The 66,137-nt window shown below is 37.3% G+C and overlaps 15 protein-coding genes and 1 pseudogene across 22 annotated transcripts in view; 10 read left to right on the top strand and 6 right to left on the bottom strand.

The window, feature by feature from the left end:
- On the top strand, positions 6,732–15,334 carry LOC18597047 (cysteine-rich receptor-like protein kinase 10). Its single transcript, XM_018122867.1, has 14 exons — positions 6,732–7,614; positions 8,303–8,428; positions 8,699–8,823; positions 8,962–9,172; positions 9,394–9,631; positions 9,816–9,966; positions 10,076–10,425; positions 12,315–12,691; positions 12,799–12,975; positions 13,365–13,576; positions 13,762–13,972; positions 14,194–14,431; positions 14,689–14,839; positions 14,932–15,334. The coding sequence occupies exons 1-14, from the start codon at positions 6,747–6,749 to the stop codon at positions 15,241–15,243; spliced, it is 3,747 nt and encodes a 1,248-aa protein (XP_017978356.1). The 5' UTR covers positions 6,732–6,746; the 3' UTR covers positions 15,244–15,334.
- LOC18597046 (cysteine-rich repeat secretory protein 38) lies at positions 12,200–12,905 on the top strand. Its single transcript, XM_018122905.1, has one exon. The coding sequence runs from the start codon at positions 12,220–12,222 to the stop codon at positions 12,898–12,900; it is 681 nt and encodes a 226-aa protein (XP_017978394.1). The 5' UTR covers positions 12,200–12,219; the 3' UTR covers positions 12,901–12,905.
- LOC18597045 (cysteine-rich repeat secretory protein 55) lies at positions 15,452–17,665 on the bottom strand. 5 transcript variants are annotated; one of them, XM_018122901.1, is made up of 3 exons: positions 16,491–17,665; positions 16,233–16,328; positions 15,452–16,155 (listed from the first exon to the last, which is right to left on the bottom strand). In XM_018122901.1, exons 1-2 carry the CDS (start codon positions 17,239–17,241, stop codon positions 16,252–16,254), a joined length of 828 nt encoding a protein of 275 aa, XP_017978390.1. In that variant the 5' UTR covers positions 17,242–17,665; the 3' UTR covers positions 15,452–16,155; positions 16,233–16,251. The 5 variants fall into 5 exon arrangements, with proteins under 5 accessions (XP_017978390.1, XP_017978392.1, XP_017978393.1 ...); XM_018122903.1 differs by lacking the exon at positions 16,233–16,328 and having other exon boundaries at positions 15,452–15,980; positions 16,102–16,155; XM_018122904.1 differs by lacking the exon at positions 16,233–16,328 and having other exon boundaries at positions 15,452–15,976; positions 16,102–16,155.
- Positions 20,307–23,283, top strand: LOC18597044. Of its 2 annotated transcripts, none has more exons than XM_018123301.1 (4): positions 20,307–21,258; positions 22,306–22,426; positions 22,498–22,673; positions 22,777–23,283. In XM_018123301.1, exons 1-4 carry the CDS (start codon positions 20,455–20,457, stop codon positions 23,083–23,085), a joined length of 1,410 nt encoding a protein of 469 aa, XP_017978790.1. In that variant the 5' UTR covers positions 20,307–20,454; the 3' UTR covers positions 23,086–23,283. The 2 variants fall into 2 exon arrangements, with proteins under 2 accessions (XP_017978790.1, XP_017978789.1); XM_018123300.1 differs by having other exon boundaries at positions 20,310–21,258; positions 22,306–22,440; positions 22,551–22,673.
- Positions 23,411–25,511, bottom strand: LOC18597043 (transcription factor ILR3). Its single transcript, XM_018123302.1, has 5 exons — positions 25,094–25,511; positions 24,684–24,746; positions 24,431–24,508; positions 24,191–24,353; positions 23,411–24,017 (listed from the first exon to the last, which is right to left on the bottom strand). Exons 1-5 carry the CDS (start codon positions 25,273–25,275, stop codon positions 23,751–23,753), a joined length of 753 nt encoding a protein of 250 aa, XP_017978791.1. The 5' UTR covers positions 25,276–25,511; the 3' UTR covers positions 23,411–23,750.
- LOC18597042 (thioredoxin-like protein CXXS1) lies at positions 26,084–28,326 on the bottom strand. The gene is made up of 3 exons (XM_007025854.2): positions 28,080–28,326; positions 27,705–27,827; positions 26,084–26,572 (listed from the first exon to the last, which is right to left on the bottom strand). The coding sequence occupies exons 1-3, from the start codon at positions 28,179–28,181 to the stop codon at positions 26,420–26,422; spliced, it is 378 nt and encodes a 125-aa protein (XP_007025916.2). The 5' UTR covers positions 28,182–28,326; the 3' UTR covers positions 26,084–26,419.
- On the bottom strand, positions 28,709–33,753 carry LOC18597041 (kinesin-1). The gene is made up of 17 exons (XM_007025853.2): positions 33,502–33,753; positions 33,156–33,407; positions 32,914–33,058; positions 32,729–32,838; positions 32,523–32,642; positions 32,205–32,408; positions 31,638–31,847; positions 31,487–31,561; positions 31,219–31,365; positions 31,008–31,146; positions 30,796–30,905; positions 30,324–30,485; positions 30,024–30,244; positions 29,600–29,681; positions 29,399–29,503; positions 29,216–29,320; positions 28,709–29,122 (listed from the first exon to the last, which is right to left on the bottom strand). The coding sequence occupies exons 1-17, from the start codon at positions 33,544–33,546 to the stop codon at positions 28,943–28,945; spliced, it is 2,412 nt and encodes an 803-aa protein (XP_007025915.1). The 5' UTR covers positions 33,547–33,753; the 3' UTR covers positions 28,709–28,942.
- On the top strand, positions 34,935–36,456 carry LOC18597040 (oxygen-evolving enhancer protein 3-2, chloroplastic). Its single transcript, XM_007025852.2, has 3 exons — positions 34,935–35,397; positions 35,833–36,128; positions 36,243–36,456. The coding sequence occupies exons 1-3, from the start codon at positions 35,097–35,099 to the stop codon at positions 36,339–36,341; spliced, it is 696 nt and encodes a 231-aa protein (XP_007025914.1). The 5' UTR covers positions 34,935–35,096; the 3' UTR covers positions 36,342–36,456.
- Positions 37,598–38,396, top strand: LOC18597039 (probable histone H2A.3). The gene is made up of 2 exons (XM_007025851.2): positions 37,598–37,915; positions 38,016–38,396. Exons 1-2 carry the CDS (start codon positions 37,727–37,729, stop codon positions 38,232–38,234), a joined length of 408 nt encoding a protein of 135 aa, XP_007025913.2. The 5' UTR covers positions 37,598–37,726; the 3' UTR covers positions 38,235–38,396.
- On the bottom strand, positions 38,453–40,348 carry LOC18597038. Its single transcript, XM_007025850.2, has 3 exons — positions 39,396–40,348; positions 39,118–39,323; positions 38,453–38,719 (listed from the first exon to the last, which is right to left on the bottom strand). Exons 1-3 carry the CDS (start codon positions 39,495–39,497, stop codon positions 38,509–38,511), a joined length of 519 nt encoding a protein of 172 aa, XP_007025912.1. The 5' UTR covers positions 39,498–40,348; the 3' UTR covers positions 38,453–38,508.
- LOC18597035 (protein HEAT-STRESS-ASSOCIATED 32) lies at positions 40,438–42,443 on the top strand. Its single transcript, XM_007025847.2, has 5 exons — positions 40,438–40,723; positions 40,818–41,009; positions 41,096–41,306; positions 41,856–42,079; positions 42,167–42,443. The coding sequence occupies exons 1-5, from the start codon at positions 40,598–40,600 to the stop codon at positions 42,275–42,277; spliced, it is 864 nt and encodes a 287-aa protein (XP_007025909.2). The 5' UTR covers positions 40,438–40,597; the 3' UTR covers positions 42,278–42,443.
- On the top strand, positions 43,196–45,034 carry LOC18597034. Its single transcript, XM_007025846.2, has 2 exons — positions 43,196–44,118; positions 44,273–45,034. Exons 1-2 carry the CDS (start codon positions 43,539–43,541, stop codon positions 44,926–44,928), a joined length of 1,236 nt encoding a protein of 411 aa, XP_007025908.2. The 5' UTR covers positions 43,196–43,538; the 3' UTR covers positions 44,929–45,034.
- On the top strand, positions 46,386–48,964 carry LOC18597033 (anthocyanidin reductase). The gene is made up of 6 exons (XM_007025845.2): positions 46,386–46,814; positions 47,376–47,542; positions 47,641–47,841; positions 47,965–48,124; positions 48,240–48,453; positions 48,551–48,964. Exons 1-6 carry the CDS (start codon positions 46,688–46,690, stop codon positions 48,690–48,692), a joined length of 1,011 nt encoding a protein of 336 aa, XP_007025907.2. The 5' UTR covers positions 46,386–46,687; the 3' UTR covers positions 48,693–48,964.
- Positions 48,783–54,638, bottom strand: LOC18597032 (annotated as a pseudogene).
- On the top strand, positions 59,938–62,896 carry LOC18597031 (alpha-farnesene synthase). Its single transcript, XM_018122585.1, has 7 exons — positions 59,938–60,188; positions 60,483–60,750; positions 60,848–61,220; positions 61,309–61,527; positions 61,626–61,770; positions 61,889–62,137; positions 62,230–62,896. The coding sequence occupies exons 1-7, from the start codon at positions 60,030–60,032 to the stop codon at positions 62,527–62,529; spliced, it is 1,713 nt and encodes a 570-aa protein (XP_017978074.1). The 5' UTR covers positions 59,938–60,029; the 3' UTR covers positions 62,530–62,896.
- The window catches only part of LOC18597030, a 4,188-nt gene continuing 1,843 nt past the window's right edge, over positions 63,793–66,137 (top strand). The window contains exons 1-3 of one of the 3 annotated variants that reach the window (XM_007025840.2): positions 63,793–64,246; positions 64,453–65,470; positions 65,566–65,747. In XM_007025840.2, the coding sequence (XP_007025902.1) occupies positions 64,146–64,246; positions 64,453–65,470; positions 65,566–65,747 (1,301 nt within the window). In that variant the 5' untranslated portion in view covers positions 63,793–64,145. Of the gene's footprint in view, positions 64,247–64,452; positions 65,471–65,562; positions 65,748–66,137 lie in introns of all 3 variants that reach the window. The other 2 variants (XM_018123167.1, XM_018123168.1) reach the window with 2 other exon arrangements.

Here is a 66,137-nt window from a genome sequence, read left to right as displayed (position 1 = left end):
GTATTAAACTGAGTTTTGACAAAATTATGAAAGTTAGAGATAATGGTTGAAACATCCGATTTGCATTTCATCAAAAACACCCATGTGAAACGTGTAAAATCATCCACAAAAGTAAGAAAATACCTTTGATTAGAAACAATAGGTATCTCATAAGGAACCCATATATCAGCATGTACAATTTGAAATGGATTAACAGTGGTTTGCACATTAACAGGAAATGGAGTTTTTCTTTGTTTGTCCATAGGGCAAACTTCACAAATCAAATTTTTAAACCTTGAACTTTTGAACAATGGTCATGAATTACATTTATTCTTTCTGAAGATGCATGACCTAATCTAAAATGTCACAAATCAAAGTTGGAAGGTGTAACTATGCTACTCAAAACTGAAGTTACATTGACAAAATCAATGATTTTATTGAAACTATACTTGGATAGATCTTGCTCATCCTCATTCACTTGCATGAAGTATAAACCTGCAGTGACTTTAGCTACCCCAGTCACCTTGCATGAATTCAAGTCCTGGACAACATATATTTCATCAGTAAACCAAACACAATTTGTTTTTGAACTAGTAAGCTTGCTCACAGAAAGAAGATTAAACTTCAAGCTAGGTACACATAAGACATTATTCATGGTGAGAGATGAGGTAAGTTTGACAATCCCAATGTGAGAAACTGAAGCTCTAGCCTTATTTGGAAGTTGCACAAAACAATTAAACACAAGCTTAGCAGAAACAAAATTGTTCAAAGTATAAGAAATATAATTTGTTACCCTTGTATCTACTATCCAATGATTATATTCAATCATGAAAGCATTCACATTTCGATATTTGGAAGGAAGATTATTAGAATTACTGAAACAAGTGATATCAGAAATGATACCTGCAAATGCAGAATTGACTAGAGAATGTTTGCCATGTTGAGTGGCAATAGAATTTTCCTTACCATCATCAATGTTAATGCCACTTTCATTTAAGAGATTCATCAACTTGCTAACATGTTGCTTAATGAGTGACATCTGGAACATGGAGCTATTTTCAGCAACCTTATCATCTTGTGCAGGCTGTTTTCCCTCAATGGTAGATTGTTTCCCCTCAATAAGTGCAGCATTATTTATTGCCTTGTCTCTTTTGTATGCATTTCTTACTTTATTGAACTTGAAATCTTTAGGAAAGCCTATCAACCGATAACATTTTTCTTTTAAATGACCTTTCTTATTGCAATGAGAACAAATGACATCTTTCTTGAACCTTTTCTTGTCATCTATTGCAACAGCCATAGCGGAGGAGTCTAACACTGGTTGACCTTGTATTAGTAGATTTCTTTATGCTTCTTCTCTCAACACCATACTATATACCTTATCCAAAGGAGGAATAGGATCCAGTAAAATTATTTGTGACCTTGTAGCAGAGTAAGAGTCATTCAAACCATTTAGAAACCTAAATACCATATCCTTTTAGTATTGATTTAAATACATTTAAAGCAATTAGGATTGCATTTTCCATATTCACATTGTGGCAGTGGTCTGTAGTTCCTCATCTCTTCCGAATCTCCTTTAATTTAATGAAATATGCATCTACTGATATTGTTCCTTGAGACACATTTTCCAAAGTAAATTGCAGGTTACATACCCTTATGTCACCAGGTTATGAGAAGTTTTACCTTAGAGTACTTCAAATTTCTGCAACAGAGTCCATGTAGAACACAATAAAAGCCACAGGAAGAGTTACTGACTCTAATAACCAAGCTACAATTAAATTGTTGCACCTTGTCCATTAATCAAATAATGAATCTGTTATAGCTAGTTTAACAATACTTCCATTCAGGAACCCTAACTTGTTCCATATCAAAATTGCTAAAAGAAACGATCTACTCCATGAAACATAGTTTGTTGTGCTCAGTTTAGGGGTAATGACAACTGATCTAGGATGATCAAAATGGTGTAAAAAAAAAGGTGATTATGGATCTTGAACTGGAGAAATAACAAGTCTGACAACTATATTTTCTTCCATCATGAACTCAAAAATTTCAAGAATGATCAGCAAGATTTAACAGACAAATTTCATCAAGAATCAATGCTAGATCTACTGAAAATCAAAAACAAGTTAACAAGATCTTCGAAATAATGAGAGGTTCGAAATCCCTAACCAGATGCTCTGATACCATGATAAAATCAGCAAAAATGTCATACAAGTTGAAAGAGAGAGAGAGCTTTCGAGAGACAATTGAGAGGAAAAATGATTTTTCACTACTCTGAATCGATCAGTACAAGATGTATTTATACTAACAGCTAACCAACTCTAACTAACTCTGAAAACAACTAACAACTAACTTTTACTAGTTTTAACTAATTACAGTACTATAGTAATAGTAACTAGTAAAACTACAATCCAAGCCTATAATTAAATTACATGTGCACTGCTAGTACTCTATTCTTTAATGTAGCTAATAAATCATACTTCCTTAAATAGATCCTACAGCTTCTAATAACAGGAGAATAGTCAAAGAGACGCCTTTGTTAAGGCCTCTCTTTGACTTTCTCAATCAAAGTTAAAATCATAATTGTTAATCTGAAACTTGATGATGTCATAATCATGTAATTAATTATAAAATAATTAATTTATTAGTTGGCTTATTTCAAAGACACATAGTTGAACCAATTTACTTATGGGTCATATATTTATCTCCTGAAATAATTTGAAGATAATATTTAAATTGGACCACTCAAAACTTAATTATTGGTCATTCAATTTATCTCTAAATAAATCAAGGTAATTTAAAGATAATATTCATATTTTTGACCAATTAAAATTTAATTATTGCTCATATAATTTTGTCTCGAAATAAATCAAGATAATTTAGAGATAATATTCATATTTTTTACCAATCAAAATTAAATTATTGGTCATTTAATTTATCTCTAATAATTATATTAATTTAGAGATAAAAATCAAATTGGATTGTTTAATTTATCTCTAAATAAATTAAGATAATTTAGAGAAAACACTTAATTTCGACCAATCAAAATTCAAGGACTCAAAGTTTGGCCAATCTAAAGACTTTCAATGAGTCACCATAATTTATCTCTAAATAAATTAAAATAATTTAGAGATAATTCAAAGAGATTAAATTCTCATTAAAGTCTCCCACCTAGCATTATAAATAGTGGGCTCTTCTAAGTCATTTTGATTCATTCAAAAGCATTCGAAGATTGACAAGCATTCGAAGATTGAGAACATTTCAGATATAAAGAAGAGTAGAAGATTTTTAAAATGAAAATCAAGTAGCAGCAAAGTTTGTGATCAAGATCAAACAGTAACGAAGTTCATGATCATGATCAAGATCAAGCACTTCGTGATCAAGATCAAGCAGCAATGAAGTTTGTGATTAAGATCAAGCGACAACGAAGTTTGTGATCAAGATAAAGTGTTCGTATATCAAGCGAAGTTTATGATCAAGATCAAGATATCAAGCGAAGTTCGTGATCAAGATCAAGATATCAAGCGAAGTTCGTGATCAAGATCAAGTCATGAAGACCCTTAAATCGAAGATATCAAGTGTTCCTGATCCAGACTAAGCAATGAAGACCATTGAAGTAAAGATATAAAGTGTTCGTAATCAAGATATCAAGATAAAGTGTTCGTGATCAAGTCGTGAAGACCCTTAAAGCGAAGATATCAAGTATTCGTGATCAAGATCAAGCGGCAACGAGTCAACGGAGTTCGTGATTAAGATACCAAGCGAAGTTTGTGATCAAGATAAAGTGTTCGTGATCAAGATCAAGATATCAAGCGAAATTCGTGATCAAGATTAAGATATCAAGTGAAGTTCATGATCAAGATGAAGTTGTGAAGACCCTTAAAGTGAAGATATCAAGTGTTCATGATCAAGATTAAGTCGTGATCAAGATCAAGCCGTGAAGACCCTTAAAGCGAAGATATCAAGTGTTCGTGATCAAGATTAAGTCGTGAAGACTTGAAGTGAAGATATGAAGTGTTCATAATCAAGATATAAAGATAAAGTGTTCGTGATCAAGATCAAGTCGTGAAGACTTTTGAAGCAAAGATATCAAGTGTTCGTAATCAAGATCAAGTGGCAACAAGTCCACGAACTTCGTGATCAAGATATCAAGCGAAGTTCGTAATCAAGATCAAGTCGTGAAGACCCTTCAAGAGAAGATATCAAGTGTTCGTGATCAAGATTAAGTCGAAGACTCTTGAAGCGAAGATATGAAGTGTTCATAATCAAGATATCAAGATAAAGTGTTTGTTTTCAAGATCAAGTCGTGAAGACCCTTAAAGCGAAAATATCAAGTGTTCATGATCAAGATTAAGTTGTGCAGACCTTGAAGTGAAGATCAAGCAAAGTTTGTGATCAAAACTAAGTCCGAGTTCGTAACTCTTGAAGACGAAGTGAAGAAATTAATCAGAGGAATTTTCAGAAATTATAACTCATATCAAATGTTTGTATTTGTCTCATAATTTTCAAGTCAAGAAATATTCTAGGAGAAATTTGTATGTACAACTTGTGTTAAGATATATACTATAGATCAAGTCAAACACGTACAGTTAAATTCAAAAAGGCATTACAAAATCATGGAAGGCATTGCTCATGGGCTCCTTTACTTTCATGAAGATTTTCCATTGAGAATAATTTACCATAATCTTAAAACAAGCAACTTTTTGTTTGATGCAGAGATGACTCTTAAAATTGTAGATTATAAAATGGTAAGGTTGTTTGTATGTGATGAAAAACAAGGCAATACTAACAGAATCGTAGGAACCTAGTAAGTATCAAAATATTCAATTAACCTTTTGAATTGTTTGTTTTATACATAAATTCCAATACTATATATTTCAGAAATAGCATGAACCACCAAACAAAGACTTAGCTTCCATTCTATGAATAAGAAAACGTTGGATCATAAGAATGACATAAGAAATGTTCATATGCAGTAAATATAGGACACCATAATATGTAATGGATTAGCAATGCTCAGTTAAGTTAGACGTATTCAATTTTAAAAATTATAATTGATCAGAAAAATAATTACTTTTATAGTGGAAAAAGTGTGGAGGACCTAGTGAGTTGTGTGAGTATGCTTATCTAAATTCATACTTGATTCTATTTTGCTAAAAAGTTGTACCCTTAAGCATAGCAAAATCATGAAAGCTTCAAAGATTCTTATTTTACTTTTCCATATGCATATTGATAATTTCTTGCAGGCTTGGAAAAATTGGAGGGAAGGGACAGCGTTGAATCTCATTGACCCAACTTTGAGGGATGGTTGGAGAAATGAAATGATGAGATGCATTCACATTGGATTATTATGTGTTCGAGAAAACGTAGCTGATAGGCCAACCATGGCTACAGTTGTTCTGATGCTTAATAGCTTCTCAATCTCCCTCGCACTGCCCTTAATGCACCAGCAACATTGATCTGACATGTCATCCCCATCAAAATATTATTCCCGTGTCTTAGAGTCCAAGCAATCCAAAAGTGAAACAATCCCTCTATTGTTTTAACAGAGGCTTTAAGCATATATAAAGGCTTTAGAATTATCTTAAATTTTACAACTTTTTTGTTGAAGTTGTCACTTGTTCACTTTAGTTGATAACCCAATGTTTTCCTTCTAGTTAACTAGGGTGATTTAACCATATATAAAAACTTAGACTTGTCTCAAGTGGTAGCATTAGGCGAGACTTTAAACAGAGATTTTAAGTACACATAAAGACTTCCAATTGTTGAATTTTGGGGTTCTTTCATGCCAACGGATATGCACTATGCTCTGCTTGATTTAATTGTAAATCACACGCTTTTATAAAAAATTTACCTCCAATTTAATTTCATAAAAAAAAATTATACATATCATTTGTTTTAATTAGAAATGAAAAAAGTACACAAAATTAAAAGACTCATTAAGTCTCATTTCAAAAGTAAATATTTCATTGAAGTAACATTTCTTAGTATTCGGTTTGATAATTTTTTTTCATAATTTTATAACATATGCTTAGTTTTATATTATCAATCCAAAATTTTTAAATTTTAAATCTTAATATAAAAGTTTTATTAAATATATTTAATATAAAATTATAAAAAAAATCAAATCAGACACGAAATCTAAAAGAAGGAAATTCTGAACCTCATCTTGTGGGGGCCATACAGGTCAAGATTGACCTGTTGAATTGCTTTGATCAACTCAAGACCCATTCAATTTTGGCTGCTATGGTTGCAGGTCTAAAATATCTATGGAAAAAAACCCAATGATTAAAGCAACTGTGGGAAAAGGGGAACGATAATCCTTCTTGAGAATTCTGTTAGTCCTCAACAAAGCATCGAGACAGAAAGAACACCAAAAGTACGAAATGATTTTTTTGTTGATTACGTTATCAAAGAAGTTAAAATTTTAATAAAAAAATCAACAAAAGTATGAAAAAGGTTTCTTGTTGATTACGTTGTCAAAGTAATTGAGAACTTTAATATTTCACATTTGATTATATATATATATAATGTTTGTAAATATATAAATAATTTTTTTTATAATAGATATGATTGAATAAACAATTTTGATTCCTTTTATTACAAGAATATGATTACAAGACCTATTATTTTAATTTTATCTGTCACATCCGTCAAAGATGTCTCGAGTCTTCAGCGCTAAACACAAGTTATGGTGATAGTGACTGGCATGTCGTTTGTTGCAGGCGTCGGGCCAAAAGTTATACCATAAAAAGACGTATGCCCACATGGCTTCCTGCACCAAAACTGGTGAAGGGCAAGGAGAGACGCTGGCGATGGGGTGTTCAGGACGTCTACTGTTTTATTGTTCAGTCATCGTATCCCTTGCTGCTCTCGCCCTTGCAGATGAATCTGATCCTTATTTTGAGTGTCGACACGTTGAGGACAAAGGCAACTACACTGCAAACAGCACCTACCAGGCCAACCTCAATGGCATCGTCTCCCAACTTTCCTCTCTTACAGAATTCAATTACGGGTTCTTTAATCTGTCTGCAGGTGAAAGCCCTGACAAGGTCAACGCAATCGCACTATGCTCGGGGGACAGAACCCAAGATGAATGCAACAGTTGCCTTAACCACACCGCAACAGTGCTCCTGCAGCGCTGCCCATGGTACAAGGAGGCCACCGCATGGTATGAGTTTTGCTTGGTGAGGTACGCCAACCGAGACATCTTTGGACAACTGGAAAACGAGCCCCGTACTTGTGCCTACAACGAAAGGAATGCATCGAACCCTGAGCAGTTCAATAATGGATTAAGTGAACTCTTGAATAATCTAAGCAGCATAGCCGCAGCCGGGGGTCCTCTTCGCAAGTATGCAGCTGGTAATGCATCGGCTGGTAACTTGCAAAAGGTATACGCTGCGGTGCAGTGTACTCCTGATATGGACGAGCAAAATTGCACTGCTTGTCTAAATCACGGAAAGCAAGAGTTTTTAAACTGTTGCTACGGAAGGATAGGATGCAGGGTTCTTAGACCTACTTGTATCTTGAGGTATGAGTCTGACCCCTTTTATAATCAGACTTTAGTTCCTCTACCGTCATCGCCACCATCTCCAACACCACCTGGTCCAACTTCTCCTCCGACGCCAAGAGGAGGTAAAGAATCTATTGCCTTTTTGCTAAAACATATATTTCTTTTTCATTTATAATCAATATTAAGAACAGTAAGATCTTTGAACATATAAATCAGATTGATATGTAATGATTACTTTTTTTTTAATTATTTCATAAAGGATTTTTTGGCACCTTTGGGTGTTTAATAGGTGAATTTCCATTAAATTTTACAAAGTTCAGTTCAATTCCATGATTTGATGTTATCCAAACATGATGATAATATTTGTAAGACAATAAAATTCTATTGTTATTGATTTTCCAAACATAGAGTTAAAAGCTGTGCAACAAAGAAGAAAAGAACAGGGGAATAGTCAAAGAGAGGCCTTAGTCAAGGCTGATGTAGGCAATGACTTTGAAATTTCTAAAGGATGACATTTTCCATGATTTTTGTTAAGGCCTCTCTTTAACCTTCTCAATCAAACAATCAAGTATAACGAAAATCTGCAGTCAAATCTTTATTCCTTTTAAGATATACAATAAAAACAAAAAAAAAATCAAATATTGATTCAGTCTCTTGGCTTAAATGACAAAATAAGATTTTCCAAGAGCAAAGCACGAAAACCCATGAGACTACAGATTCCAAGGGATCTTGGACTTGGGGGTTGTCTTTTGAGTTTATTTATATATAATATGTTAGTTTAAGTTCTAAGTTTAATTTTGTGTTTTGCAGGGAAGGGCAATAACACTACTCGAACTGTCATCATTGTTATTGCATCAGTTGTGAGCTTTCTGATACTAATTATCGTCTCCATATGCATCTTTTCAAGACGAAGAAAGCCATTCGAGAAAGTTGAAAGTAAGCAAATAGATTGCGCTAGTCATGACATTAAATTTGACATTATTCGCTAAAATAGAATGATCTTACTTCACCTGCTGAAAAACAACATATTGGTGAGCATAGCACTATGGTCATAGACCAATTGCTGAGGAAACTGTACGATAAACAAGCAGAAGTTACTCTATCATCGGGGAATAAGTTTGCATTGTGGCAGTAGAATGTCTTTGAAATGCATACAAAATGCCAATTATTATGTCTGCCTGAGTAAACCTTTCGCCTTTTTTGCAGCTGCGGATGTTCAGATTACTGGGGCTGAGTCCTTGCAATTCGACTTTGCAACTGTTCTGGATGCAACTAATAACTTTTCTGATGCAAATAAGCTTGGACAAGGAGGATTTGGAGCTGTTTACAAGGTAAAGATCAGCACTTCTATCAGACCAGAATATCAGTATAATTTATCTCAATTGATCATCAAATTCCAGCCTAAATTTTTAAGGTTCGGGCTCTAAATTCATTAAAAGTCACTTATGGTACGTTCTACTATCTTTTAGGGTCAGCTTCCAAATGGACAAAAGATTGCTGTGAAAAGATTATCTAGGGGTTCTGAACAAGGAGACTTAGAATTTAAGAACGAGGTCCTGTTAGTGGCCAAGCTTCAACACCGCAATTTAGTTAGGCTCCTTGGTTTCTGCTTGGAAGGGCAAGAAAGGCTTCTCATCTATGAGTTTGTGCCTAACCGAAGCCTTGATCATTTCATATTCGGTACAGTTTCAATTTCACTTACGGATTGCATTCATAATAACTCCCTTCAGGTTTCCTGTTTTCAGAGACTTGAATACTTTGGTTATTATGTTTTTTAGCTGCATAGCCATGAACGGGGACATATTTTTAAACTGATCATAATACCCAAGAAAAAAACTATAATTCTAGAATTTGTTCCTACTCCATTAATGACTGATATAAAAGGTTTTGTGAAAATATAGATCCAATCAAGCGTGCACAATTGGATTGGGAAACACGTTACAAAATCATAGCAGGCATTGCGCGTGGACTCCTTTACCTTCATGAAGATTCAAGACTTCGGATAATTCATCGTGATCTTAAAGCAAGTAATATTTTGTTAGATACAGACATGATTCCTAAAATTGCAGATTTTGGGATGGCAAGGTTGTTTGGACAAGATGAATCACAAGCCAATACTAGCAGAATTGTGGGAACCTAGTAAGTATCAACATGTCCTAGTGAGAGCTTTGAATTGTTTCTTGTATGCATAGATTAATCTAGTATTTTATGCCGTAGAAATAGCATAGTAATATTCTATTTTCATAGAAAGATTAGATATTATAATCAAGAGGCTTTCTTCACTTGTTAAGTTGAGAATGATACAAGAAATGTTAATATGCAGTGGATATATGGCTCCAGAGTATGTTATTAATGGGCAATTCTCAGTGAAGTCAGATGTCTTCAGCTTTGGTGTACTACTTTTAGAAATCATCAGTGGTCAAAAAAGTAATCGCTTCCGTTACGAAGAGACTGAGGAGTACCTACTGAACTTTGTAAGTATGACTCTGAAGACTAAAGTCATGTATTTGCTTCACTCTTGCTAAGCTCTAACATAATGCAAATAAAACGTTATTATAAGTGGAAATTAATAATTTCTTGCAGGCATGGAGAAATTGGAGAGAAGGGACAGCATTGAATCTCATCGATCCCACTTTGAGTGATGGTTCCAGAGATGAGATGATGAGATGCATCCACATCGGGCTACTATGTGTTCAAGAAAACGTAGCTGGCAGACCAACCATGGCTTCGGTTGTTTTCATGCTCAATAGCTTCTCCACCACCCTCGCGGTGCCGTCACAACCAGCATTTGCTCTGCAGAGCAACAATATCGAATCCGACAGGTCATCTTCTTTGGGAACTAATTCATGGCCGTCAGAGTCCAACCAATCCAAGAACGAATTACTCCCAGTATCCCAGAACGAGGTTTCGATTACTGAACTATCTCCTAGATAGTGCTTGGAAATTGTAAGTTCATTATCTTGAATTTAATTGCTATAAAGTATTATGTACCAGTTCAGGATGTAGCTGTATATCTCACCAAGAAGTGGGGTGAAAGTCTGGGTGGAAATCTCAAACTTATAGTTTTTACTTATTGGCATAAAAAAGGGTACTGATGTTGCTTATGATAATCACTACCCAACATGTGTAACCTCATTGTAATTTTTTTTGGGTAAAATTTATCCATTTCTTTTCTCTTTTTGTGTAGAATCTAAAGAAAATTAAAGAAATCAATTTTTTCTGAACTCTCCCTCATCAAGAAACCTTGTTTTGATATGAAGACCCTGCATATAAAAGCAACATCCCTCTTTCGAACTCAAGTCCAAGGACCGGCTCATATGATCCTCAAAAACTTAAATGATAGTAATAGATTTAAATTGTTATATAAATTTTAACAATCACATTCACATTAAAAGTGAGATACGGGGTTCACAACCTCACCCACTCAATTTTTTGATATCCTCATCAAGACCACAAATCATTTATAAGGCTAAAATCTCACACCAGAACAATGTAAAAACTCACTTAGAACTGACGAAAGCTCTGATACTATTTGTAATGATCCAAGTTTAACCACCACCCAGCAATTTTCTCCTAACTTTTACACAAAACCTATCAATTATACAGCAGACCCAAGGCAGAATAAGACAGAGCAAAGGGAAGCCTTGCATGAGAGAGACACATAAGTATTCAACATTTTCAGAGTACAAATTTATTATCAAAATATTAATCGATGCAATTAATTTAAAAATAAGTTGACATTGCTGATGAATGCAACAAAAAGTATTAATAATTGAGACTAACAATGATATACCGGTGTATGACTAATAAAATTCACTTTTCAAAAAAGAAAAAGTATTTAGTAATTGAGATTTAGCTGTTGCCTTGATTTTGGTTGGGACTGGACTCCTTTTTATTTTCTTCTTGTTGGAAAATGGAACTGGAGAATTGATGACCAAAGATTTACCAACATGAATAATGGCTTCCCAATTTTCCGAAATTCTGACTAACCTTGATTTGAATTTATTAACAAAGGGCTAATAAGCTGAAAATGTTGCAAAATACATGCCTAATGCAACCCAAAAACTTGAATTATGAGAATTGCATTTTAAACCTTAAATGCTAGAAACTCATTCAACCCATCGTGCATATTTCTTGTCTTTGTCCTTTTCAGTTTAAAAGTGTAGGGGTGGTCGTGGGTGGGAACTGGGAGGGGTGAGGATGAAGCAGGGCCTTGGTGTCAAAATAAAACCCACGCTAGTTGTCCAAGCTCGATGACCCAAGCCTAGTTGTCAATTCAGATGGTAAACTAATATGATTTGGGGGGTTAAATCAGTTGACCATCCAAGTCTTAGCTATGCATCAAGATGACTTTGCCAAACCTTCTGTGGACAGCAGCGCATTTTACGCATTCTTCCTGTGGGAACATTCCAAAATGTGAGATTACCTGGTGTCGGACATTGCAGAGTAGCCGTAGGAAGAAGTTATCTCCATTGCAGGCCTTAGAAAATGACTAATTCTCAACTTTCTTTGAAAACCACCAGGCAAGTAAGGTCAGCTGCGGTGACATCATTGATTTATGCATAGTACTAAACTATTAATTATCAAGGTGAACAGAATCAAAAGGGTACCGTGGAAGCTGGACACGAAGAGACGTGTTTTTACCTAATCCAAGCTAAATTTTTGAATCACCATTTTTCTTAAGGCAAACTCGATAGCTAGCTAAATCCCAGGAGCATGAAAAAACCATGACTCTCCTCTACAGATCCAAAACCTTTCTTTTCTTCTTGATCACAATCTCCGGGCTTACTAGCTTCATCATTTGCCAGTCACCAACATACAGTTATCACTATTGTTTAGGTCCAGATAATGATACTGCCACTGCTGGTTATAAATCTAACCTTACAGATGTCCTGGATTCTATATCCTCTAAAGCTTCCGACCACAGCTTTTATAATGATAGCTTGAATGGAATTTACAGTCTCTTCCTTTGCAGAGGTGATGTTTCTAGCGATGTATGCCAGGATTGTGTAAGCAATGCTACTCAAACACTCACACAAAGATGCCCTTCTGATAAAAGTGCAATCATATGGTATGATCAATGCATGTTACGCTATTCAAATATCAACATTTTTGGCCTGGTACGGCTTCTTCCGGGGGTGTCAATGTGGAATACTCTGAATAAAACTTCACCTGATGAAGGAAATATTGGAGCCCAAGGTTTGATTTTTTCTCTAGTTGATCACGCTCCATATACAGAAAATATGTTTGAAACAAAGGAAACGGTAGTGGGAAATGGACCAGACCGTAGGTATGGTCTCGTGCAGTGCAGCAGAGATCTCAATGTCAGTGCATGTTCTTCTTGTTTGAGAGACTTGTTAGACCAGACAGAGAATTGCTGCATAGAGAAAAGAGGATGGCGAATTTAACTCCAAGTTGCTATATAAGGTATGAGATGTACCAGTTCTATGAGCAACCATCAGCTCCACCACCTGAGAATGAAGGTAAGTAAAACAGGCTTATTTCATCACCAGGCAATTTTTTCTTTCCCTCTATGGAAGCAGAGGATTATCCTGTTTTATGATAATGTTCAGACTGAATATATAAAAAAAAATAATAATATTGTAGTAATTTTGTCTGGTAAATCAACATGATTATTTGGTGCAATGTATCAGCAGCAGATAGTAAGGGAGGCAAAAGCACAAAGAAGACTATAATCATCGTTGTATCATCATTAGCAGGGGTTTTTGTATCAGTTCTGCTGGGTTTCTTTTTCTTGTATTATTCATCCTTTGTCAGGAAGAGAAGACAGAAAGGTAGATACAAGGAGGCCTTCCTACTTGCAGCTTCTTTTACTTTATTTTTTAGTCCAAATTTTAAACATTTACTACTTAATACTCAGAAGAGGGAACAAGTCAAGTGATTTTGTTAAGAAGTTGTCAAGGATCAAAGCGTGCCGATTTGATGGAGGCAGGTATTCATCTATCAGATGAGGATCACAGCGGAGAGCTGCATCACATCAATTTAGCCACCATACAGTCTGCAACAAACAACTTCTCCAGGGGAAATAAGCTTGGAGAAGGTGGTTTTGGCCCAGTTTACAAGGTTAAAAGTAGTTCTTTGATCTCCAACCTTATTGTCAATTATTGAAATAATTTGCTGTCTAGAAACAGCAGAAAGGCTCATATGCACATTAAAATGTTATGAGACTCTCATTCATTGACAGAAGTGCACAATTGAAATTGGTGTGGATATATTTCTTTGGATGACTAAAGTTTAAATGCTTTCAGGGAAAAATGCCTAACGGGAAGGAGATTGCAGTTAAAAGGCTTTCGTTGAAATCAAGACAGGGTCTTGAAGAGTTCAAGAATGAAGTGAAGTTAATTTTTAAGCTTCAACATAAAAATCTTGTGAGGCTGTTGGGATATTGCTTGGAGGAAAATGAAAAGCTTCTCGTCTACGAGTACATGGCTAACACCAGCTTGGATGCCTTTCTGTTTGGTTTGTCTCTCTCTTTCTCTTACATGTCAAACTACTGTTAGATGATTCTTGTTTTTCTTTATGCTAAGTATCCACGAGGTGAACTGCATATGCTAAAAGTGTGGTGCATATAAGTGCATGTGAAAGATGAGTATCTGGTATAAGATTTGTCTACTTATTTAGATCAAGCATTTCTCATAGCTTAGACTATTACTTTGTTCTTATGCTTGTCCGGAAAGCAGATCCAGAAAAATGCAAGGTACTAGACTGGGAAAAACGCTCAAACATCATTAATGGAACTGCGAGGGGCCTTCAGTATCTGCATGAGGATTCTCGGCTTAAGATAATCCATAGGGATTTGAAAGCAAGCAATGTTTTGCTAGATGATGGTATGAACCCTAAAATATCAGATTTTGGAACAGCAAGAATTTTTGGAGGCAATCAAATCGAAGCCAACACTGAGAGAGTTGTTGGCACATAGTAAGTACTTCCATTCTTGTTCCTTCACGCAGTTATTGTTGCAAAGCATCGTTAGGCTGAGATGAAGTCATCTGTGTTATGCCTCTAATTACGTTTCACCAATTTTTCAATTGAAATGGAAAATGGGGCAAAAAGATTCAAAATTCAAAAGATCAATGATTACTAGGAAAATCTTGTGCTAATCATGTGTTTTTTGGCTCACTGCATGTTAGTCCACTTTATATGTCCTATATTTAGTGTTTTACTTTCTTCTGCAGTGAATACATGGCACCAGAATATGCACTAGAAGGGTTGTTTTCAAACAAGTCTGATGTTTACAGCTTTGGAATCCTAATGCTAGAAATATTAAGTGGTAAAAAGAACAGGGGATTCTACCGCCAGGACTGTGGCCAAAGCCTTATAACATATGTATGCATCCTCTCTTTATTATCTGTTTCCTTGTACCCATCCTTAAGGCTTCTTTCCCTAATTAAGACCCTGTTACATATGCCCATGAGCAGGCATGGCAGCTATGGAAAGATGGCAGAGGACTGGAGTTGATAGATTCAAACATTGCTGATGGCTGTCCTATTCACGATGTTGCGAGATGGATACACATTGCATTATTGTGTGTTCAGGATGACCCTGCCCTTAGGCCTACAATGTCATCAGTTATTCTCATGCTTGGGAGCAGATCAGTTAATCTCCCCCAGCCATCATCACCCCCATATTCTGCAGCAAGATTTGTTACAACATCTGATCTATCTTCAACTACTCAGACAGGGACAGGGATTCTAACATCTGGTCAGTCTTCAACCACTGCATCTTCCTAGCTCAGGAGATCAAGTGTTAAAAGAGACAGACTTAATAGGTGACCTTACAGGTTCTGACTATAGTTACTTTTGGGGAGAATGATGCATTCTGTGCTTGCAAATACAAAGAAAAAGGAAGCTGTAGTTAATACATCCTTAACATTCTTCATATATACTAAATTTTAGCTTTACTGGCATATTTCCATACTGTAGAATTGCTGTAATGACAAAAAAAGTCAAGTTGCAACTCATCCGAGAAAAGTCTTTTCCCCAGTTTTGAGAATCTGTTTTGCCAAGAAATGAAAAAAACAATTTTGGTAACCAGTAAAGACAACAGGCTCAATGTGTATGCAAAGCTATGATATTCATGTAAATACTGACAACAACATGAAGATACCCAAGGAAGTGCTGATAAGCTTATATGGAAAATATAGATTAGAATTCCAATTACCAGGTATTTGGTAAATTATCTCGAGCAAAATTAACCATTAACAAAAAAAAACTAACGACAAACATCAAGGACTTCATAGCTGACTCACCACTCATGAGTTGTGACTCTAATTTGCAAGGTATTGAAAAAGCACCAGAAATCATTATACAATGCACTACAACTAGATCCTCAGGGCTCCCGTTCTTCATTTCTTCTTTATTCTGCAATACCAACTCCTCATTCTGCAGCAGGAAAGCTATTGTCTATCAAATTTCACTTTGACCAGGGCCTCACTTGCTTTTGCAAAGCTCAGGCTTCCCATATCTATCTGTGAGAAAGATGAAGAGACTTTCTACTGAAATATTAATCAGGAATAGCTCAAAAATCAAGAACCAGTGCCAAGGAAAAGGATTAAAAGCACAAAAAATTTCAATAACAAAAGAAATTGCCTGATTCAGGAAAGTTGGCTTGCCATTATGTACAGCTGGTGTTAGTGAACTTTTCTGCATAGATTGAAATTACTACATAAGAAAAAATTTGTTGGCCGCAGATCCCTTTTTCGACCTTCTAAATAACATACTTGAATAGCCAATGAATGATTATGGCACAAAGAAAAGCATTAGGACTGCCATTGTCATGCCAGTTGCAACTCCATGCAAGGACAATCTCCTAGCACCTGTTTTAGCATTATAGAAATAGTTCAATTTCATTTATTCTAAAAATAATTTCAAGGATTATACTAAACTTATGGTAACGTTATGCAGTGGAGATTTGCAACAAATACGAAAAATTTTGTCTCCATCAAGGAAAAATAATGAGCAACGCAATCACAACTCACCATCATTTTTAGGAATGGAAATGTTGAAATAGAACTGGTAATCATGGTACCACATGCTACAACTGGACCCGTAAACCTCCCATCCTCTCTTATTCCCAATTGTGGTTCTAAATGTCACTAGCTGACTATCCAAGCACTTGCTACAGTCAGTTCTACTAATATCCCTAGTACACTGAGCCATGCCATACCTCTTCCCAAATTGGCCTGCATCCAACACTGCAGTGTGAAACATCAAAGGCTGCTTTGGTGCTGTTGTTGCAACTTCACTCATGAAGATGAGTCCTTTGGAGACCACAGATGCATCGTCAAAATTGGTGTCATTGACTCTTGCCATCGAAGATTGATCCCAAACACCAAAGAAATGCTCATTTGAATAGCGAAGAAAGCACCATGTGAACCAGACCTGAACCTTTCTGCTCTTCGAGCAATCATGCAGGGCTACTGCAATAGATTCCCTTGTACAATTAGCACAATTTTCTGTAGAGACATCCTCTCTGCATTGTATAAGACCATAAATCTTCCCTGAGCTCCTTCCCACAGTGGTTTTAAAGTAGCCGTTGTGCAGAGGCCCTTTTTCAGTTAGTAAACTCAGAAGGTTGTCAAGATTGATCCTGAATGAGCTTTCAGACGTAAAATTATCAGCTTCTGAACATTGCCAACCAGAATTCACATTGCTATCAGCACGGCATATGCTAATTGACAACATTAGAACTAAAAATATAATGAAACTTGGCCCACTGAAATACAGCATTTCTTAGTTCTGTAACTCATTTATATCTCGCTGCCCCAGTGGAAAATACAAAGTGCTAGAGATGAGCCATTTCTTCTTCAATTAATGTTGAATTAGCTAGTGTCAAATAAAGAAAACAATAATTACATCTCTTCCTTCTGTTTGTTACAGGTCAACTCTTCAGCTTTGATGCCAGGCAAGCATTTTTGTTCTTAGCCCTTGCAAGTTTAAAAGTCAACCGCAACTAGTTGCACATACTTGAGTATGTACTAACCTCACCTCTCCAAAAGTAGTAAAGAACCGAAAGATTGGATAAGTACGAATGATAGCAAGTTTGAAGTTCATAACAGTAAGATGGGTTCGTTCTTACTGCAAGAATCCAAGGCATTATTAAGTCAAAAAGGCAATCCATGGTGTCTTGTAGGCTTGGATTGGGTCACAGACGGCTACATTCTACAAGCTGGCTGCATTTTCCCGAGACAAATTAATCACTAGAGGCCTAGCTTTAAAGAAAATGGAAAAATTGTAAGCATTTCTTAAGGGCCATATCACCAGTTTTTCAGAAAAAAAAAGATATTAACCATTTTTCTCCTTTAATTTTAACCACACAAAAAAAGTACGTTATTTGTGGCAGAAGTTTCTTTGCATCAATTAGCAGCAGAAGAAGAAGTTTGTCTCTTGTTACCCTTGGACCACTGATTTGATTTTAATGGAGATACCACTTTGATTGATATCAATCAATTCTGAAACATGGCCTGATCCTGAAAACCTAAAGGATCTACTATTATAATTCCCGGTCAGGACATGTTCTAGAACTGTTGCAATTATTAAGACCTGTTCGGATGTACCTGCTTTCTGCTCGAAAATGATGAACAACTGAGAAAAAGAAATCCTCATTGCGCATGCCACCTAAATCCATGTCTCTAACAAAAAAGTTTCATATGCAAGCACAAAGGAATTGCTATAAGAACACCAAAAAAATAAAATATTGGGTGGTGACAGATGCAGAGTTAACTAATCATAAATTGACAACTTATGACACATCTTTGAGCATTTAAAGGCGGCTACATATAAATATATATTATATATATTAAGCCATTAATGAAGATAAAAGTGAAGATAGGAATGAATGTCTTGGATTTCCCCAACCCTTGAACATCTGATTTGTTTTTCCACGATAAAAACAATGGGTTAGGAATGTCTAGCCTGATTGCCCGAAAGTGACAATGTTTTCTTTCTTGTCATCCATATCCACATCAACTAAGTTCTTGGCAGCACTCTTAAGCAATCCAAACCGTGTGTATGCGCAGAAGGACAGCCACCGGAAATATTTTCTTTGCAGGGAAGCTTCGCCGAGAGCCACTAGGCTGTTCATGGGTCTACCGAGTCGGGATTGTGCTATAATTCCAAGTCGATAGGATACAGCTAGGCCCCTTGTTCAGAAATGGAAAGCGATCAGTTTTCATTCTATGGCCTTTTGGCTAGATCAGGAGGCGTTTTAGGAGTCACGTGGATGACTATAAACTGCTTAATGATAAGGGAAAGAAAGAAAAATCAATGTTCGCATAAAACAAGGAATAGAAAATGTAAACTCATCCACTCCCTCTCCCCATACTCCATGAGAGACAAGAAGACCCAAGCAAGAACTTTATTTTATGAAAGAGATTTAATACATTATCTGCTTGCAATTGGGGTAGATATTAACCCCAAAAATCCAAGACTGCTTCCTAGATTTGTCGTAATATAAATAAAATTTCCGAGTCATTATCCATTTCCCATCAGCTGGTCACCTTTTTGGAAGTAATTGCAAGGTTTCTCGAGCTTTCTTCCCATCAGGAACATGCTACATATTGCCCCATTACCAAATGTGCCCATCAATATCCTAAACCAACCCATGAACTTTTTCTTCTTTAAATCTGGTGCACTGATCTTTCCTAAAGCCAATCCCACTAGCAGCTCCTCAAATGGGGGTGAATCTTAGTTACTAGTACATTATTTTACCTAGCTAAACCGTAAGAAAAAGATTGAAAAGTGAATGTAGGCGAGCCTACGTGTGAGGAACATCCTTTAGAGATAAAACAATAAAGAGGATCATACCTGCCTGCCCCGCAACTGGCTTTTGTTTACTTGTTTCCTTTCGGTTTATAGTCTGTTGGAATTTTCTGCAATTTTCGTCGTTTAAACATGAGATACCTGCCCCCCAGCCCCCCACTTGTGATGGGAAGGGAAGCTTCCTGGGGATTTCTCTTCTTCACGTGTAACCTGCGTGGAACTTACCCTGTAGAGGACACAGGAGAATGAATAAGAAATGAAGTAACGACCTCCCCATGTAGTATACATGTCAAGTGCTTGCTTATGTATACTACTAATGAAAGGCAGAAATTGTGAGATTTATGTATTGATTTCATGAAATTATTCTTGATTTCATTCCTCAAAATTAAAATGCGAGTAATTTATGTTGAAGCACAGGATTGGAAAACTGAAAATCTTAATAATGGTTTTAGGTAGGTATTCATTTAACTTTTCTTAAGATTTTATTTAATTGTCCCAACGTATAGTATGCAAAAAAGTTATAGAAGTACAATGATTGACAGAGTTTTACATTAAAGAAATCAATTCACTAAACATTTATTGGTGTATGATAAAATTATCAAATTTCAAATTTTTCTACAATAAAACAGTATAAAAGCAATTTAAGAAAAATTTGAAAATCGAGAGAATGATTGCAAATTATTTCTATTGTTTTTTTTTCATTCCTATTCAGGAAATTAGAGAATATGAAAAAAAAAAAGTCTCTTCTCAAACAGACACAATTATTTATTTTTAATAATTATAACTATCTATTTTTCAATACACGTAACTGCTCGTTCTCAAAAAAAATAATTATTTATTTTTCAACTTAATTATTTGAATAAATATAACTTCTGAATAATTATAATTATTTAAACTTTTTTTTTTCATTCTTACACTATTATTTTTGATAATTTCAAAATTAAATATTATAATGTAAGTACATAAAAGCAAATCTAGAGTGCATATTATATTGTTATTTAACTCAACACTTTTTGAAGTTGATCTTGTCCTTTTGTTCTTTCCCGACAACTGCCATGCAATTCAAGATATTCTCTCTTCATCTTCATATATAAGAACATTTCATTACGACTCTTGTTTCGACACACAACTCTCTCTGCGAGATACACACCGCCACACCAGCACCAAACAACTGCCAGCGAAATGAAGATTCAGAATTTGCTTAGATGGATTGGTCTCACCCTTCCCATTTACATCATCCTCGCCAGCCAGAACCAATCCCATGCAACACAAACGCAACCCATTTTCGATGATCTCACAACTGACAGTTTCATCAAAAAAACCCTCCATTGGAAACGTCATCTGATAAAATTCCAGGGCAACAGGCTGAAGCTATCAGCCCCCACTGTGCTATCAGGAGTGTTCTGCTTCATAGCTTCCTCCATATCCAGTGCGGGAGGTGTTGGTGGGGGAGGGTTGTATATACCCATTCTGACAATCGTGGCAGGTCTAGACCTCAAAACTGCCTCAACTTTCTCAGCTTTTATGGTGGCAGGAGGGTCAACTGCAAATGTTATATACAATTTGCGTACCACGAGTTCCAAGTTTGGGGGTAAGACTTTGATTGACTATGATGTAGCTCTTTTGTCAGAGCCCTGCATGTTACTAGGAGTAAGTGTTGGAGTAGTTTGCAACCTTGTCTTCCCAGAATGGTTGATCACCATCCTGTTTGCCACTTTTCTTGCTTGGTCTACCTTTAAGACTTGTAGAAACGGGATCGGGCACTGGAAAATGGAATCAGAACATCAGGAAACTAGAAATAGGTGTGAAAAAGTGGAAAATGGAACTTGTGGGGAAAGTGGAGAGATTAATGATCTAGAAGAACCTCTGGTGAGTACGGAAGGAAAAGCAAAATCGAGGTTTCCATGGAAGAAATTGGTCGTCTTAGTTATGGTCTGGTTTTCCTTCTTTGTCATCTATCTCCTTCGTGGCAATCGCTACGGGCAGGTACCACTTCTTGTCTCATTCTCTGATAATTTCTTTTAAGATTTTGCTTATTAAGAAACAGTAACAAGTCTATTCAGATAATAAATTGAATTAAAGGGAAAAAAAATGTAATGTGATACTGCCAAGTTTTCTTCTGCTATAGTATTGTTTTAGGAGATTTCTTCTCGAATTCTCATTTTTAAAGAATTAGCCTTCATTTGTCTTTTCTTTTCTTTCTTTCACCTAGAAGAAAAGTATTCCTACTGCTATACATACATTACGTTATGTCCAAGTCACAGTTTCCTTTTTTAAGCATCTTTCAGGACCATGTTAGAATATCTTAGACGATTCAGCTAATCAGCTTTCTGTGTATACCTTGTTCTTTTCCTTGTAAAGCATATATGAAAAAAGTTGCTGTCAAATGTCTTTCATCTACTTCAAGAACTTCTACAAGCTTCTTTGGTCCCATGGTAATTATCTCCATTTCATGCCTTTCCTTCACGCTTGGATTTGCTCAGTCGTAGGATCACGATCAAAACAAGGACTAGTTAATGAAGCAATTAAGAGAGGAGGCGTGGAGATATCTAATTGCTTTACTAAAAAAAGAACAGAACATGTGGTATATACTCTAACTAACCTAGTCTTAATCTAATTGAACTGTAAATAGGTAGAGGTAATCGATAATGGCCTGGGTTTGAGTTTAGGGCAAAGTTGTCTCTTTCTTTGCACCAAACCCACATTTTCAAAAGGAGAGCCACCAAAGTGAAAGTCACCTCACTTTGGACTCAAGCGGTGAAAAATCAAGGGGCGAATAAGCTAGCTACTGATGTATGGTCCAACAGTCGATTTTGACAGAGCACTAGCTATTAGCTTTTCCGCCCACTTTTGTATTAGTGTTAGTCTCAATTATTACAGTAAAGAAGCATATATGAAATCAATCAAACCAATAATGATTTAATGATAATCTGCAGTGTAGTAGATATTAATAAGCTAAGTGGGGGAAGATCTTCAATCTATGTGTAATTCATGGCATGTTGGTTATTTGTGACTAATTAGAAAAACATGCAGGGTGTCATGCCAATGAAGCCTTGTGGAGTAGGATATTGGACTCTCTCATTGTTTCAAATGCCTCTTGCCATAGCTTTTACTGCATGGATTCTTAAAAGAAAAGAGGCCATCGCATGCCAAGGTCCAAATAAGCAGGTGCTTAACAACTGACTACAAAACTTAGCAATAGCTACCAGACAACTTAAAATTGAGGCAAAAGTTATCTAAAAACCCTTTGTTTTTGTGTTTTTTCCATACTTGTGAAGGGGGTTAACAAGCTTATTTTCCCTTTTATGGCGCTTTTGGCGGGAGGCTTGGGTGGAGTTTTCGGAATTGGAGGTGGAATGCTTATAAGCCCACTTCTTCTTCATGTTGGGGTAGCCCCTGAGGTTAAACACTGTCACTTCTCCCTTACTGAACCATTGTAGAGTTTCCATATGTTATCTACTAGCCAAAAGGAATGATGCAAAATCAATATATCATCTAATGCAGGTAACAGCAGCTACTTGCTCTTTCATGGTTTTCTTCTCGTCTACCATGTCTGCATTCCAGTACTTGTTGCTGGGCATGAAGCAAACCGGCACTGCCCTTATATTCTCCGTCATTTGTTTCGTGGCATCACTTCTTGGATTGGTGGTGGTGCAGAAAGCCATACGAGAGTTGGGAAGGGCATCCCTCATCGTATTCTCAGTTGGTATAGTGATGGCTCTGAGTGCCATTCTGATGACTAGCTTTGGAGCTCTTAATGTTTGGGACGACTACACCTCCGGGAGTTACATGGGATTCAAACAACCTTGTTGAAAATCAATTTTAACTGCGTTTCTTTTTGAGCTTTGGAATTAAGAGGGAGGGATTAAATACTACTTGGTTGTGCTTAATGTATGAACTAAACCGTCCCACTTACCTTGTATGGCAAACTTGTCTTGTCCGATTTTGCTCAGGGCCCAAAGTATGGCCAACTTTAAATAGAAGTTCAGCTCTGCGACCCTTTCTGCTTCATTTCCCATTCACGACCATCTTTTCAGGCAGCATCACCGGGCAACTAGATCAAATGGCTCGGATGCTATCAAAGATTGCAGCAAACAAGACACAAGGTAAAAGAAATTTCAATGAAAAATACACTGGATTTACTTAAGTTTAAGTCCAAATTACACAAGCTGTGTAGCTTGTAACTAACTGCATGATATTCTTACTTTAGCAAACATAGGCATAGATTAAAAGATTTGGCAACATAATTTACCAAAATTTAGTTGTACAAAATTAGATGTTATCATCTGAGCACTCAATTGATGAGAGTTTCAAGCTACGCACATGGCTTTCAGTTGTCATACTCTTTCCCAAGGGGGGGGCGTAAAGGGTGAAAAGGACAAAATGAAAAGAAAACCACCACGATCAATGACAAATATAGTAATGAACAATGGCTCTTTATGATGAGGACGGCAGACACAAAATAACAGCCTGCCAGCTTATGCAACTGGAGGGCGGAGAATATGATCCTGTGACGTATCAACAGAAGCAGGAGGCAAGAACTGCCACATGGAAACTCCAGGGTAGCCAACGAAGGGCACCAGCTTGCCACCAACAACTTGGCCTGGAGTAGAAAATGGAGTTGGAATAGCAGGAGGATGAGGTAGGAATCCTGGCTGAGTACCCAAGGCCTTGACTTGCTGCTCGAGATTCTCTTTTTCAGTCTTTAGCCTCTGTTTCTCATCACGAAGTTCATTCTTTTCAGCCTACAAAATAGAACTCTACTCAGCACAACCAAGAAGAATTAAACACTCAACCCACCCAATGCTCTTGGAAATTTAATTTAAGCAAACTAATGCATGAAATAAAACATTTAACATGCATCACTTGTCCATGTATATGAGCAAATAAAACGTAGAATATTGAAATCCAGGCTCACCTTTAGCTCATTGATCTTCTCCTGCAGACTCTCATTTGACTCCCTCAGTTTTTGGGCTTCATCCCGTAATTGAGTAACCATCCGAACGGCATCAACCAATATAACAGCCTTATCCACTTTGAGAGGCCTTCCAGGATCTAGGATAGAACCCAATTCCAGGAACCTTGAGATAATGAAAACGTAAACATCAGAGAAGGCAAAATGGGGTGAAGGGAGAGATACTGGGGCAACAAAACATGCCTGTCATTTAGCCTATCCCTTCGCATCTTTTCTCTGCAAGCTTTGGAGCCAGATGCACTGCATGATCCAGACCTCGCCCTGTGATAGAATGATAAGAGATTAAACCGAGCAACAAATCCAAGCTAGCAATTACACTAAAACTCTACAGAACCTAAAGCAATAAGTTGGTGCAGAAGCCAGAGCAGAAACCGCATTACGGAAACAGAGTAAGGGAAAACAATAAAAAAAGGTTAACGGTTGAGTAGCTGTGTACCGTTTTCGGAAGCCTGTTTCGTTAAGACTGTCTGAATTCCCAAACGATTCATTAAATTCAACACTGCAGAACTATCAAGAAAGATTAATCACCATGTCTAAGGTACAGTGGGAAATTAACAGAGCTTAGCTTGAGAAAGCAGCCGGGAAACGGCAGCTTGCCAGCCACTTAGTTTATTATCCTATTCCATTGCTAAAAATAATGCTAAATTAAATAAGGCTAAACCAACAGACAACTTGGAAACAGAACTATAAAATTCAAAAGCAATTGCTCGAGCACCACAACATTGGAAAGATCCTTACTTGAAACCTACGCAAAGTTAAGTTCCTCAAACACGAGACATCAAGTTATACTAAGTCCCATGTCATTTTATAATTCATAAGCAATAAATAAAGGGAGAAGGGAGGAACCTGAGAGGAGGAGTGGAGCAAGGAAGGGACTGAGATGACCAGATTGGGGCTGCCGGGTCAAGTGAGGGAAGATCACCACCAGGGACAGGAATGTCCTCCAACAAACCATAATCATCAAAAATCCACCCGCTGGGATTTTCCGAAGAGACCAGGTCCTCCCCGTTCGGTTGCCGGGACATCATATTCCCGGAGAGGATTCAGTCGTGCCACAGGGCAGAAGACGGGGTTTGCTGCACAAGTGATTGGTGAAGGAACAAAAACAAAAGAACAGAATAGAAAAGAGAGAGATATGGAACGAGTGAATTTGGTTGGCTTGGGGATTTTTTGGGTGGGAAAAGGTAGAGAATATTTCCTTTGGATATGGCTTTCCGGAATTGAAAGGGATTTGAGAGAAAGTCCACATGGTTTTTTTATTTCTCCTTCTTCAAAACTGTTTTTTCTTTTTCATCCCACCACCTCACATGCGAAAGAGACCAGACCAGACCAGATCACGTCCTTTTGGTTCGGCTACGCAAGAGTGACACATACACAGTCCTTTTCAGAATTTGGGCCTTTTGTTCTATCTTTCATGGTGGGCATCGATCGGGCTTAACTGCTCCACCAAAAGGGCTTGGAAGACTCGTTGTGACATTCTCAACATCAACAGAGCTGTGAGCCCAGAAAAATGGGCTTGTTGTCTTAACCCGTTTCAGGGTTTCAGGACAGGGAAAACCTTATCTATCCGACTATTGTTTTGTCAACATATTCAGCAAAGGAAATCGGTTTGGTATGGAAGAATTCTGTCTGATAGCTACGCATAACCACCAGGGGATGGACCAATGAAGCATGTGAAAAAGAGATGATTAGGGGGATGGGTCACAATCCCCAGACTGATGCTGCCATCTGCTTGCGGGAAACAGAGGCAGGAAGCTCAGGAGGCGGGGATAGAAAGATTATCAGAAACAAAACAAAACACACCATAGGCCCCCGCCAGGAGCTGCCAGGGGTACAAAGCTTTAAACCCCTTTTGCTTTCACTGATTGACGAAGTCAAGAAGAAAATTCGATTTGTTTACACTTTACACAACAAATTGGTCCGACTGCATCGGATTCTCGAGTTGTCATGTATGAACAAACATTATATGACAAAGCAAGACAGCTCTTAATAACATTTTCAAAGATTGAAATCACACAGTTACAGGACAATACACAATCACCAGAAAAACATCTGTGCTACAGTGATACACCAAGACAAACACCCCTGTATTCTCAAATGAACAAGACGACCACATCAGTTTTTTACACTTTCAACAGATGTATGAACTCACATGCATTGATATGCTATGCATCATGCAACATATACGCGAATGGACTGCACAAAACCATGGATCCTTTTCCTTATCTCTTCTGGATTTGCACCGACTAACTTATCAACCACAGTACCTCCCCTCATCAGTAAAAATGTCGGCATGGCCTTGATCTCCATCCTCGTTGCTACCTCCTAATAAAGCCACCCAGGAAGAAATATTCAAGTCATCTTCATAATAAATGCCAAACAAGTAACAAAGGAAAATAGCAGAAATCAATTTTGGGCCCTCTCTCGATCAGAATGTCAAGTTCTGGTAGCAAGAGAATTCAAACACGCGCAGACATTGTAAATGATTTCTAATCAATGGTTATCAATGACCTAATCTATTGACTTTAGCAATTATATTTGAAAGATTTCCCAGGAGCAGGGTTAGCAGTTAGCACATTGCCTGTTACACTACGCCGTAAAATCCATGTCAGGAATGAAGGCTGCACCAGCAGAACATAGTAAAGTATTATTAATCCTTATTTCCATTTTATTAAATGGTTTGATTAGAATTCCATCCATTTAAGAGCTTCTCCCATGGCATCATGTAGAAATTCTATGTTCTTGGGCATAACATGTCACACCAAATCTCGAAAATTAAAAATGGCATATGTATAGCTGCATAGCAACCAATCTGCACATTAAAATAAGCAAGGGAACAAAGTGATAGGGATATCCTTCTCTAGCTAAACAACTTGCCCAAACCAGAAAACTAATATGGAATGAAAAATAGAGCACAATATGAACTAGTGTTCAAAAATCACCAAAGAAATTTTCTCCCCCTCCTCGAAAAAATTAAAAAAAAAAAAGAAACTGAAACACCTTAAACCAGGGAGCCCACAGTGCTATTAACAGTCATTATTGTACCTAATAATCATAAGAAAATTCAACTTGATCCCAAAAGGATAATACTTATCCTCAAGCTTCACAACTAACTAGCATTGTCTTAAAAGCTACGAGCCAAACCATATCTTTCTAAAGAGGATTCTTACACATCTTCACCATATCAAACAACAGTCACAAAATTATATTCAGTCAATAGAACATGGATTCTTGCACATCTTCACCATCTAAAGCTACAGTTACAAAATACTTTGCAATCAACAATACATATATCAAAAGGTCAAGAAGGAGAAAATAATGAACTCTCTCTCCATATTGTATAATAACATTCCCATCTCCATTCTAGTTCGCATGTGTGGAGTATCATTTGAAATGGTAACCCATTTATTAAAACTCACATCTCAACAGTATATCAAGAGACCATAAGATTTCTGACCTTAACATCATCAACATCAACGGTGAGAAACAGAACATCTTGGAAAGATGAGGCCAGTTCTTCAAAAAAGGGGTTCATAGCCACTGAAGGCATACACCATGAAGCAGTGAAGTGCACAACAATCTACAACATCCCCAGCCAAAACAGAAATCAAAAAGACCTTTCTTTGAGACAAACAGCCCATGTATGCAAAGACATGAATTATGAATATGAAACTCTCATAAAAAAAAAACACTTCAAAGGAGGCAGATGGGTAACTAAAAATCCAAAAAAAAAAAAAAGATATAAACGAGAGAGTTAGGGAATTTGGACTGTTTGCAAGAACAATGACAGAATTTCTAAACAATGGAAAGTGAAGAGAGTTGAAAAGCTTACTGGGCATCCCTGATTTGTGGCTTGGTTGACATAGAAGTCCCAGGATTCAACAGAATCAATCTTCACAACTCTAGACTTGCTCTGCTGCTCTTGTCCCTCCATCTCTTTCTTCCTCCTCTTTCACCTTCTTGGGCAAACCCCTCTCTGATGCTTTGCGGTGCTGCTTGCTAACAAAGAAAAATGACTTCAAACCAGACCAAAAATATGAGTAGCTTCAAGGTAGGCCCACCACTTTCCGCATTATCTTATTCATTTTTATTATTATATGCTTTAAACCTAAACAATATCCTAATCTAAAACTCTTAGAAGAACCTAGAATGAAAAGACCAAAGGAGCCTTCTGAAACCAGAGCAGATGTATTGTTTTTTGTCATCTTCTACCTTTATTAATTCCTATTTTTGCATACTTATCTGCTTTATTTTGTTTTCTCCCACGTCAATATCTCCCAAAATTATTCCCTTTCACGTAAAAAAGAAAAAATTGTCGCCTTCCCTCTCCACTTCTCAACCCAGAATTCTATTGCTAATGGGATATTTGGTTCTGTCGTCGACCTCAAAACGACGGGCGCCCACCAAATGTCACATAGAATTCCTCTGTTTCTGTATTCATCAAATGATGAACTTTTACCATACAACAATGGAAAGAGATTACCTTTTGTCATAAGTCATAAAACCAATCAGAAACACAGCATAAATCTAAGAATACAGATTAGTAGTAAGCTCAAGCAGAACCTCTACAAGTTGATGATACAAACCCCCCCAAGGCATACGTCATTTCATTACACTCATTACAACTTCCTTCGATTACTAAATATAGTTACTTCTGTTGTATAAAAAGAATGAATGTTTGATAAGAGATAGTTTCTAGCCACAGCTCAACCGGGAATCGGCTGGTCGCAAGGTCATCTGACGGCGGGGAACTCCGATTTCGCATGCGTTTACTCTTGCAGCAAAGCGGAGAGAGCACAGCGACTCGCCCACGGAGGAAGGGTCCGGCGATACGTTCACAAACATAAGGGTTTTCGAATCTCCACCGAGACAAGGCTGTTTATGGAGGGAAATATATTTCAGAAGGAAATCCTCGGAGGCTGGTCATGGATGGAAATAAAGATGATAACTTCTTCAAGAGCATTTTACCTGGAGAAGATATGTCAGCTTGGAATTCCTAAAAGGCACATGATCCTCCTTCTTTGCCAAGGCAAATATGACATCACTCAATGATGATAAGCTCTTGTTGATGGCCTGGTTTGTATGGAAAGAGGTCAGTATAATCATAAGAACAATTTATGGAACAGACAAGTACAGTGGTACTTTAATCACCTGAGTCTCCTTCAACCGATCTCCAGTGGCACCACTCCTTGACAGTCGCTCACTTCCTGCAAGATCAATGAGGTTCAAGACACCCTGCACTTGTTGCTCCGTGCCCTAACAGAAGAAAAGGAAAAGAAATGTCAGTGTTACAGAGGAAAGAGGGCTTATGAAGAGATTCAATTTGAAGGCAATCGAAGGAAGGATCTTGACCTCGTTCACCCCTGATATCCTTAGTGTGAAAACCATGTGACTTCTGGACGATTGCTCATTCATATGCGTCCTGCCCACAGACCTGCAGAGCAGAAAACCATAACCCCCTTGAACATCCAAATTGTACCATTACATGGTCATTGACAACAATTCTCACATAATGCATTAAATATTAGAGACAATCTTTTCTTGTTTTTGCTTCAAGTTTTATAATTTAAACAATTGATTGTTTGTAACATCATGTAGCTTAAATGGAACTAATTCTTGCCATCCAAAATCATTCAATTGGGAAATAATTTCAGGCACAATTTTAATTCCAACATAACTTTGTAGAAACATATTCCAACTAGGGTAGACGCAAAACGCAAGACATAACCTACACAAATATTATGGCAATAATCACCAAAACTCTAAGCAATTTTACCTGCTTTGAGCAGCCTGGCGTAAAAGTGAGGAAATCTCAGCTATGCTACTAACATCAACAATGGTCAGGTCACTGACATGTGTATTGCCATTTGCATCATGTTTAATGGTGTACTGCTTTCCAGAAACTGCACTTTCTGGGCGTGTTGGATCTGAACAAATTGATCGATTGGTTGATAACAAATCACGTATGGTTTCATTGTATATTTCCAACATTGAAGCCTAAAAATTTTATAAAGAGATGGTTAAAACCATGATTAGTCAATGTAATAAGTGAAAATCAGGATTCCAAATGAATTACCTGCATTTTGTATTTCCATCCCTGTGCTTGCAGTGACTGACTAATTTGGAATATCTGTTCCAATGAACGCGGTATCAAACCTTTTTGTTCTGGGGCTTCTGGCCTTCCCATCATGGTGTAAGTCTTACCTGAACCTGTCTGTCCATAAGCAAATATGCAAACCTGCCAAACAAAACAACCAACCAACAATCTATGAATGCATATTTCCTTTGTATCAAAGGGAAAATAATGCAGATCAGATAGCAATCGTAGACAACTACAACAGATTTTATAACTGAACTAACATCATAGACGTTGTAGAATTCAGCTTCAAAGAAGAAAAGTCATATGCACAAGAAATCAATTAGCTTTAAACTCAGATGTTCCTCAACTTTGAAACAAAAGATCATTACCCACCGTAGATTACAGTTCTAATGCAGTAAAATGACTTGCTTAAACTTGCAAAAACTAAAGGATAGAATTGCAAAATCACCTTATATCCATCAAGGGCACTCTGTACCAACTGGGATATCTCCACAAAAACATCTCGCTGTGAAGCTTCATGATTGAAAACCTTGTCAAATGTGAAAGGATATTTTTGTCCTGTTGACAGTTAAAAGATTATAAAAGTAATTAGTAAGATTTCTTGTATTTGATTTTAAACAGAAATTGAATAACAAAGAAAGAAAACGTATATGTTCTTACCACTTTGTATCAAGTCAATGCCACGGCCAAGAGATTCCGTTGATGTAGGATAAGAGACGACTGCACCTTCTGTTGCTGCACCATCATCCGGTAGTAGAGGACGTACACGACAAAATACTCGAATGTTTCCTTTTAGTTCCTGCAATTAAAGATTACTTAGTATCATTACAGAATTTCAAGTAGCAAATAAAGGGTGATGAAGCAGCAGTACCAGAATAGTATTGTGCAACTTTTTCCTTAAATTCTCTCCTTCAATAAGTTTATGTTCCATATCTGCCAATCGATCTTGTAGTTCTTGCATGGTGCTTTTTTGTTCTAAATATTCCATCCGTGTTTCTGAAGCTGATAAATCGGCCATCTAGAGATAAGGTAAAAAAAAGAACAAGCTGTGACATCAAGAACTAGACTGATGATATTTTTTGCAAAACAAGATATGACGCAAGCAACTCTGTCTACATTTTAAGCAATGTCATTGGTACCTTTAATTTCTCATTAGCAGCAGCAAGCTGAAGCTCCAGTATTCTCATTTGCTCCCTCTGAGAAGAGCATGTCTCCTGCAAAAGAAACCTAGGATGTAGGAAAGCTAGCAGAAAAGGATTTCACCACTTCCAAGAAATAAAACCAACCAACCTCCAAGGACTTTGATTTCATTGTCAAGTTATCTAACTCTGCAAATGACTTCCCAGTACTTTCTTTGAACTTCACAATTTCAGCAGATAAGGCCTGCACTTGTGACACCTGACGATCACGATCATCCCTCACTTGTTGCAGTTCCCCTCGTAGGCATTTGACTTCATTTACTAATGTTTCCTTTTGATTAACAGCATCATCTTGTGACGCCTAAGAACAATAAGATACAAAAGATTCAAAATCTACTATGCTTCATATTTGTTGTCTCCATGTGTGAAGTGTTAACGCATGTTTATAACAACCAGGGTTGCATCACTTAAGTTTAGCAAGAAAAACAGGAAAGGTGCACAAAATACCCCAAAAAAATGTTTGTCAGTTCAAAACATGTCATCATGAAAAATCTGTCTCAACCATATTATTGCAAAAGATTAAATCCAACCCCAACAGAAGAAGATCACCAAACTGCATTTAATTACTTGAAACACATTATGCACAGGAAAAAAACAAAAGAAATAACAGGATAAGCTAACAGAGAAAAATTCTAGAACAGCTGACATAAAAACTTACTCTTGACAAGGTTAATTGTTCTTGCAGTGAACTGCAGTGGCCCCTTAAAGTGCTAAGATTCTCCACTATTGTCAGTTTCTCCTTTTCTACTCGTTTGAGTGACTCCCGGACTGCTTCAAGGTCAGTGATTAATTTGGAATTGTACTGTTGAAGACTCAGGATATACTCTTGTAATCGCTTATGTGTATTGTCAAGGGAGGCAGCCTGCAAAATTCAACAAAATATAAGCCTGCAAAGTAAACACTAATTTAATAATAGCATCAATTTTGTTAAAAAAATAAAGCAAATACATCAATAATCAATAAATATAAATATTACCCTCTCATTAGCAGCTGCTATATCCTGCTGAGCTTTTTCAAGCTCCTCTGTCAGAGAAGCTACCGACTTTTCAGCAGCAACCCTAGCTTCATTTTCATTTCTATGGCGGTCAATAGCGTCCTAGTAATTAAAACCAGACAAACATATAACTAAAACATTAGAGAAAAACAGATATGCCCGACAGATTTTTAAGATTACGATCTTACCAACTTTTCAGACACTTCCTTGGAAAGCTTCTCCTGTAATGACGCGTTATTGTCACTTAACTGTGAAATAACCGCATTCAATTCTTCCTCCTTCTTTTTCTTCTCCAACTCTGCGGAACACAGAAGTTAATTAACAAAATCAAACAATAATTCAAACTCAATTTCCAAAAGCAGTAAGAATTTACCTGTATCCATGCATTTTTTCTCAGCAGATTCCAATGAATTCTTAAGCTTCTCTTTATCAAGCACATGACTCTCATCACATTGTTGAAACCATTTCACACAAAGCTTAAGCCTTTTATTATGATCCGCCGCGTGTTCATATTTAGCCTACACCAATCAATCACCAACGAGAACAATTATACTAAAAAACAAATTTACGAAATTAAAATTTATAAACAAAAAACAAAAACGATAATAATTTTACCCTGAGATCGAACTTTTTTGCTTTCGGCTTCTCGTTCAATAACGCTTCGACTTCTTCCTTGGTGAACTCATGATTAGGGCATTCCTCAGCGTTTCCAGCATCGGCATTGGAGGCGGTTGTAACGTCTTGCCGGTTGTTAACAACGGCAAAAGCTTGTCGGGTTCGCCCGGTTCCTGTGAGTCCCACTCCTCTTCCTACTGCTCCAACCCTTCTTCGTTTATCTAACGGATTTTCATCTCCAATTTCCTTCCTCTAAAATTAATAATAAGAACAGTATTAAGTTAAAAAGAAAAAAAAAAACAGATCTAGAAATCACAAATAAAAATGAGAAAATTAAATTGCTTACAGTGGAGGGGCTGCGAGGAGGTCGGTTCTGGTTGCGGGAAGCCATATTTTGAAACTCAGTCGAAGCTGATGCTGTAGTGTTGATATGGCCGGAGCAGGGTTGGATCTTGGCCGTTGATATGTGAGAAAATGGACTTCAAGATCTGGATTTTTTTATTTGATATCGGGTAACAAATTGGAACGTTAGGGTTTGGGAAAGGAAAGCGAGTGAGAAGAGAGAGAGGGTTGTGAAATTGGGGGGGAGCCTGGGTAGTGGATTTTTGAATAGATTTGAAATTTGATCTGGCGGGCTCTCCTATGAAATTAAAAAAAAAAAACAATTAACGGTACACAATATGTTTGGGCCCAACTGGGTCGGGTTGTTTAGATCTTTAACCTCAACCCGCTCGACCCAAATGCAGATGGATCGGACTTCAATAATTCAAAATATTAAGCCTTTGATTATGAATCGACATTTCCTTTTCATTTCTTTATTAGTAAATACCAATTAAATGAAATTCTTTCTCTTTTTTTTAAGAATAAAATAAGGTAAAAAATACTCGTAATTTAAAGAAAAGTTATGAAAAGAACAACCAAGTCAAATTTTATAAAATATCTCAAAAGTGAAATTAATCTTTAAATCATGTCATTTGTTTCAAGTTATTTTTATTACTCACATAGATATAATTATTCTACTCATTTTAATTATCATGGATCGTAAATCAGTAAGAGATTGATAAATTTTAAGCTTATAAGTGAGAATCTTTCTCTACTAAACAAGTATGTATTTTACATTAAAAATACATACTCGTGACAAAATCGTCATAAGAGATATCAAGGCCGAAATAGACTCAAATCAAAATAGGTTTTTATTTTTTATGAGCAAAAGAACCATTGCAATGAAGATATTGCACAATTGAATGGAATAAAACATCAGCTATGCTATATCAGCAAAAAATGAGATAGATCTTGATTTTATAAATAATTTTTTTTTTCACATAACAAATATATTTTTTGAGTTGAAAATATAAATCTATAATACTAATCACTCACATTACTTCCCAAATAACCGTATGATTATTACAAAACAATTTCATATAATATTAAAAAATTAATAAATTAGTAACAATTTCATATAACCAAAATAAATAGAACATTTACAGTCTTAAAATACATACTAAACAACATTCTTTTATCAAATCTTAAATCAAAGCCCTCCCAAAGAGCAAATAGCAAGCTGGTATACATGCCAAATACCAATCCAAGTTAGAGAGATTTAGTGGCACTCGTTGAAGGCTGACAGCCTTGTATCAAAATCTTCGCAGAGTCCACGTGTCAAAACACAAGCAGGCCACCATGAAACCCAATCCAACATGTCAAATGCCAAAATCGTCAACCACCACATGTCTAAGAACAATTGGTGAAGGCCATATCCAAGTTATCCAAAATAGAAAATGGCAGATAAGGTGTCTGCCCCAAACCAATCTACATCACAGAAAACAAAAATTGAACAAACCTGAACAACACCATCAGTCCAACACTCCCAAAAAAAAAATTTTAATCTCACATTTTCTACGCTTAGCTCAGTCACATTGAAAACACTAACTGGTTGCGGAGATGGCACAAGCAATGGCATCGATGGCTGGCTTACGTGGCTCCTCACAGGCTGTGCTCGAAGGTAGCCTCCAACTCAGCGGGCAAACCCGCTTGAACATTGCTGGCAACTCTAGAGTGGCTGTGGCTAGGCCCGGTTTCACGGTCAGGGCACAACAGGCACCAACCGAGCCTGAAACTGGACGCAGAGCCGTGCTGGGTCTTGTTGCTGCTAGTTTGGCCACAGGCTCCTTTGTTCAAGCTGTGCTTGCCGATGCCAGAACCATCAAGGTTGGCCCACCTCCCCCACCCTCTGGTGGACTGCGTAAGTCATCAATTCTTTCAATTTCTACAGACATGATAGTTTGGTTAAATTTGTGAATGAGCGCTGTTCTTTGCTTCGAGATAGTAAAGAAAGGCACATAAAATCATGATGAAATTTGTGAATGAGCGCTGTTCTGTATAACCTTGTTCTACAGACAAGGTTTTTTGTGATGGTTGTCAATTGGACTCAAATTGTGATTTTGCGTTAAGGAAATTCGTCCATAGTTTCTAAAAGAAGTCATTCAGAAACAATCTCTGATAAACTGGTAGGGGGGTTGACTGTTGACCACCAATGTAGTTTCCCAAATTTGATCAAACATTTCTTTGTAGGCCATGGTCCATACACGAACATGAAAAACTGAAACTGTAGGTTGAAAATGGAATCGTTATTTACTACAGTTCAGTAATTTTGATGGCCGAATTTGCATGTTGGCAGCTGGAACTCTAAACTCTGATGAGCCAAGAGACCTTGACCTGCCATACAAAAACAGGTTCTACATCCAACCACTTAGTCCGGCTCAGGCAGTTGCGAGGGCAAAGGAGTCAGCCAAGGATATTGTTGGTGTCAAGAGTTTGATCGACAAAAAGGCCTGGCCCTATGTCCAGAATGATCTCCGTCTCACGGCTTCGTATCTCCGCTATGACCTTAACACTGTCATATCTGCAAAGTCCAAAGCTGAGAAGAAGTCTCTCCAGGAACTCACTGGGAAGCTCTTCGACACCATCAGCAACGTAAGTTTTGGAACTCAATTGCCACACACACAGAGTCATTAAGTCTTCCAGTATCATTTAATGGAAAATGGTTCTGGTATGGGTTTCTGTTCTTATTATCATATCTTCTTGCAGCTGGACCATGCAGCCAAGATCAAGAGCACCCCTGAAGCAGAGAAGTACTATGCTCAGACTGTATCTACTCTGAACGATGTCCTCGCCAAGCTTGGCTAAGGGAATTTGTTGTATTTTGATATGTAAGCCTTGTTCATCGTTTTGTAGAGACACGTGGTTTCTATCCTATCCAAAGGGAATCTTTTAACGAAATTGAAACTTGTTAATTTGTGAAGCATTTGCCGTCACCTCACCCAAAAGATATTTACTTCCAGGAAAAAACAGAAAACAACAGCCCATCAATTTAAGCAACTAATAATTAAAAGTATAATATTAAGTAAAATCTCCAAATTATTTTTTAAAAAAATTTGAATCAACTTTTATAGTTTTATTGCATTTAAATAAGTTTTTATATTTTTATTTTGAATCAAATAAATTTTTATATTTTTATTTTAATTCAAATAAGTCCTTATAATTAATAATTAACTTAATCAAAATATTATTTGTCATTTTATACAATATGACGCTAATGTGGTATGTTAAAATATTATAATTGATGATGATATGACATACTAATATATATAATAACTGATAATGACATGACATGTTAATTTAATATGATAATATAATCATGTAGCATTTTTTACATTTCACATTAATGTCATGTAGTGTCACGTAAATATAAAATAATAAATGATATTTTTTATTAATAATAATTAATTAATCATTAATGATAAAAATTTATTTGATCTTTTCATTGTGCACGTAGAAATATAATTAGTTCTAATATAAGTCAAGAAAGAGGACCACGTAGAAATTCAGCAAATTTTAAATAGGTAGGTAAGCTTAAAACATAATTAGTTCTAATAAATAAGATTTATAATTGAGTATTATCCGTGTATAGTATGTATATATTATGAGCTAATCATAAATTATCACTTCATAAATTATAAAAATAAAAATTAAAAAGTATTTTAAAATAAATATTTTTTAAATTTATAAATAATTTATTTTTTAATATTTATAAAAAAATTAGATTTATTTTATTAATGAGTTAATAATATTTGATTCACTTTAAAAATGGATTAAATAGGAACGGTAATAATATATATTAAAAATAATTGAAAAATCCAGATATATCAGCCCAAAGATTGGACTTTGTGGTAAGCTGTCCAAAATTTTCAAACGTGGCGGTGGCGGCTGGGCCAGGGCCATACTTCCGTTTCACCCATCCTTTAATATCCCCTATCAATGGGGAAACACAGGCCCCATCGTCAACCGTCCATCAAGAAGTACAATCAACGGCCATACATGACGATCCGCGTGACTTCCTCTCATTGGCTCTCACACCCTTATCCACCAACTATATAAATCGCAAGATCGCCAAACCCTCCCAAATAGAAACATCTTCCAAAACCGCCTCCTTCCGGATCTTTACTTTCAGAAACTCACAAATCTCAAACTTCTCTGTTCTCGAATACTAACAGAGTTTAACAAAAGAAAAAATGGCAGGAAGAGGGAAGGCAATCGGAGCAGGAGCTAAGAAAATGGGCCAATCGAGAAGCCAAAAGGCTGGTCTCCAGTTCCCTGTTGGTCGTATCGCCCGTTTCTTGAAAGCTGGAAAGTACGCCGAGCGCGTCGGCGCTGGTGCCCCTGTTTACCTTGCCGCAGTCCTTGAATACCTCGCCGCTGAGGTAACTAATCCGCTACGATTAAACCCCTTTTTTTTCCTTTTGTTGGGTTTTAATCTGGGGTGGTGTTTGATTTGTAATTTGTTATTCTGTGATTTTACAGGTTTTGGAATTGGCTGGTAATGCTGCGAGAGACAACAAGAGGACGAGGATAGTTCCAAGGCACATTCAGTTAGCAGTTAGGAACGATGAGGAGCTTAGCAGGTTGCTTGGAACTGTTACCATAGCAAATGGTGGTGTTTTGCCTAATATTCATAACATGTTGTTGCCTAAAAAGACTGGTACTGGCTCCAAGGCCGGCGGCCCTGCTGCTGATGATTAGTTAGGCTCATTTTGATGTCAATTTGTGAAAAATTTTGTATTTTTCTTTCTAGGTTTTCTTTTGTTTTTTTAGAGGATTAGTTTTGGGGAATTTGTGAAGATTGGCAATGGCTACAGTTGATGTTCTGAATCAATTTCTTATTGACACATTCCGGTTTCTTCAGTTCTGTTTCTACTGCTAAGAAACTTGGATAAATCCAAAATAATAATAATAAATAATTAAAATCTGAATGCTGACTTTGTTGCATAGCTTGGAAAAGTAGCATAAGGTAAAATTAGGCATTGGCTCGAGGACGGTTTGTTCTCTCTTCTCGGGCTGCAGCGGTGGCTGATACGTAGTAAGCAACGGTGAAAAGCCCATGAATGAAACACAGAATTCCTCCAATGGAGAAAAGCCGATGGTGGGATATGCCACATGTTTTCCTTGACTTGGAGTTCGACAGTGTCCCTATGATCAGCATTGAGAATCCAACTGCTAATATTATCCTGTTTTGATCGTCACCCTCGTAAAAAGTCAGTATAGATTCCAGATATATGTTTCTTCACCATAAAATGAAGCATGACTTATAAATCTGGCGAGCTTTGGTAGTACAAGGTTTTGTATATGGATTGGGGTATCCTGATAATCGAGAAGAGTTTCTTAGTCAAGAGATTGACAAGTTTGATGAAAGTTAAATCTGCATAATAACTTCATGGTGGCCTGGAAACATTGCATTAGTCAAATTGTTATGCGAGGGTGGGCAAGTCCTGGACATGTATTTCGCCTAAGATATTCATTACTTTCTGATTCTAATGTAAGTAGAATATGAGCAGTCTATTTATTCTTCATGGAAAAGCGCAGAAACTAGGCCTAGAGGGAGATGGAGGGATATCAGAAGACATACCACGAGAAAATGAGGGAAGCCACGGCCAATTGTTTGTTAGCTGATGCTCTGTCCAAGTCTTCCTTGGTCCAAATGCATACGCAACCAGCAAGCATGTTACCAATGACATGGGCAAGTCCGAGAAGTACTGCTGCCGCCAATCCTAGCTTGAAAGCTTGAAAGCTGGGGTCTCTGCACTCAAAAATCCACATCCTCAAATGCTTCACCTGTTTAGCAGAACCATATATCATTAAGAAGAACTTAACATGGCTGAAATTCTATTTGATTCTAATTCATACCTTGTTTTCAGCTATTTCGGCTTGAATGCCAAGTATTCCAGCTGTGATGTCCATAGCCATGATCAAGAGACAAATCACAAACCCAACGTTTTTGGCGGCCATGCCTGTCGTAAAATTTTCGTATGGAGCACCAATGAATATGATTGCAGAGGAGGCAGGAGAAATCTCAGTGAAAGCCCCCCCTTTATAATGGCAAGCTTTTATGAACTCTGGAGAGGAGGAATACGAATAAAGTAGGACCAGGCACGGAGATTAGTAACAAATACGAGGGGAGATTAGATATGAGCTGTGAGTTTTGGACTAAAAGCTTCTTTTGTCATTACATTTTTCTTTATTCTTCTTTTGCCGCCTTTCTTTTCTTCATAAATTCGGATTCTTTCCATGGAGAACAAGAAAAGTAGAGTATCCGCCGGAACTGAGAGAAACATTGAACAATCCCTGAGATGTGTACTGGACAGCAATCAGCAAGCCATAATCCCACCTTAATAAAAATTAGTAACCTCTGGCTTAATTCTCAAAAGCCATGGTCAAGCCCCCAGCAGTAACCCCAGATTAGCTTGGTGCATTGGCAGTGGCAAATAGGATGTCCTCCTGCCCTTCCCTTTTCTTCGCCATAGTACCCAAATTCAAGATTCGGTTAACTGAACAAAATATCTTGGAATCAAAGGAAAAGATGGTACCAACGTGACATTGTGAAGCATTACACCAAAAACGTAGCTCGAAGCCTGGAATCTAACTTTAACTGTTTCAAGTTTCTCATGAAGCAAACACATTTTCACATAGAATAATCGAAGAGCGTGCACGGGAATCATCTCAAAGTTAGCATGTGGATTCATTAACTCCAGCAATTGTATGGGTCGGGCGTAAGATTTGAGCCAGTTTGCTGCATGAGATTGCTTTAAAACCCATTGGGATATCGTTTGTAAGCAATCAAGTTGGGCCCAATTCAACTTCGATGTATGTAGTTACACATGGCGCGAAAATATGGTGAAAGTACAGGTGTCGGTCGGGTCCCACTACTGGATTTGGATGACTCTGTCAGAAACATTTTTCTAGAACCCACTCCAAACTTCCGATGCCTTCAGATAGATTGTGGTCAGCAGTTCATCAAATCCAAAAAAGTACTTATCAACAAATACATATATATTGAATTGGTAAAGCAATCCTGGGAATCCTTTCGTTTCCTTTCCGAGAACAAGAAAATGTCGCTGTATTACCGATGGAGGAAGTTCGAGGAAGACGAGGATCGACCCGAAAAGCCTCGCCGGGTTGGGGTGACAGAAATGAGGGGACCCAATCACACTCTCTTGATCCAGAACGTCCTCCAGGTATGGAAATTTAATGGGTTGCTTCATTTTTGATCAGCTTCTTTGGTGGCTGAGAATCTTCGGTTGAGCTGAAAGTTTGCTTCCTTTTTACCAGGATATATTTGAGTCAATGGGTCAATTTGTTGATGGATTGAAGTTCTCTGGGGGTTCCCATAGCTTGATGCCCAAATCCTTTCTCAAACAAGTGATTGACATGGCTCACCAGCATAACGTGTATGTTAGTACTGGTGATTGGGCCGAGCATTTGATTCGTAAAGGTCCCTCAGCTTTCAAAGATTATGTCGAGGTAAGCTAGGCTGTATAACCAGCTGAAGTTTTTAATGGTTTTTTGTAAAGTATTTCGTTTCTGATATAGTAATTTAATGTTAATAGGAGTGTAAGCAAATGGGGTTTGACACAATTGAGCTGAATGTGACATCACTTGAAGTTCCTGAAGAAACTCTTTTGAGATATGTGAGAATGATTAAAAGTGGTGGCCTAAAAGCCAAACCTCAGTTTGCTATCAAGTTTAATAAGTCTGATATTCCCACTGGTAGAGATAGAGCGTTTGGAGCTTATATTCCTCCTTCACCACGATCAACTGGTATGGGACCAGATTCTTTTAACTGAATTGCTAATGATTTTCCACATTCTCATATGGGCTTTCTACTTGTTTTCTATCTATTAAACTAAGCTTCAAAAGAGTAGAACCATATAGCTAATCGCACTTTTTTAATGATTGCCATTTTGAGACCACTCAATTTGTGTCTATGAAATTGTCTTAACTATAATGTCCAGCTTTTGTGGTGTTTAGAGTGAGTGGAACCATTTAAATACGGAATGTCATGTCCTCTTGCTCCTAATTGTTTTGTCTTGAAATTGCTTTGGATAAGCAATTTTGTGTCAAGGGTTAGAGCTGTAAGTATGCCATTTCATATACTTTCACGTGAACTGGTGCATAATATCTAGAGATGCAAATTCTACTTGTACTTCTTTATATTTTCATCAATACTCATTAAATTGTTAGTTTTGAGAATCTCCAATTCTGCATATTCGATCTTTGCTCTATCTTGAGATGAGGAAAGGAAACAATGGTTACTTGAAGTTATAACAAGCAGTCTATAAGTAACGCTTAGCTTGCCTGTATTCACAGAATTTGTTGAAGATGTGGATCTCTTGATCAGAATGGCTGAGAGGTGCTTCGAAGCTGGTGCAGACATGATAATGATTGATGCAGATGATCTATGCAAACAAGCTGACTCTGTACGGGCAGACATAATTGCAAAGGTTATTGGGCGTCTAGGTCTTGAGAAGACCATGTTTGAAGCTTCAAATGCTAAAGCTTCTGAGTGGTTTGTCAAACAATACGGACCAAAGGTATAATGATTTTTCACTCAGTTTTCCTCATACCAAATTCTAATGTTCTCTGCAAACATCATCAACATTCATGGCTTGTGCTCTCAGGTCAACCTCTTCGTTGATCACTCTCAGCTAATGGATTTGGAGTGCCTCAGGGGGCGCAACCTGGGGAAAAATCACACCTCGGTTCTTGGTTCTCCGTATTTTTTGTTCTGATCTGATAAGACCTCCAGGAGATACCACTCCTCTGTTGTAATTTGTCAAGTAATTTTGTTACATGTTGTTTCTGTGTTGTGTTATGTTTGTGTTGTGAGTGTGAAGTTAAATGAAACCTTTATTATCCAGTTATTGCAATAGAGTTAAAAGAAATTTTTTGCTGTGACCGTTTTACTTATTTGTCATGTTTGCAGCTTATCATGTCACCATGCAGTGACGTGAATTCCCATATTGTCATTGAATGCAGGGGGGGCAACAAACTACTCTGCCTTGTTCTGTTTGTTGCATTGATCTAGAAATCATTCTCACATCACAGCGATACGTTGGAAGGAATAATTGGAATATAATCATGTGCTATTGGCATGTTGAAACGTGACCAAAGGTTTCTGAAACTATTGCCATTTGATAATGAAAATTATTGAATTTATTGCTGCCGTTGGTCATGCCCCTGCATGCTACTCAGCACGTAAGAACAAAAGCTTCAGCATTCATATTATGTCAGCAAAGACTTGGTGTGATGCCTTGGAGCTTACGTTGGATCAAATCGTAAAGACTTTGGTATATGGATTATGTTAGAAACACAGAGCAGAGTGACTTTAAGACTCGTATTAATCGATTGCGCGTTTTGTAAAGTTAAAAAGACTTAAAGAGTGAAGACTGGGGAGTTAAGCTGTAAGGCAAAAGTTTCTTTGCTTGCTTCTCGGAAATCATACTGAATTTTCTTTTGCAGATCTACTAAATAATGGTGAAAATGGTTTTCAAAGACTTTATTTTATGAAATCTCTCAGATGTTTGATAGTCCTAAGATTGAGGGGGTTCGGATCTCTGATAATTGATTCTTGATTGATTGATATTCGGCTTATTTGTGTGCATCCAACCCAGAAGTTTGACATTCATCTAAAACACAGAAAGGAGAAAGAAAAGAAAGGCAACTTAACAATTGCATACTTATGGCATTTCTTATTCTGCACTATTTTAACTTACCTAGGATTTTCTTTTTTTTTATGAAAACTAGTCAAGATTTTGTTATGTCTATGGCAGGTCCAAACAAGGAAATAATCTGCAAACAGGGTGAACACCGCACAAAAACAGAAACAATGTGCAAAGAAAATCTGGTTTTCCTTGATGGTATGCTTGTCTTGGTAAACTCTAAGGGTGCAATCAGAGTGCAGATATGAGATTTTTAAAGAGTTTTTGAAGATTGAAGAGATAAAAACATATTGGTAGAGAAGAGAAAAGGGTTTTAAAATAAGGGAGAAAGATGCCTGCAGCTTGGTTTAGTCTCAAGAGACCAGGTAAGAGTAAAGCAGAGTTGTCTGATACCCAGGATTCCAAGGGCAGGAGCAGTAAGGCAAGAAAGCCATGTTTATGTAGTTACGGGTGTTCAATGTCCATATCCAATTTGAGAGATGTCATTCATGGAAGCAAGAGACACACAGACAAGGCACCGATTGGCAGCCCGAGATCTATAGGGAGCAGTGACATTCTCAATCCGATAACCCATCAAGTAGTTTTCACTGACTCAAAGTGTGAACTCAAGATCACTCGGTGTTCAAATAATGGTGCTGGTAATGGGGGTTCCACTTTTGTGGGTACCCTTAGGCCTGGGACACCTGGTCCTGGAGACCGCTTTTTGGAGCCCGCCTACATCTGCAGAAGGTCATTCAGCCTTTCCAGGACGATCCTTGGTGGCCCTCCCATTTTCGGAAGTAGCAATGACATCTGTTCAAAGCCTAGGAGATCTCTAGATGCAGGGTCCCAAGGTTTTGTTTGTCACAAATGTGGTGAAAATTTTAGAAAGTTGGAAGCCATAGAAGCACATCATCTCTCCAGGCATGCTGGTAAAGTTCATTAGCCCATGTATATACATTTAAATGCATTTTTCTTATGTGAATCAGGATGATACATTCACAGTACCTAAAAAGTCAAACCTTTTCTTTGATATGTTTCTGCTTTCTTGATCTGCTAATCTTGACAATCATCTCAAATGTGCAGTAACTGCACTTTCTGACGGAGACTCCTCCAAGAAAATTGTGGAATTAATTTGCCAAACAAGTTTATTGGGGTCTGAAACTGAATTTGGTCCGATAGAAAGGATATTGAAGGTTCACAACATGCAAAGAAGTCTTGCTCAGTTTGAAGATTATAGAGAAATGGTAAAGATCAAGGCTAACAAACTATCCAAGAAACATCCACGGTGCCTGGCTGATGGAAATGAGCTTTTGAGGTTCTATGGCACTACTGTTGCATGCTCGATTGGCATGAAAAACACATCAAGCCCATGCACATTAAAGAAATGCGGAATATGTCAAATTCTAAGACATGGATTCTCCACCATGGAGAAATCCAATGGTTTCCGGGGTGTTTTTACTTCTTCCATAGGTAAAAGAGCTTTAGAGTGTATTGAGCTTGATGAAGAGAACCGATGTCTAAGAAAGGCTCTGGTAGTGTGCAGGGTAATTGCTGGAAGGGTTCAAAACCCTTTAGAAAATGCGCAAGAAATGGCAAGTCAATCAAGCTTTGATTCACTGGCTGGAAACTTTGATAGCCACTCGAATATTGAGGAACTCTATTCACTAAATCCTAGAGCTCTCTTCCCTTGTTTTGTGGTCATCTGCAAACCCTCAAAGCAAAGTGCTCAAAAATTATAACTTAGGACCACGTTCCTTGTCATTGTGATTGTGAGGTCTAATTTCTTTATCCAACCTTCTCTGTAATTATTTGTTCTTATAGTAAATATATCTTCTCTTTCTGCAAGGTATTTGTTCTCTCAAAACTTCATCTTGAACCGCTATGAGATTGCATCAATCTACATAGAGCTGTAGCTAGTCTAGCTGCTTGAAGTTTCTGACCAGCCTTCTCTTGCACCGCACCCTCTCTCTCTCTCCCCTCATTTTTCTAGTGAAACTGCCCCGAGGATTGAATTCTGTTCTGCAGATAAGTCAAATTTGACCATCAATCAAGCTCCTATCCATTAATTCTGCTTGCTTATATCCTTTTTAGACAAATGTAATTAATAACACAAACCCTAGTACAGAATATATTAAGTCTAATTTGAATTCAATCCTGGAAGTGCACTGATCCTGCTATGCGTGGTCTAATTCGTCAACAACATTGTCCCCTCTTCTTTCTGTCTGCACTGTCTTGTCACTACTATGGCTCTTCTTGGGCTCAGATCTAATCCTGATACTGTGTTTTGATAATAAGAGTTGCTTACAGATACGAGTTAGGGTATTTAATTACAGACCTATTCGGGAAGGGGAAGGGAAACTTGTTACAATGTACTTAACAAAGATCGTCAGGATATCTCCGGGTGTTCTTTGATCCTCCTATGGGGTTAATCTTATGTTTCCTCGATTAAACAAATGAAAAAATAAATAAATAAAGGATTCCTGGCAACAGTTCTCTGTTGCTTGCCTATAATTGAAATTGTGAATCATAAGAAGTAAAACCACCTAACCACAGGCCCACGTGAGGCATCATTTGGAGCAACTTGAGGTTTGGCCAGCTACCCCTCTTTTGCCTTCCAAAGATTTTAACTTGACATCAGTTGAGCCTTCACTTCCAACATTTCAGCAAACTTCATCTACTGTTTTTCTGCACCACTGCATGTCCTATATGATATCCAAAAAACAACTCCCCCTTTCTAACATACAATAAATTTTGTGCTCGAAATCTGATTATCGCTTATGATCATTACTGGAAGATGCCAAGCTCCAAAACTTCACCTAAATGCTTTTGTGTGCCTCTTCTTAAGTCCATACTTTCTTAGTAAAAGAATGTGGATGCAAAAACCCATTTTGGGAATACTTTTCCACAGTAAAAAAAAAAATTATTAGATTATGTCTTGATTCAATCAAAATTCCTCAATGAACCATAGAACAATTTTAGTGACTAAAGCAGTTGATAAATACTCAACCCATTTACTATTATTTAATGGTTTTCTCATAGAACAATTTTTTAAGAAGTACACAAGCAATAAACTCTACATTTACTCTACATTTATCAATCGAATACAAAACTATATTTTGGTAGGGGGTCACTGTTAACTCAGTCATTATCAATAGAAGCGATGAGAGGAAATGAGTTTCTAGCTAAAAAGAAACTCGTGGGTACTGACTGGCTACCCCTTGTAGTAGCAGTTTGGGGAGTCGAGTCACACCACCGATGGTTTGAAAGACTTTTTGAGTCGTTGGTATGCACAAGGGCACGTGCTCACCTTCTCCATCTAAAAATCTACTCAAGCCCTGGGTAAGTGCCCATCGTCTATAAAACAATAATGCAATAAGTTTATTCCACCTATGCATCTTTGTCTGAACGGTTGAAGGGTTCAAAACAAGCCCAAAAAATCGAAACGGAAAAGCAAAAGTAAGGTACCCGGTCAAGAAAAGGAATATAGTCATTGAAGCCATGGCCAGCCAGACCGTAGGCAAAAAGACCGCTTGTGTCGTAGGTGGCACCGGATACGTTGCATCTTTGTTGGTCAAGCTGTTGCTTGAGAAGGGCTACGCTGTTAACACTACTGTCAGGGACCCAGGTTGATCTTCTCTTCTTCTTCATCTTCTTCTGTTTTTCTTGTTCATTTGTTTCTACTGCTTTGCTTTGGTTGGTCATCCCAGTATTTTACTTTCTTCCCCTTCCTTGGTTTTCTTGTTTTTATATATAATATATTGGTATGGCTGCTGCTGCAATTTAGGAATTACTACGATTTATGCCCCCATTGTAGCATTAGTTCTTTGTTCTTTGTTTTTTCACTTTAAGCTTAAACTATAAATTCCTACCTACTCTGTATCGAGCATGTTGGAAGTTAATAAGCGAGAACAACCGAGGAACATACCGCCTTGTCTTGTCAGTTGGTGTTTTTTAGGGGGTACCCACGATATCCGTTGCCTGAGCAGGAGAGAATACTATCAATTCCTTGGGTTTGAGTTCACCCCTCTCGAAGAGTTTCCTTACCAAATTAATCACATTTTTTGCAGATAAAGTGTAATGAGTAGAATCTTTTTTTCTTTTTTCTTTTTGGGGGTTTATTTTCATTTTCTGGCAACACCCAGAGTAAGTAAACATGAATGGGTGTAATGCTGTGTCTTTTCTGCAGACAACCAGAAAAAGATCCCTCACCTCGTAACACTACAAAAGCTAGGAGACTTGAAAATCTTTCGAGCAGATTTGACTGATGAAGGCAGCTTTGATGTCCCCATAGCTGGTTGTGACCTTGTCTTCCATGTTGCAACACCCGTCAATTTTGCTTCTCAAGATCCTGAGGTATGTAAAACCATTAAACTGCTTTTCCAGTGATGATCAAATTCCTTCTGGTTTTGAGGAATGATGACAAGGTTTACTTTATTGGATTTTGATTATAGAATGACATGATCAAACCAGCAATCCAGGGAGTGCTGAACGTTTTGAAAGCTTGTGCCAAAGCAAAAACAGTCAAACGGGTCGTCTTGACTTCTTCAGCCGCAGCTGTGTCTATCAACACACTCGAGGGGACAGATCTGGTCCTGACTGAGAAAGACTGGACCGACGTTGAGTTCTTATCGTCGGCAAAGCCACCAACTTGGGTAACAATTTTCATGCTAATCCATTCCTCTTTCTCTTATCTTCGGGGGAATTGCAGAAGAGGGCAAGGTAACAAAAATAATTGGTGTGCATAATCTGAAGTAAGCTTTTATCCATGAATGTAGGGGTACCCTGCATCCAAGACATTGGCTGAAAAGGCAGCATGGAAATTTGCTCAAGAAAACAACATCGATCTCATCACGGTCATCCCTTCTCTCATGACCGGTCCTTCTCTCACCCCAGACGTGCCCAGCAGCATTGGCCTTGCCACATCTTTGCTTTCAGGTATTAAGTTAGAACCTCGTGTCCTGGCCTTGTTTCTAGATGTAAAACTGATGCATAAAGAAGTAGCCTGGAGCGCCATGAACTGTAACTGATGGGAATTTTAACATTTTTGCAGGCAACGAATTCCTTGTAAATGCTTTGAAAGGTATGCAAATGTTGTCAGGTTCAATCTCTATCACTCATGTGGAGGACGTCTGTCGGGCCCATGTTTTTCTGGCAGAAAAAGAATCTGCATCCGGCCGATATATATGCTGTGCTGTCAATTCCAGTGTTCCTGAGCTTGCTAAGTTCCTCAACCAAAGATACCCTGAGTTCAAAGTCCCTACTGAGTAAGCCAACCTGCATTCAATATCACAATCTAAACTTCTCTTCTTTCTGCTAGAATTGTGGTTAATCTTAGTTTTGTTTGCTTTGTTACAATTGCAGTTTTGGAGATTTCCCCTCTAAAGCCAAGTTGATCATTTCCTCGGATAAGCTTATTAATGAAGGATTCAGCTTTAAGTTTGGGATTGAGGAAATCTACGACCAAACTGTAGAATACATGAACGCTAAGGGGCTGCTCAAGTGAAGAGTCCGCCTAACATTGTCCCTAATGACTGTGATGTTTGGTTGCTTAAGATGTATGCTGTCTTTTGTTATATTATCCTAATAACTTGATGTTCTGCAAATCAAGCAAATACCATATGGCGAATATCATTTGCTTTCCCAAAAGAAAAAGAAAAAAAAAAAAGAAATCCAAAGTATCCTATTTAGTATTGGAAGACCAAAAATCAAATCACCAACTGAATCATGGAATGGGTTCTTGTGTACTTATCAAATGACTATCATACTTTCCTTCTGCGTCCAATTCTTCAACGTTCAATTAAAGAAGGATCAACAGTCCCTTGTAGATCCAGTTTGAAAGTTGATCTTCAAAAAAAAAAAAAATCCAGTTTGAAAGTAGTTTCCTCTGCTTTAGCAGGTGGTTTTGCCCATGTTGCACCCTTGAGTTTCTTGGCTTGTGGGTCTCGGACAATGTCAGCACGATGTCCCTCATTGAGGGCCTTTTCCTGGAGACAGGATTGATACAAGTATAAGCAAGGGCAGCCATATGATTCAGTTGTTGAACATCAAATGTTCCTTGAAGTCGAGGATCTGCAATCTCTTCCCACCCTACATCGTTTTCCACATCAATAGCCGCCTATTCATGATCACAGAAACAAGAAAAATGATATTGAATCATTCATATTTTGTGCATGCATAGGCACTCAAAATCAGGTGAGCAAAGAGCAGAAGGGCTTTAGCAGAGAGATCTTACAAGCTCCACATACTCCATGGGACCCTGTTGTGGGTTTTTGCCACTCATTATCTCAAAAATTAGCACCCCAAAACTATAAACATGACTTCTCTTAGTAAAGATCAACGTAGACATACACTCAGGATCAACATATCCGAAAGTTCCCTTGACATTAGATGAGTGCAAGTTAGCCTTCTGCCTTGAAAGTCCAAAATCAGCCACCTGCAGAGTTTGACAGCTGAATATTTTAAGCCTCGGAGCAAGGGAGAGGTGGGAAAAATGAACCATAGCCACTGAAAACTGAACGCTTACTCTGGGTTTCATCGAGCGGTCCAACAATATATTTGAAGATTTGATGTCGCGGTGCACAACGGGAGGAACAGCCTGTTAGACAATAAACGAGCTGAATACCAAGTATACACCTCTTTTCAAAAAGTTTACCAGTTGCTTCTACTTGTTCAGTGACAGAGTCTGAAACTTACCCCATGATGAAGATACTCCAAACCCCTTGCCACGTCTAGAGCTATCCGAACCCTTAAATCCCAGCTCAAAGGCTCATGCTTTTCATCTGCAATTCAAACATGATAATATGTTTTGCAGCATGGTACAACAGTATGGGTTATCAAATCTGTTTCTTGCGCAATGAAAATGCTCATGGCCATCAAAACCATTGAACTTGCAGGATAATTAATCATCTGATGATCTTTCAAAAAAAAATTATTCATCTGATGAACTATTTGCTAACCTTATAAAATTATATGGAAATGCGACTTCAATCAAGAAACGTTTTCAGATAAAAAGCAACAACAAAAGTCCAATTCCTATTCTATTTGAATTTTAAGATAAAGTTATGCTTGTTTAAGATCAATCTTGCATGGAGTTAATTTGTGTTTCTTACTGTATAAATGGGATGCAAGACTTCCATTGCTCATGTAAACATAGCATATGTTCTCCTTTTTCTGCACTATATCCCACCAAGTTCACCAGATTGCTGTGGTGTAATCTTCCAAGCAACAGAATCTGGGAACAAAAGCAACAAAAATATCGACGTGTGCAAAGTCACTTTGCTTTCAATTTTTACCTTCTCTTTTTCCCCTTTGAGGGATAGAGAAAGGATGTTGAAGATGAAATAGAAACCCGAAACAGAACAAAGCAGCACATTTTGCCGCTGGCAGCATAAGATCTCAAGTTTATAAAGCATTTGGGTTTAGACATTCTACTCCATTGCAACACGTTTGGTTTTAGTCACTTCGCTTTCAATTTGTTTTCATGGGTTGCCTGTTTGGTTTCACAAGTACTGTTTTGCATGGAGAAGTTTCAAAGGAATTGAACCAGGCTGCCTGCTAGAAGATGGATTCATAAACGCTATCAGGGCTTTTGAAATAGGGAATGATTCCTAATTGATATGCTCAGGCCAAGGGACGTCAGCCACGAGTCTTTTCTTACCTAAATTGATAGTCAGGGCCGTATGCTTGGGTTATAGTTTCCTTTGTGTATGATACTGGGTCTTTGGTATTTTTTTTTTTTTTATCTTTGTGTGGTTTTGATGTATGTTTTGACGTCAGGTTTTGAATCAGTTGGCAATTTGATGAATGGGTAAGTACATGTGGATTAAGATTTGTTGGTTATTTGATGAATGGAATAGATATCTGTTTCCTCAAGGGTTTCATTTCCTCTTGATAATGCTTCCGTGTTCAGACAGTTAAATCTTTTTGTAAGTGTGCTATTCTTTTTTTGTTCATAGCTTGACTTTTTATACAATTAAAAATATTTTATCTATAAGATTCGAAACTTGTTATGACATGTAAGTTTTTGAAATTAATACAATTTTTATTTTTATCTTTTTAAATACCAAACCTTCTGTACTCTACTCTGGTGCCAGAGGCCAATGCTCCGAACTATATGGGCTTGGAATTGTCAGTTGAGGCTTTAAATTGGGTACTAATGTTATAAAACAACTGATTTTTGGAGTAACTCAAAGATTCCTGAGTTGAAATGACTTTAGAGGGGATCAATATCTTTTCCAGTTGAATTGGTGTCTGTTTTGCAATAGTTGCTTTGATTAGACCAGTAGTTGCTTTTTAGAAACAAAATGGTCTTCGACAGGATAACCTGAGACGCTTGTAAGGTGCTGGATATTATCTAAATCAGTGTTACTTAGTCGGTTAAGTCCAAATGGCCTCACGATAATTTGGATACTATTGATATTGTGAGATTCCTGCACCTTGCTGCTGTTTCAATTAAAAAAAAAAAAAAAAAAGGTTAAGCTCCAGGTGCAATGGAAGGAACCTCCAGACGGGTGGTTAAAATTTAACACAGATGGGGCTACCAGGGGCTGTCCAGGTCCTCTTGGCATTGGGGGTGTGCTTGGGAATGAAAGGGTACTGCAAAAATCCTTTTCTCGAAAACAAGGAGTTGGGGTGATGCGAATTTTGGGGAAATGCTAGCTATTCGTGAGGTTTTAACCCTCTTTATGGTGGCTGACTGGTGTCATCCTTATGGTTTTATCATTGAGACTGATTCTATAAATGCTGTCACTTGGTTTCAAAACCACTTTCCTCTCCCTGGCGCCTTAGAAATCTGGTGTTTAAAATCAAGGCTCTGCTGGGTAAGATTCCCAGATGGCAGATCATCCATACCCCAAGATCCGGAAACGATTTGGCGGACAGCCTTGCCAAATTGGGGGTGGAGAGAGTCACGGATCTGCTGCAAGTTTTGCCTTAATTGTCATGTTTGTTTGTCTGTTTTTCTTGATTTCTCTCTGGGTTGGCTGTCTTTTCTATGGCTTCAGAATCTTGATCTGTGTGTCCAGGGGGTGTTTGTGTGGTTGTGGAAGTTTCCTTGCTGCCGGTGGTCGTGTGGCCCCTAGAGGGAACAAGAGGTTGTTGGTCTATATAAATCTGGGAGCAAATTTGGATGTTCTGGAGTCTTGTTTTAGCAAGAGAAGGAAACAGGCATATGCTGGTTGTGTTTCCTTGTCTTACTAGCTTCTTGTATGGTTTAAGTTTGTGTTGGTGAAACGGGTGTAGGCTTAGAGGGTTAACTGTAAATGTAAAGGTGAGTTTTTTGTTTGAAGGGCTGGGTTGGTTACTGGTGTTCTTGTCTTACCAGTTGTGATCAGAGGGTTAAGACTGTGTCCTGTCCAGTCTTTGACTCGCCCTTTGTTTATACATGGATGAACTCTAACTTTAAAAAAAAAACTATTGTTGTAAAGTTATTTTCTGTATTAGTAGGCCATCCCCTGGTGTTGAGTCTGTTGGTTCTCTCCATGACCATAATTGCTGTTATCGTTCATGGAAAAGCATCTTTTAGTTTGGCAGACATGATTAAGGTGTAGTTTGGCATTATGAATTAATGTGAAATCAATAAATCAAGATGGATATAGAACTAAAATGTGGATGGGGATTCGGGCTTTGATGGGGTTCTATGGCTCTATGTACCTTCCACTGCTACTATTTCTTGATTTCTTTGTTGTTCTTTTATGGAAGATAATAGGCCAAAGGGGGCAATTGTTTTTCTTCATTTAAGAAAAATAATAAGGGTAATTTATCTTTTTGAATTGAAATTATTGTCAAAACGTGTTGAGAGTGTCAAAAGCAACTTTTGAACTCAAAAGCTACTTTCAACCTCAATGCCAAACGGGACCTAAAGATAGTGGCAACTGGCTGTCACACACTTGTCAGTGTGTATGATTTATCATCAATGGAGCCATAGGACTTGAAAGTTGAAAACCAAACATTCATATATGAACTTGACATACAAAAACTTGCAATCTATAATTCATTATTACCTCTGATAGAAACTCCATTGCCCCTTGCCTGGAATCATTAGCAAGCACTTTGACAGCAACCGTCTGACCAGTTTTCATTTGAGCTTTGAAGACAGGACCAAATGCCCCATGGCCTATATTTGTTGTGAAATCATAGGTCGCTTTCTCTAGCTCTCTGTAAAACAGTTCATGCTATCAATTTCACTGATTTCCTTAACATAAAATGTTATGCCATCTGCTTTAACATACATTGTTCAAGGAAGACCTGATTTACAGTGAATCTAAGTTCAGAAATCAGGAATGGGGAAAAATCACTGGATTGCTATCAACTTACCTGTAAGAGTACTTTGGTATGCCACATGCGGATGCCACGCTCTTCCTCTTGAGCCCTTCCAACCACTGGGGCATGTTACTCCATTCTGATGTTCTAGGGGATTCTTGACTGAGGTGAGAATCTGACAACATCGTGCTGGAATCTGCTCCATGAGCACGGATCGATGGGGATTGTTTCTGCTCTCGGAGAGACTTTATCCTCATCATGACAAGGATCAGAACGCTTCCTTCGATACCTAATGCAGCAAATAACAGACATGGCCAAAACCACACCAATAACTACTCCAACGCTGATACCAATAGCGAGTCCCCTTTGGAAATTTCTCATTTCTTTCAACCGGACAGCCTTGGTTTCCTATGCTAGCATTGAGTAAATAGCAGGCCTGCAAAAATATAATATCATGAGTTGATCCCTCCACCCATATTTACAATATCTATGACAATTGAATAGCTTTGTATAACAGTTGATATGTTGTACCAAAAGGTTCAATCTCAACTCTCAAGAAACAATTAGCTTGAATATTTTACCCAGATAGGAAATTTGCTTGCACAAACCTGGTTTCTTCAGCCAATTAGTTTTATCTTGGGGGCGAAATTATTCGATTAAAGGCTGTGGGAGTTGAACTTTCAGGCATGGGGAACAGAATAGTTTAAGATTTCACTTGAAATCCACCTTTTCTTTTTTCTTTTCTCTAGATTCGTTTTTCAACAAAGTCTGACTATCCTGGCAAAAGAATGCATCAAAATCTGATTTATGTGATTTAAAGAACAAATCAAAACCCAAGAAAATGAATCCTTCGAATATAATTGAACCAACAAAAACAAGAAAAATTAACAAGACATGAAATCTTTGTTAATTAAGTAAACACCACTAGGCATTGGCCACAAGAAAAAACCACCATGTAATTAAGAATGATACTAGTGATCAAGCAAAGGGTCCAAGCAAGCATGTCCTATTCTAAAAGTCTTGCTTTCGTGTAGTTTGTCACTATAGCAAACGATCGATGGAGAACATGCAACACATGCTCAGATCCATTTTCGTAGAATTTTAGAATACGTGTAAGATGCTTTCACAGATATTTAGCAATGGCTGCTGTACCAGAAGCCAAGGAAAACAATACTGTTAAACAAAAAAAAAAAACTTCCTCATCAAGCATGAATTTAAACTTGCATGTGAAACACAGCACGAGGAGAGTGGTCGTCCTTTGTCAATAGATTTCATAACCATACCTAAAAAACAAGACTTGATAAGACCTGTCTGCAGAGAAGAGTCAGCATCCGTATTGGCACTGGTCCAAAATCAGTTCCGTGTAGAATTCAAAGCTCTTGATGACAACTTATAAAGAAATAGACAAAAAAAAAGAACAAATATTGATCAAGGAAAGTAAAAATGAAATTGAAATTGAAATTTATTCGTTTCCTTATTGGGATGGTTGGTGAGGTGAGAATATGGAATGGACAAAATCTTTTTGCTTTGGTAAGTTGTTGAAGGAGGAAAGTAAATCAACAAATTCTTTTACTTTATTGTTCCCACTATTATTTACATCAAGAAATCAATAATTGTAAATATATTTTTTATTTATTTTATATTGGAAACTCTTTAACCTTTTGAAAGGGTGCATCATTGTGCTAAGAATTATACCAAGCTGACATGCCTTGCCTTTCTGGGGTCATGACGGAGAGCATCCACTCACCCTTTTCAACATTCAAGTGACATAACCATTGCACATGGACTATTCAATTGGATAATTGCGTGTCGCAGCATAAATGCATGTGCATGGGGTAGATGATTTTTTAAATGATATTTTTGAAAATAAGATATTTTTAAAATTATTTTTTTTATAATTTTAATTATTTTTAATCAAGTTGAACAAAATTATTCTTAACAAAATCACTCATCACGATGTTACACACCATCTACAAAAATACGTTACACGTCATGATTGTGTTGTTACACGTCATGTTAAAAAAATACCATTGTTAGATGTCATGTATAAAAATATGTTACATATTATGATTAAATTGTTACATGTCATATACAAAATTATGTCACACACCATAGTTAGGTTATTATATGCCATGTTAAAAAAAATATTATTATTGCATGCCATGTATAAAAATATATTACACGTCATGGTTAAAAAAAATTATTACACGTTATGTTGAAAAAAAAATATTATTGCTACATACTATATTACAAAAATATTGTTGTTAAACACTATATTTAAAAATATTTTGTTACACTTTAATACTTGAAATGTTATTATTACTTACGAACCAAAACTTTAAATCCTCTCAACTCTCTTCATTTAATTTTGTTTTTTTTTTTTATAATTTGGCATTCATTAAAGTGTTTCTAACATGTTTTTATACATCAAAACACAAATTTTCTTATTTAAAGCACATTTTCAACTAAAAATAGAAAAAAAAATTTATTTAAAAACCTAAATTTATAAATTTCAAATTCTTGAGTTTAATGATGTCTTCGTCCCGAATTGATCTAATTAAAAAATATTTCAAACATTTGTAATTATTTCTACCGTTTTAGTTTATCTAAAATACCTAAAAATCAAATTCTCCAAGTAGCCACCCATCTAAACACATCCAAACCATCACTTAGTGCCTTAAAAGCTCAAAAAAGAGAAATCTAAAAGCACGGGAGAAAGAAATCGAGAGCATCGCAGACGAATGCCAAAGAGAGAAATTAATAAAATTAGAGAGAGTGGGATGGTGAGAGGGAGAAATCGAAAGTACAAATGAAAAAAAATTATGATAAATGATTTAATTTATTTGAAATAGTTTTAAGGATATTTTAATCAAGTCATAGTTAAATATGGTTAAAAACAATTAAATTTAGTTTGATGGTTATTTTTAAAATTCTTTTATCAAAGAAGATTATTCTTCATAATTTTCTTATTTTTTAATATTAGAAATTATTAGGAGGTGTCAATCTAATTAGTTTGAGTTGAAAAATAAGACTTTATTATTGATAAAGTAAAGAAAATATTCTTTAATAATATTTTATGTATAAATCATTTGACATCATTGTTTAAATATTTTATATATAATAAAAGGTTAACCTTATTTGAAAGGTGCGTATACTTTTATTAAGTCATTTTCATGTTAGGTTGGGAGATGAATTCTTCGGTACGTTTCCATGTTTTGCCACACACATGTATGGTGGTAAACCGAGCATTTATACTCTATTTGTACCCTTGACTGTCTTTGTGCATATTGTTAATGAATACCTGCTTTTTTGAGCAAAAAAGGTTTAATTTAACGGGGATTTGATTAGTAAAATGCGTTGGATAATTGCACGTCGCAGTAGAAATGCATGAATAAGGTGACAATTGCCTGCCATTGTAGCATCAAAATTTGAAGCCGTTCAAGTTGGACATATGTTGCCTCTTTTGGAGCAAACAGACCAATTTACTGCAAGTGATGTGCATTTGAGTTAGGACTTGAAGGTTCACTCGATGTGTTTATGTATCTTCACTCTTTACACACAGAAAACGAGTGGACAAAAGTTCAAGGTTCCCCAAGCCACATGGTCATCCTTTCCAACAATGGAGTGACATCCCCATTGCCCATGGACTATTCAATTGGATAATTGCATGTCGTAGCAGAAATGCATGTACATGGGGTAGATGATTTTCTAATATTAGCAGTTATTTCGAAGTGTCAATTTAATTAGTTTGAGTCGAAAAGTTGAACACGTCAACTATCAATTTGGCAGGTTCAATGTCGATTTTAATTACGTGTTGTACTTTGATTTATTCATTTTATGATTGATGGAGTAAAACAAAGTTGATCAAATAATGGTTATAAATCATTCAGTGTTAGTCACTGTTTGGTTGTACAATAAAAGATCGACCTTGTGTCAAACATGCTTATGCCTCTGTTAAGTCATTTTCATATTAGGTTGGGAAAGGAATTCTTTGCTACGTTTCCATGTTTTGCTGCACTCATGTATGCTGGTAAACCGAGTGTTTATACTTTACTCGTACCCCTTACTGCCTTTGTGTAGATTATTAATGAATACCGCTTTTATGACCGAAATGCATTAATATGGGGTAGAGGATTTCTAATATAAGCAATTTTTTTTTTTTGAAAAGCTGGGTTTTATTCAATTCATGCTAAACTGTCAACCGAACGAAGGGACGAACAACCTCCTCCCCCCAAAAAATAACACCCTGCAGATAACATCAAAAAACAATCTGCAGGTTCTAGCGACCTCAGGATGTCCCCAAAAACAACACATTACACTCCCCAACTAGCAGTGAGGTTAGCACAACCTTAGAGCCACACCCACAGAGGAAACTAGGAACAAAAATATAAGCAGGACCCCTATACATCAACACAATCATTCACAAAAGAATTCAAAAAACCAGAAAGACAATCAAAAGGTTGAAAAACTTCCCTGTACATATCCAGGATCCTTTCAGAGTCTTTCACATTGCCCGAAATACCCCTCCATCACCAACAGCTTAATACAAGTGACCCACCTCCCATGTGCCTCCCTATTCCATAAAAGTTCTCAAAACAGAAGACTGAAGTTGAACTCCCTCCTTTGCTAAGGCATTTGCTCTCTGGTTAGCCTCTCTTCTTACGTGTTGGATCTCCCACCCCTCAACTTCTCTTTTCAATCTTTCTGTTTGCAAAATCAGCTTTCTCATTCTAATATAAGCAATTATTAGGAGGTGTCAATCTAATTAATTTGGGCCGAAAAGTCAACATTATCTTAAACAAGCTTATGCCTGCATTAAGTCATTTTCATATTAGGTTGGTGTAGCAAAAAAGGTATTGTTGATCTTCATATAGGAATGTGGCCTTTCAGAAAAAAAAAAAAAGATTTTAAAATTAAATTAAGAGAGGGCTATACTTCATATAGACATTTGGAGAGGGCTGAAAATAAGGAGTTCATAATAACAAGTGAAGGGTTACGTTGGCGGAGCTAAAGGGATGACATTCGGTGGTGTTGCCGTTTATCAATTTTTAATTTTTTTTATTAGCATATGTATAATTTTTTTATATTAAAAAAAATTCAAATCTTATTTTTTTGGAAGAAATCATGTACAAATTAATTAATCAAATGTTCGAATATTAATATATACATAAAACTTAACATGTATAATTTTATTATCTTTATAATTACCTTTAATTATCTTTTATATAAAATTTTGCATTCACCAAAGAAATCTCGTAAAATGCATTCATCTCTGATGTCATACTACCGTCGTCGCTAATTGGGCAATGATCGTTGACGATAAAACCATGGCGACGACGTTATGGGATTACTTCTTCTAAGGTTAAACCAGTTAAGGTGACAATTGCCTGCCATTAGAGTATCCAAATTTGAAGCCGTTCAAGTCAGATGTGGGCCCTTTCCGAGGAAACAGACCAATGAATTTCCTTTTTGCTGCACGTGATTTGCATTTGAGTTAGGACTCTTCAATGTTCAATGGATGCATTCATGTATCTGCACGCTTTACGCACAGATGAAAACGAAAGGTCAAGGCTCTTCAAGCCACAAGGTCATCCTTTCGTGGTTTAACTAGGATGTTTTTTTCTAGATGTTTTCGGGATGTAACGGGCTACAAGTCGAGAGGGGAGTGACTATACGTCGCTGGATGTGCCTGTCGTTGAATGCTGACGACTAATGTGTGGTTCTGGAATGAATCAGGATTCAGAAGCTGGCCTTTTAATACCCTGTCAACAGACCACCCAAATGATGTGATAGTTTCTCATGCGACTATCTTTCGTTTGAGACTTACTGCCAACAAAAAATCAAGGTGAGGAAAGAATACCCTTGATGTATAGACAAGGACTAATTTTGTCTAGGGGTCATGTAATATGCTGAATTAATTACTATTTTCTTTGTTCTTCTCTGCTGTATCAGATAAAAAGAAAAAGAAAGTGTAATGCTTTATCAGGGATTACAGGGTCCCGATTGATTTGGAATATGGAAGTATGCATAGGACTAGTAAAATTGATGAAAGTTTATTTAGTTAACTGCACCCACCAGGGTAATTTCCAACCATGAACACTAGAGCTCAACAATTTCTAAATTCGAGAAAGTTCTACTACTGCTATTGACAACTTATTACTGTGGGTCCTGTAGGGGAAGGATCACTCATTTCAAATCATCATGAACTTTTACAGCACAAGGAAATTGCGGGTACTTGGATAGGTTCATTATGTGCATATATGTTCATTGTAGATGTGGAGCCGGTATTTGGTTTCCATACGCTTTCTCCTTCTACTGACCAGTGATCTGTCGAGACTCAATATGTGGCTTAGAATGTTCAGATTCCAAATTCTTTGACTCCCTAAGTGGCGTTAAGAAGTAAAGGTTAATGTAGAAATGAGAAAGAGTTCGCGTTGCCATTGATGCTTGGTGCCTTGGCTGCCTATAAATAGGGCATAAACTTTGGCCAAGTAGGTCATCACTTGCTATTCCATTCTGCAAGCTCATTTTATCAACCCAAAAACCCTCAGCATTTATCCAAACTCACAAAGTGATCGCCATGGATTACAGTACTAACCAATTGCTGGCAGAGCATCAAGTTGTAAATTATCAATTGAAGTCTGAAGCCTTTGATGTGATAAAACAAAGGCGATCCGCAAATTATAAGCCAAACATTTGGAAATATGATTTCTTACAGTCCCTTCGTAGCAAATATGATGTGAGATTTCAATTCTAGTCTATATCTCTCTCTCTCTTCATTATAAACCATTTCGTCTCGTTTTTGTAGCAGCTGCATGTCTATGTCACCTTACCCCATCTTCTAAATCATTAAGGAATTACAAGGAACTGTCAAAGCCAACGTATTTTACATGAATGAATTCATAAAAGGACATGTATGGCCACATTGGACGATATTGGTCTTTGTGAAATCAGAAATATGTATTGTCTTTCTTAAAGAACTAAATAAACAAAGCCACGCTATGACTAACTGAAAATTTGAAACCTTTTGCAGGGTGATGAATACAAGAGAAGGGCTGAGAAGTTGAGAGAGAAGGGGAAGGACTTGTTTGTCGAAGCAGTGGAAGAATTAGCCAAACTGGAGCTGATTGATATGATCAGAAAACTAGGCCTGGCCGACCTCTTTGCGGAGGAAATGCAAAAAACTTTACAAGCAGTAGCATCTTCCAAGAAGAGGAAAAATAGTGAAGAAGAAGAAGACCTCTACATAACAGCGTTACGCTTCAGAATCCTGAGGCTGCATGGCTACGAGGTTTCACAAGGCATGAATCTAATACCTCTTGTGTATTATTTTCATGCTTTGAAATCCTATTTTCTATGATCTAACTCTCTCAAATGTGTGGTTAATTACGTGTTCAGATGTGTTCAATGCCTTCTTGGATGACAAGGGTAAATTCTCAAAAAGCAAATCCACAGAGATCAAAGGACTGCTCGAACTTTTTGAGGCCTCATATCTAGCTTTCGAAGGAGAAAGCATCTTGGATGACGCTAAAACTTTCGCAACAGAAACTCTCAGGACTATTTATTCTACTTTGGATAGCAACTTAGCCAAGGAAGTGGCCCATGCTTTGGAGCTTTCGACGCACTGGAGGGTACAGTGGTTTGATGTCAAATGGCGCATCACCATGTACGAGAACAATAAAAACACAGACGAAACTTTTCTTGAATTGGCAAAACTCAATTTTAATACAGTCCAAGCCACGCTTCAGAAAGATCTCAGCGATATTTCCAGGTGACAAACCATGAAATAAACACCCCTACAAACTATATATGTCAAGTTTACGGTGAAATTAACAAATCAAACTTGCTTGATCTTTCAGGTGGTGGAAGAATCTGGCGCTAATGGAACATTTAGACTTCACAAGGGATCGACTGGCTGAAAGCTTCCTGTGTGCAGTTGGACTTGCTTATGAGCCTCGATATAGTTGTTTCAGAAAACGCCTCACTAAGATCACAACTATGATACTGATAATAGATGATGTTTACGACGTTTATGGTTCCCTGGAAGAGCTGGAGCAATTCACCGACGCCGTTGATAGGTATAGTACATGCATTTTATGTGACTGAGTGCATGCAGGTAGGCGTGTAGGCCATGTTAGTAAAAAACATTGATCCTCTAATACGATCTTGAATTCAGTTGGGACACAAGCAAAATTCAGCAACTACCGGAGTCCATGAAGATATGCTTCCAAGCTCTCTATGATATTACCAATGAAATTGCTTATGACATCCAAGAGCACAATCATCCGGATGTCCAAGCATTGCTTCATCTGAGGAAAGCGGTACTAAAAAATGCATTGATTTTCATCCACTATTTTCTGCTTAATCCTTTTTTTTTTAATTAGATCCACCTGGCAGCAAATATGTGCTGAAGCGCTAAAAAGTATGTTTCATTTTCAGTGGGCGGGATTCTGTAAAGCTCTATTTGTGGAATCAAAGTGGTACAACGAAGGTTATTTCCCTTCCCTTCCAGAGTATCTGAGCAATGCATTGATTTCATCAGGAGGCACTGTGATTTCTGTCCACTCAATGCTTTCTGTGGAGCATAACATAGCAGACGACATGGTCAATTTGTTGGGCAAAAATCATGATCTTGTTCACAATGTATCCATCATAATTCGACTTTGCAACGACTTGGGGACTTCAGCGGTAATTGCCTATTCCTTCACGAAAAGAAAAACAGGAAAAAACCTGTCAGGATATAATTCATATTATTCAATGAATGACTTAATTTCCAACAGGCAGAGAAAGAGAGAGGCGATGCTCCATCATCAATCCTGTGCTACATGCGAGAAGTGGATGTTTCGGAGGAAGAAGGTCAGGAGCATATCAAGGACACGATAACCGGCGCATGGAAGAAAATCAACAGCCAATGCTTGAGCTCTCCATCACCTTTGCTGCAATCCTTTGTCAAAGTTACCGCTAATGTTGCGCGCATGGTGCATTGCCTCTACCAATTTGGAGACGGATTTGGCATCCAGGACCGCGAGACCCGAAGGCACATCCTTTCTCTCCTGATCGAGCCTTTCAAGCTTGATTAGCTTGGAGGTTTGATCAGACGTCAAAATCATGCAAATTGAAAAATATCGTACCAAGTAATGAAGAAAGCAGCCTGCAAGGACAAAATAAACTTGATGAGCCATGTGCTCCACTAGTCAAAATTAAGATTCCTCATACTATTTCACACCTTATTTTGGGTGAGGAATATTGTCCCCATCTCTAGCGAAGGCACCACCACAAGGGTTACTATCTATGTATAGGAATAGGACAATAGTTGTTGGTGTTGTTTAGAACATGCAATACTAGGTTTTTTCTTCTGTCCGTTGCAGTCACATTCCTCTATAAGTTACATTCCTATATAAGAAAGTATATTAGATTAAATAATATCATCTAATCTTATATATAAAATATTTTTATTTTTGTGTAAATAAGATACCAAGTTGGCTCTTTGCTGGACATTTGATCGTACCCATACTGAATCTTATATTATTTAAACAGTGAAATCATGCATTAATTAATAAGTTTTTATTTTTTTTTTAGAGTTGATGGATTTTAATTTTTGTTTATATTTATATAAAAAAAATCCATAAGTGGGATTTTTTACTTGATATGTGATCAAATCCTTTTGTTAGACACTTATTTTTCTTTCTTAGGATTGATGAGTCTTAATCTATACTATATATAAAAATATTTTTAAAATGAGTATTTATTATGAATATTTTCATATATGATGACTAAATTGACACGTCTCGATAGAAGAAAACAACAACTGTGAGAGAAGACTGAAAGGGACAAAAGAGATGAGGATACATTAAAAGTGAAACATAGGACCCCGAACATGTAGTTAAATAACAAAAAAATTAGTTAAGGTAACAACAGTTAAGGTAAAGTTAGGTATTAATAAAGCCTAAAATCTTTAATCTCAAGGAACTAAACTTGTTTGTCAGTTGGATTTATATCCTTTCTTATCCCTTCAAACTAGAGTTTTTCCTTGTAATTTACCATCTGCTTCAATACCCTTTTCCTCCTCCCAACCATCTCCCTCTGTCTTGTCTTGGCATTTGTCCCCCCTACCTCCTCCTCTGCCCTCATTATTATCCATTACCATTCTCCAGCTTACAGCCCATCCATTAGAGCCCAAAATACTTTTGGGCTTCCTAAAGCTCAAGATACGTTTTGAATGGTAGAAAGCCCAACATACTTTGGACTTGTAAGCTTTGTAATTGAATTACTCAAAGGGTTGATATCTTTTGGACTGAAAACTCAGCCCTGTTTTGATCGCAAATTCTTAAAAGAGGAAGCAAAAGAGGAACTGTACGGCGGAAGAACAGAACCGAGAGAGAGCCATTCAACCTTGAATACTAGAAAAACAGGGGGCCCGTGAGTAAAGAGGCAACCCCCTCCCTTTCAGAGCTTCTCCATTCTTCACCTTTATTTTTTATTTTTGGCTATCATAGGCATAGTTCGTCCTTCTTTTACATTCCAACTTCAAGAAGTCGGGGGTTCCTCTTTGGCTTTTTTCCTTCTTTCTATCTCTGTTTATTTTACTTTTCTAATTTGCCTATACAAATTCTTTAATTCATATATATTTATTGAGAGAGAGAGAGAGAAAGTAAGATTTTTTCTTTTTCGGAACGACAAAGAAAGAAGAGGGAAAATGTCAAAGAAGAAAGCTTTCAGTGGCAACACTATGACTTTGAAAGATTTTCATGGCGGTTCAATCCCAACTGATCTCCCTCTCCCTTCTGCACCTGGCGTGTAAGTTACTAAAATTTCTCTTTCCATTTAATTTGATCCAATTTTCTCTCTTTTTCTTTCTTTTGTTTTTGATGTATATTTTTCTGGGTGTAATCCAAAATTTAAATTTGGGTCGTTTTATATTAGATCTAAAAGCCACTGGATCTGCGAGTGAAACCCTAGTTATTGATATTTTATTTTATTTTTATTGAATTTGATGGGTACAGCATTGTCAGGCCTACGGATCGTTCAGGTTACGATAGAGCAATATCCTGGGGAAACCCGATAGGCCGGCCTGATCACCGTCCCCGACCCAACTCGTCTCCCGCAACTAGGCATTTTGATGATAAAACCCCATTTCTTACCAATTCAGTGCATATTGGTCGTAATTTTGATGAGGATGAAAGGAAGCCATTGGATGGGGTTTCTGCCCCGCGTAGAACTATTAGTGACGAGAGTTTTCGGGTTCCACCTAGTGGTTTGGAGCTGAAGCCGGAGTCTGCTTATGCGGGGAGGGTGTCGGGTCGACATGGGTCTGCTCCGGTATCTCCATTGTCAAGTGGAGCTGGGAATTCATACTCAAGTAGATTGCCCGAGGCTGCTCATGTTGGTGTGAGTTCTCAGAGTGCAGGGGGGAATCATAGGCCGGCAGCTTCTGGGTCGTACCCTAATGCATGGGCAGCTAGGAAGGAGGTGTCTATGAGTGTTGCTGAGCCTCCACAATCTGCATGGTCTGAACAAAGTGCTGTCTCGAAGCTGGCTCATGCTAGTGCACTTGAAAAGGTTTCCTCAGGTAGATGGCAGTCTAAGCTGTCTGTTCAATACCAGAAAGATGTTGATGTTAGTAAACATTCAGAAATAGAAAATGGTTTGCAATCCCAGGGGTATGATGATAAGATGTACAGCAGAATGAATGCTATGGGTGGGAGGGAATATTCTGATGCAACATTGGCAAGGCATGTAGAAAGGGGTTTGAATATTGAAGATGAAATTCAGGGTAATAGAAAGGACTTACCTGACTACGAAAGGAACCAGGCTCCTAATTATTTGGAAGTTAAAGAAAGGAAATCAGTAATTTATGGTGAAGGGATTCAATCAACTCGCTCAGATGGCAAATTTGTTGGTTCTGAATTGCAGCCGTCACCGTCAGTGCCATCAGAAGCATCTGAGAGGCCCAAGTTGAAGTTACTTCCCCGGACTAAGCCATTGGATAATCTAGAATCACCTGTTATTGATCCTAAGCAGGTTCTATTTTGATGTTATACTCTTGAAGTTTTCGTTTTCGTTTATTTGGTTCTCCTTTAATTTTGATAATTTTCTTGAAATATGGGCATCAGCAGCTTAATGAATCTGTTGTTACTCATGCCGAAATTGGTAATGGTTCACATGGAAATGTGAATACATCAAAACCTGGTTTAGCTGGCAGTGAGAGTGGGAACCAGACAGTGGAGCGTCCAAAGCTCAATTTAAAGCCTCGTTCTCAGCCCGTTGAACAATTGGAAGGCAACATTGAGAAGGAAAGGTCAGTATGTGCCTCAACTTTAAATTAATGCTACTTTGTATGAGTGTTTTATAGATGTATATTCCTGTTATAGTAAAATCATGTTCAGAGTTTTGAAATTTGAATATTAAGTCTGCCTCATATTATCATCCTTGCTGAGAGGAATTCAATGAGGGTGAGGGACAGAAGTGTTGAGGTATGTAAGCGAAAAATATTATGCAATAGAAATTTGATGTCATCTGTGCTTTCTTGGAAACTTGGTTAATCAATACTAGTTAAGGATAATTTTTTGTGTTTAGGGAATATCTCTGGGCAGCTTTGATTGCAGTTTCAGTTCTTTAGTTATCAAAATATGTTCCTTGTCAATTTTATATTTTGATTTTGTGCGTGTTTTTTTGTTGACTTGGCAAT

Source organism: Theobroma cacao, chromosome 6, assembly GCF_000208745.1.
Source record: "Theobroma cacao cultivar B97-61/B2 chromosome 6, Criollo_cocoa_genome_V2, whole genome shotgun sequence".
NCBI classification, from domain to species: Eukaryota; Viridiplantae; Streptophyta; class Magnoliopsida; order Malvales; family Malvaceae; genus Theobroma; species Theobroma cacao.
Note: the sequence above shows the minus strand (reverse complement) of the source record. Positions and strands in the feature narration are given on the sequence as shown.

Bases quoted from the DNA above. Each gene is read 5' to 3' on its own strand.
- LOC18597040 (XM_007025852.2), top strand. From the start codon at position 35,097: ATGGCACAAGCAATGGCATCGATGGCTGGCTTACGTGGCTCCTCACAG. The intron at 35,398-35,832 runs GTAAGTCATCAA...GCATGTTGGCAG, and splicing joins CCCACCCTCTGGTGGACTGC to CTGGAACTCTAAACTCTGAT. The intron at 36,129-36,242 runs GTAAGTTTTGGA...ATCTTCTTGCAG, and splicing joins TCTTCGACACCATCAGCAAC to CTGGACCATGCAGCCAAGAT.
- LOC18597046 (XM_018122905.1), top strand. From the start codon at position 12,220: ATGACTCTCCTCTACAGATCCAAAACCTTTCTTTTCTTCTTGATCACA.
- LOC18597038 (XM_007025850.2), bottom strand. From the start codon at position 39,497: ATGGCCGCCAAAAACGTTGGGTTTGTGATTTGTCTCTTGATCATGGCT. The intron at 39,324-39,395 runs GTATGAATTAGA...TCTGCTAAACAG, and splicing joins CCGAAATAGCTGAAAACAAG to GTGAAGCATTTGAGGATGTG. The intron at 38,720-39,117 runs GTATGTCTTCTG...CGATCAAAACAG, and splicing joins GCTTCCCTCATTTTCTCGTG to GATAATATTAGCAGTTGGAT.
- LOC18597043 (XM_018123302.1), bottom strand. From the start codon at position 25,275: ATGATGTCCCGGCAACCGAACGGGGAGGACCTGGTCTCTTCGGAAAAT. The intron at 24,747-25,093 runs GTTCCTCCCTTC...ATAGTTCTGCAG, and splicing joins TGCTCCACTCCTCCTCTCAG to TGTTGAATTTAATGAATCGT. The intron at 24,018-24,190 runs GTGAGCCTGGAT...TCTATTTTGTAG, and splicing joins AGAAGATCAATGAGCTAAAG to GCTGAAAAGAATGAACTTCG.
- LOC18597033 (XM_007025845.2), top strand. From the start codon at position 46,688: ATGGCCAGCCAGACCGTAGGCAAAAAGACCGCTTGTGTCGTAGGTGGC. The intron at 47,842-47,964 runs GTAACAATTTTC...CCATGAATGTAG, and splicing joins CGGCAAAGCCACCAACTTGG to GGGTACCCTGCATCCAAGAC. The intron at 48,125-48,239 runs GTATTAAGTTAG...ACATTTTTGCAG, and splicing joins TGCCACATCTTTGCTTTCAG to GCAACGAATTCCTTGTAAAT.
- LOC18597031 (XM_018122585.1), top strand. From the start codon at position 60,030: ATGGATTACAGTACTAACCAATTGCTGGCAGAGCATCAAGTTGTAAAT. The intron at 61,528-61,625 runs GTATAGTACATG...TCTTGAATTCAG, and splicing joins TTCACCGACGCCGTTGATAG to TTGGGACACAAGCAAAATTC. The intron at 61,771-61,888 runs GTACTAAAAAAT...TTTCATTTTCAG, and splicing joins TGCTTCATCTGAGGAAAGCG to TGGGCGGGATTCTGTAAAGC.
- LOC18597047 (XM_018122867.1), top strand. From the start codon at position 6,747: ATGGCTTCCTGCACCAAAACTGGTGAAGGGCAAGGAGAGACGCTGGCG. The intron at 9,632-9,815 runs GTAAGTATCAAC...GTTAATATGCAG, and splicing joins AGCAGAATTGTGGGAACCTA to TGGATATATGGCTCCAGAGT. The intron at 14,840-14,931 runs GTATGCATCCTC...GCCCATGAGCAG, and splicing joins GCCAAAGCCTTATAACATAT to GCATGGCAGCTATGGAAAGA.
- LOC18597039 (XM_007025851.2), top strand. From the start codon at position 37,727: ATGGCAGGAAGAGGGAAGGCAATCGGAGCAGGAGCTAAGAAAATGGGC. The intron at 37,916-38,015 runs GTAACTAATCCG...GTGATTTTACAG, and splicing joins TTGAATACCTCGCCGCTGAG to GTTTTGGAATTGGCTGGTAA.
- LOC18597035 (XM_007025847.2), top strand. From the start codon at position 40,598: ATGTCGCTGTATTACCGATGGAGGAAGTTCGAGGAAGACGAGGATCGA. The intron at 40,724-40,817 runs GTATGGAAATTT...CCTTTTTACCAG, and splicing joins TGATCCAGAACGTCCTCCAG to GATATATTTGAGTCAATGGG. The intron at 41,010-41,095 runs GTAAGCTAGGCT...TAATGTTAATAG, and splicing joins CTTTCAAAGATTATGTCGAG to GAGTGTAAGCAAATGGGGTT.
- LOC18597042 (XM_007025854.2), bottom strand. From the start codon at position 28,181: ATGGAGGGACAAGAGCAGCAGAGCAAGTCTAGAGTTGTGAAGATTGAT. The intron at 27,828-28,079 runs GTAAGCTTTTCA...GGGATGTTGTAG, and splicing joins CCACAAATCAGGGATGCCCA to ATTGTTGTGCACTTCACTGC. The intron at 26,573-27,704 runs GTCAGAAATCTT...TGGCTTTATTAG, and splicing joins TTGATGTTGATGATGTTAAG to GAGGTAGCAACGAGGATGGA.
- LOC18597045 (XM_007025858.2), bottom strand. From the start codon at position 17,241: ATGCTGTATTTCAGTGGGCCAAGTTTCATTATATTTTTAGTTCTAATG. The intron at 16,329-16,490 runs GTGAGTTGTGAT...ATGCTAAAACAG, and splicing joins TTCCATTCCTAAAAATGATG to GTGCTAGGAGATTGTCCTTG.
- LOC18597034 (XM_007025846.2), top strand. From the start codon at position 43,539: ATGCCTGCAGCTTGGTTTAGTCTCAAGAGACCAGGTAAGAGTAAAGCA. The intron at 44,119-44,272 runs GTAAAGTTCATT...TCAAATGTGCAG, and splicing joins TCATCTCTCCAGGCATGCTG to TAACTGCACTTTCTGACGGA.
- LOC18597041 (XM_007025853.2), bottom strand. From the start codon at position 33,546: ATGGCTTCCCGCAACCAGAACCGACCTCCTCGCAGCCCCTCCACT. The intron at 31,848-32,204 runs GTAAGTTTTTAT...TATTGTTCTTAG, and splicing joins AACAATTAACCTTGTCAAGA to GCGTCACAAGATGATGCTGT. The intron at 31,562-31,637 runs GTTGGTTGGTTT...TTTCTTTTGCAG, and splicing joins TGAAATCAAAGTCCTTGGAG to GAGACATGCTCTTCTCAGAG.
- LOC18597044 (XM_018123301.1), top strand. From the start codon at position 20,455: ATGAAGATTCAGAATTTGCTTAGATGGATTGGTCTCACCCTTCCCATT. The intron at 21,259-22,305 runs GTACCACTTCTT...AAAAACATGCAG, and splicing joins GTGGCAATCGCTACGGGCAG to GGTGTCATGCCAATGAAGCC. The intron at 22,427-22,497 runs GTCCAAATAAGC...CTTAAAATTGAG, and splicing joins AGAGGCCATCGCATGCCAAG to GCAAAAGTTATCTAAAAACC.